The sequence below is a fragment of the Patiria miniata genome, unplaced genomic scaffold, assembly GCF_015706575.1.
Source record: "Patiria miniata isolate m_02_andy unplaced genomic scaffold, ASM1570657v1 HiC_scaffold_10, whole genome shotgun sequence".
In the NCBI taxonomy this organism is placed as follows: domain Eukaryota; kingdom Metazoa; phylum Echinodermata; class Asteroidea; order Valvatida; family Asterinidae; genus Patiria; species Patiria miniata.
Window position 1 is genome coordinate 14,763,694 of NW_024037048.1, and position 72,089 is coordinate 14,835,782.

General features: G+C 39.4%; 1 protein-coding gene, 1 long non-coding RNA gene and 1 pseudogene across 2 annotated transcripts; 1 reads left to right on the top strand and 2 right to left on the bottom strand.

Moving 5' to 3' along the window:
• Positions 1–3,694: 3,694 nt before the first annotated feature.
• LOC119738742 lies at positions 3,695–6,464 on the bottom strand. Its single transcript, XR_005272499.1, has 3 exons — positions 6,228–6,464; positions 4,593–4,727; positions 3,695–3,727 (listed from the first exon to the last, which is right to left on the bottom strand). It is a non-coding gene; the product is annotated as an uncharacterized LOC119738742 (long non-coding RNA).
• A 7,260-nt stretch (positions 6,465–13,724) lies between these two features.
• On the top strand, positions 13,725–16,665 carry LOC119738746 (annotated as a pseudogene).
• An 8,878-nt stretch (positions 16,666–25,543) lies between these two features.
• Positions 25,544–36,399, bottom strand: LOC119738748 (endophilin-A1-like). Its single transcript, XM_038213700.1, has 7 exons — positions 36,285–36,399; positions 33,860–33,993; positions 32,840–32,906; positions 27,877–27,977; positions 27,478–27,581; positions 26,862–26,998; positions 25,544–26,178 (listed from the first exon to the last, which is right to left on the bottom strand). The coding sequence occupies exons 1-7, from the start codon at positions 36,397–36,399 to the stop codon at positions 25,991–25,993; spliced, it is 846 nt and encodes a 281-aa protein (XP_038069628.1). The 3' UTR covers positions 25,544–25,990.
• Positions 36,400–72,089: the final 35,690 nt, after the last annotated feature.

Here is a 72,089-nt window from a genome sequence, read left to right on the forward strand (position 1 = left end):
TTAGTCACTATGAGCAGGTGTCTGGGAGCGCGGTGGTGGTTCTGCAGCGTGGAGATACGATGTATCTCACAATGCACGGTAGGGCGCATAGTGATTCCAATCACTGGACCTCATTCAGTGGCTTCCTCCTTTACCCCGAATAAACACAACAATCCACACATAAAGATACACGAGCATTCGTGTTGCTGATTTTTTTAATCGCTTTCCATTTAGCCGGAACAATAACCAATGAATTAAAACAAATAATGTTCAATGACAATGTCACAAAAATTAAGATATTATTATTAATGGTTTTGCATTGCGCATGCGCCGATCTGTATACTACAAATGGATTTGCCAATTTTTTTTTGACTTTTTGCAAAACAAAATATTTAGCTTTATGCATGAGTATTGAGATATAGTGAAAAGTATGCGTTAAGTTTTTTGACAACGATTTTTTGGACCCATATATAAAAGCAGTGCCACCATATGTATCCAGAAATGTTAACAACTAAAAAAAAATGTGTTTATGGTGTTCTCTCGACCAACCTGGATTTTTTAGGCCATGTTTCTGACCGCCAGTTTTTTTTATTGCCACCAATAAAAATGGTCAACATATAAAATAACGTGTTTTCTTTCCCGAAAACAAATGCAACTTGTTTGTAGTATTGGGTATTTAAAACAGATTAATTAAACACAATAACTGTATCCTAAAGCAAACAAAGTATAAAAGACATACAGACAAACAAACAAAATATTTTGCTACATACCTGGATAATTTTAGGGCGTTTACTGTAACATGTTATTTTCTTTGCCTTATGTTCCCTGTATGCCCAGCACAGATGATGGCAATTAAATCAATCCCATGTATGTATCAATTTTTATTTCATGTCACGAAAAAAGTATCGAGTGATTGAATCTGATTTTCTTATAGACTTTAAGCTTGGCATTTGGATTAACAATTGTTTGAAATATTCTAATGCTATTCACAGCAATTAGAACACACTGGATTTTATTAAATGATTGCATTATTTTAAACGTTATAATATGTGAGAATTATGTAAAAGTAACAATTGACTGGCTATGAAAACAGTATGCATAAAACCTCATTCTGAGGATTACCAAAAGCACCACCATTGTTGATAAATACTCTCTTTTTTCGCTTGGCTTCGTTATGAAAAATAACCCATGATTTTAATTAATTTCAGTTGAAACAGAAACGTGCCTACAGTAATGAAAAAAGTGGAGTTGGCTGTTGTTTTTAAAGCCCGCAAAAGTGCGACAAGTGTTTCTTGATTAACAGACTCCAAATTATTTGAAGACTTTTATTGTTCTAAATCAGTATTACTTGACTGCATTCAAGAAACTCACTTTGAAAACATCAGTGAAAGTGTGAGCCCGTTAGATGGTAAAGAAACAATCTTAACGAAATCAATTAATACAAAGCACAAATTCCATTCAAGTGAGGAGGGTCTTTCAACTGGTTGGAATTGTCCTTTGTCACTTTATCATTTCAAGTGAATGTCTTTGTCTTGACTTTTATTTGGATGCCATATTTGGCATCCCTGCTGACAGCATGTCCTTGGATAATGTCTCCAGCCAGCACATGTACATGTAAGCTGAACAAGTACGCTTCCTGGGAATAGGTAGACTCCTGCAAGAAATCAAAGAAAAGGTTATAATGGACCCTTCCTGCATGTCAATCAACAGTGCACATTGGCCAATCAGATCACCACTTTTGATCAGGTGACCACAGTAGCTCAGTCAGACTGGGTCACAAGCACTGTTAGATCTATTGCTCACCCCGCCCCCATTTTTTGCACCAGCAGTTAACACCCCCCCCCCCCCCAGTATTCTGTAAAGAGTGCCCTTTTTACACAAGTAACTTTTAGTTTTTACACAAGTGTCCTTAGTTTTGTTTAAAAAGTTTCTTGTTTCGCCAGCGGCTTTTAAAGAATTTTTGGTATTTCGTGTAAACGTCAGCAATTGTGCCGCCATGAAAAGCGCCACCCATTGACCTACCGCCGTTTGCGAGTTAACCACGCCCCTTAGACAACTCTATAAGCCTTCTCGCTGATACCGCCATCTTTGAATTTTTTTTTTTTCGCGGGGGGGGGGAGGCATTACAATGAAAATACGTCTCATCATGCAACTGTAGCTGAGAATGATGGCATGACTTTTCAATGTAATGCCCCCCCCCCCTCCATTTCATAGATGGCGGTATCCGCGAAACGGCTCATGGAATTTTGTACGTTAGTTTTTGTTTGTCTCAGATTTTGGCGTTCTGCGTCCATTTGTATATCATGTTTAGACAATATTTTACAAGCTGCGTTGACGCAATTCCACCGTGATAGGTTAATTGTCCGATAGTGGCCATTATCGCCGGTTTTTACTTACATGACAATGAGCTGAGCCTCCTGGGAATGTTGGAGAAGCAATTCACGGATCCGCATCTGTCTGTTGGTCTGAAAGAAAAAAAAAAGATTTCAGGCGAAAAAATGTCGTGATTTATTGATGCTTACTAAAGTCGTGTTCCATGCACTTGGCAAATCAAATGAACTGAGAGTAGTACGGAAAATGGATTGAAAGTGATCAATCTCATTATTGAAAATCAGCCTCCAGAATGTCAAAGGTTGGACCCAATTAACAGATGTTGCAAGACTGGACTTAAAATCACAAAAACCAGGGACTAAGCGTAAAGTGGACACTGGGAAAGCTTTAAGTGTATTGCCTCCATGCATGGACAAAAGAGGGCGCTTTATAGTCAAACAAGCAGAAGCCGGAATGAGGGACACTTCACTAGTTCACTCATGCTGGTTATCGTGTATTTGGTACCAGCATTTATAAGCCACGATGGTGCCCAAATGGCCCTCGTTTATAGTTTTCTCTGTGGAAGGGGGGGGGGGGGGGTGCTTGAGCGCAAGAAGGAGATTCTACCTTCTCGTTGAGCGTAGTGACTACTTTCTTGCTGATCTTCCAAGGAAACTTCTCCGTGGTCTCGCTTGCTTCCTCATCCAGCATCCAGGGTTTGGACAGCTCCTTGAACCGTCTCAGGCTCTCAGTCCTTGGGCTTCTTGTTCAGGTCCGGGATGACCTCCACGTCCGAGCAGTTGATGTTGAACTTGCTGAGCATGTTGGCCATGTTCATCTTCTCCCTGTCCATTTGCTCCTTCTTGCTCGTGGCGGCAAAGACGCGCAGCTTTCATTTCTACCAGTTGGATTTCACGGAGATGAGGTGAGGGATGAGTAGGTCAAGCCTGGGCAGGGGGGGGGGGGTTCACAAACAAAAATTATTTCAAACATTTATTAAAATAATAAGGCCAACCAAGGACAAAAAGTGTGGTGTTTTCTATTGGATATAAAAAAAACAACTGTGTGGTAGGGTAGGTAAAAATCTGTTTTGGGGGTTTGACATTTCTATAGCCTAAAAATATAGGGTGGGATGATAGTCATTGAAATTTACTTTTTTTCTCTATTTTGCATGCATTAGTTAACATGTGAATCATTCTGCACTACGGACCAACTTGCACAAAAAATAAATATAAAGTTAATAGTTTTCACTGTGTGGGGGGGGGTGCTTGAGCGCAAGGGGGAGATTTTACCTTCTCTTTGAGCGTGGTGACTTCTTCCTTGCTGATCTTCCAAGGAAACTTCTCCGTGGTCTCCAGGCTGCTTCCTCATCCAGCATCCAGGGTTTGGAGAGCTCCTTGATGATTGTGTTGGTCTTGATCTTACCCAACCCACCAATCTAGACGGAAACCAATCAGGAAAGAAAATTTGAATGCATTTGCTCTAAATAAATTGTGTCCAGGTCTTGGAAAAGACTAACGTTAGCGCTGCAAAAAGCCAAAAACCTGGACAAATCTGGTTTAATGATCTTGTTATACATTTTGCCACTTTGACTTAATTTTTTAAAGACCTGCTTGCATTTTACTCAAACTGTTCATCAAAATTCATTCCACAGAGTCTACTTCAAGCACTCAACTGTGAGTACACATTTCGGTACTCAAAATACTCATCGAAATATTCATTAAAATAATTCACCAGAGGTACACAAGACTTGTAAAAAGGTACTCAACTAATACAAAACCTCAGGATTCATTGAAAACAAATAAATCGACTCATAAAGTAGTACTCAGTAAAAAGTAGTCCACTTGTCAAAAAAAATGCTCAACTCATACTCGACTTATCGCAGACTATTTCACTTGTCAAGCAGACTCGACTTAAAAGACCGAAGTTATCAAACAGAACCTCAATCCATTTAAAACTGGTATTCCAGAGTCCCTAACTTAACTCAACTAAACTCCACTTAAAACGATTCAAGTTTCAAACACGGGCAAAGTTCTTGTATTAATTTTCCATTGATTAGACGCTGGAGTCATTCTGAACGACTGCAACACTCAATCTTTGGACGACTTTGATGTGTAGTTGCTCCTCAATGTTACAAACATCAAACTTAATTCAACTCTTTGGAATAATTTAGTTCGGCACTTCTCTGAATGCTAGTCTGAAACGCGTGAAGTTGTCATTAGGTACACAACTCATCAAAATGCAGAAAACTTGAGCTATCCACGCATACTCAGGTCTGACCTTGATCCCCCTCATAAGCCTACCTGCATGAGTGCCTGTGCCCCGGTTCTTAGCGTAGGGCTTGCTACCATGGCTGGGAATGCCTTGATCTTCTGAACATCCACCCATTTCTCCTGAGAGTCTGTCAGAAGCTCCATCCAATGTATACTCTGCTCACCCTGTATGAAAGGCGGGACAAAATGTTTCCCCTTAAAGCTTAGCATCTATACTTTACTAAAGAAATTAATACTCTACTAAAATAATAATTAAACATTGCCCAGTCTGCCTACCGTCAGTATCATAGCACAGAGACGGCTTTACTTAAGATAAGAAATGATTTATTAATGGCTATGGATAGACAACAGGTTTCTTTGTTAGTTTTGCTTGATTTGAGTGCCGCCTTTGACACAATTAGACCACAACATTTTACTAAATACCCTCCAGAGTAAATGTGGTATTTATGGTACTGCTCTTAAAATGGTTTCATTCTTACTTGTCTGGTAGATCCCAACGACTGTTTCTATAAATGGTAATCTCTCTCAGCAATTTAACATTGATTATGGCGTTCCACAGGGCTCTTGTCTTGGGCCTTTGTTATTTATTTTGTATACAAGCCCACTGTTTGACATCATTAAGACCCATCTTCCACAGCATCATTGTTATGCTGATGATACTCAGCTGTATATTTCTTTTAGCACTGACAACTCAGAAAATCAAAGATCGAGCTGTATTCAGGATTTACGTAACTGGTTGTTGGCTAATGGTTTAATGCTGAATGACAGCTAGTACAACTGAGTTTATGATTATTGGGACCCACAAGCAGTTGTCTAAAGTTAACCTTGATTCCATTCATGTTGGTGATTGTATGGTTACACCTGCACCCATTACTCGTAACTTAGGCTCATGGTTTGATGTACAATTGTTAGTCAATACAGAGGAAAATTAGTGAACTTACATGTATATGGAAATCTTTCCCATTCCGGAATCGGACTTTAAGCGCATTTTATTTTGTATACTTTCAGTCACTGCTCAGTTCATTGAATTTGAAAATGATTGTAGGTGATCAGGGAAAATATGGTAATCCTTACTTTTAGGACACCTCTATTTTGTACGAGTTCTGTTCAAAACTGACTTTTGCAGATGACTGTCCAGTAGTACCAAAGTGACTTTGGCAGGCTAAAGAAGTCTTTTTTCTTCAGACAAACTCATGTTAGTTATAATTTTGAAAGCACTTTCAAAGAAAATGTGACTTTCCTACCTTTTTTGCAGTTTGCCATCTCAATTGCTTTTTAAATTTATTTTCTGTTTGTCATCGTCGTCTTTAACCCCTCATAAATCAAAACCCTGCCCTCTTTCTACAAAATCAAACCTGCTGATATTCAACAGGTGTCATTGCCAAATTATCAAATGTGTCAATAAATATCAGAATGTAACTTTTGAGTGTCATTCAGCTGTTTTGGTGAGTCTTTTAACCTTATAATATAGGAATGGGGTCCTAAAAAAAGTAAGGATTACCGAAAATATTTAGTTGGTGGGTTTTTTCCAATTTGGTACAACTATAGAATGTAATATTGGCTCTTATCTGCTTTTTTTTTTAGCAAATGTACTCTTCAAATGCTCTGCCTATAATGAATTGACTAATTGAAGTGTGAATAAAAAGTCTAGACGTGATGACTTACATGTACGTTATCGATCGAGTTGTCTGCTACATCAGCCTACTGCATGACTGCGGACAATAATGGGATATCATCAAACAACAGGCGGCGCCCTCTTCACAATTAACGGTGTGAAAAGTGACAATCTCATAACCCGTAAATTCCCGGTCGCATTAATTCCTTCCTAACGAAACCATTTCCCAATTCCTAAGCAAACAGAAAAACGGATAACGAAACCCACTTCCCAAATTCCTTAGCAAAAAGAAAAACGGATAACGAAACCAATTCCCATTTCCTAAGCAAAAAGAAAAACGGATAACGGACTTCGAATCGAAAATCCATTCTCGACAGCAAAACGGATAACGAATAACGATTCCCACTTCCCGACTCGAAAGAAAAACGGACAACGAATAACGATTCCCCACTTCCCAAATCCTATCGAGAAAGGAATTTGGATTTCTCAATGCATGATGGGAAAATTCGGATTTAGAAACTTTTTCGCAACTTCGTCCCCAGGGATAACTTTATTTTGTAACTTTCTTTCCTGTATTAAGTACCTGTCAGTGCGTACCGCTCAACACTACGTAAACGAGATTGTATTTGACACCGTTAATTGTGAAGAGCGCCACCTGTCGTTTGGTTATCCGACATCAACATTATGGCACGTATGGATAATGTAGCGGTAGGCTAGGCCTGTACATCAGGTAAGTCTGGACTATTTACTTGTCAAAATTCAACTTCCTTTCGGCGTACTGGAAAGATTCGCATATCTGGACATTACTCAATTTTCCCTTCAGTGATTTATGCCACCATTCCTGTTTAAAACGTCCAAAAATATTGGATTTAGCAGGGAAATTTGTTACCAAAAAACTATAGTCGGAGTCCTTACTTTAGTTACCATCGCGGTTAGCCCCACTAGTGTGGCCGTCGGTATGCTGCGCTGAACCTTTGGCCACACACCGTGGTACCGCGCGCTACTGAGGACGAAGTTTTTCATAAAATTCAGGGCAGTTTCTTACATTTTCAGTTTCTTACTTTCTTATGGTTGTATTCTATGATGTCTCCTATCACTTCTGGGATGCTTAGCATGTGCATAGATCTAATGATGTTCCATTTTCCGAGATATTCTTCAATCTTTCTGGAGTCCATATGCACTCGTGAAACGTCTGGTGATGGCAGCCATTTTGAATGGGACAAGAGATGACCTCAAGCTGTGACGTCGCGTGTATGCAAATTGCTTGTCGAGCGCGCGAGGGCGCGAGTTGCAAATGCGACGGCTGTTTCCTGTACATGCATTTATCGTCAGGGGGCCACGTGCACCGATCTCTATTCAGGATCTACGGCACAGGAAACAGCCGTCGCATTTGCAACTCGCGCCCTCGCGCGCTCGACAAGCAATTTGCATAAACGCGACGTCACAGCTTGAGGTCATCTCTTGTCACATTCAAAATGGCTGCCACCACCAGACGTTTCACGAGTGCATATGGGCTCCAGAAAGATTGAAGAATATCTCGGAAAATGGAACATCATCAGATCTAAGCACATGCTAAGCATCCCAGAAGTGATAGGAGACATCATAGAATACAACCATAAGAAAGTAAGAAACTGAAAATGTAAGAAACTGCCCTGAATTTTATGAAAAACTTCGTCCTCAGTAGCGCGCGGTACCACGGTGTGTGGCCAAAGGTTCAGCGCAGCATACCGACGGCCACACTAGTGGGGCTACATCGCGGTAATCCTTACTTTTAGGACCCCGTTCCTATATAGGAAGGGAAAGACTCACCAAAACAGTTGACTAAATGACACTCAAAATTGACATTCTGATATTTCTTGGCACATCTGAACAATTGGCAATGACACCTTCTTGAATATGAGCAGGTTTAATTTTGTGGAAAGAGGGCAGGGCTTTGATTTATGAGGGAAATTCAGGGGTAAAAGACGACAATGACAACCAGAAAACAGACTCAAAAACCAAGAAGGCAAATGTGAAAGCTCGCTGCGATGAAAGCTCGATGCTGATTGGCTGATAAAAAATAAACATCTTAGTCCCTATTTATTTTTAGTCTGGTTCCCAAAAGATTCAGGGGTACAACTATAGAATGCAGGGCCACTTTACTCTACATCCGCGCCTCCGTACGGCTGCGTGGAGGTGTGGAGCCGCAGTCGACCTACCTCCGAAAATCGATTGCCGCAGTCGATCTACCTCCGAAAATCGATCGTGGAGTCGTGGGATCAAAATAAGGACAGCACATAAAAAAATAAAACAGCACACCGTGTAAACTCAATGGCGCCCCCAATCACCAATCAGTAGATAGATTTGTCACAGTAATTTTCTTCTCCTTTCGGGGAAGGGCAGGGTTTTAAGAAATCATCCTGCAGGGATATATAGTCTTTCAAAGTTTAATCAACTTGAACGTTACAGGGAAAATATCAGACTTTATTCAGGGGATGTTTTGGTAAAACATTCACTATGAAAAAAAAAAGTTGAGATTATTATAAAAACCACAATTCCCACATACCGCGATAATAGGGAGTCCACCTCCATTCGCATATTCCGAGCATTTTTATCACAGGCATTTGAAAAGGAAGAGTTATACAACCTAAGAAACTGGACAATTCGGGAAGGTTAGCGGGCAATCTCTAGTCCAAACAAGAAACGTGATAAGTACCGCGATAATACGGCGTTCCATCCTACATGCTTACTGCCTCTGCCAGCATCCTACTGTCTGAAAAAAACACCAAGGACATTTCACTAAATGTCCAGAACTCCAGGTATGGAATCTTTCCGGAGTACTTTTTAACCCTAACCCACCTCACTCCTCCAAAATCCTCCTGGCGGTTTTGGAGGATTCTAGAGGATTGAGGATGAATGGTGATTGAATCACATGAGGATTCTGGAGGATTGAGGATGAATGGTGATTGAAGCATAGAAGGATTCTGGAGGATTGAGGATGAATGGTGATTGAATCACATGAGGATTCTGGAGGATTGAGGATGAATGGTGATTGAACCACAAGAGGATTTTGGAGGATTGAAGATGAATGGTGATTGAATCAAATGAGGATTCTGGAGGATTGAGGATGAATGGTGATTGAAGCATAGAAGGATTCTGGAGGATTGAGGATGAATGGTGATTGAATCACATGAGGATTCTGGAGGATTGAGGATGAATGGTGATTGAACCACAAGAGGATTTTGGAGGATTGAAGATGAATGGTGATTGAATCAAATGAGGATTCTGGAGGATTGAGGATGAATGGTGATTGAACCACAAGAGGATTTTGGAGGATTGAAGATGAATGGTGATTGAATCAAATGAGGATTCTGGAGGATTGAGGATGAATGGTGATTGAAGCATAGAAGGATTCTGGAGGATTGAGGATGAATGGTGATTGAATCACATGAGGATTCTGGAGGATTGAGGATGAATGGTGATTGAACCACAAGAGGATTTTGGAGGATTGAAGATGAATGGTGATTGAATCAAATGAGGATTCTAGAGGATTGAGGATGAATGGTGATTGAAGCACAAGAGGATTTTGGAGGATTGAGGATGAATGGTGATTGAATCAAATGAGGATTCTGGAGGATTGAGGATGAATGGTGATTGAAGCATAGAAGGATTCTGGAGGATTGAGGATGAATGGTGATTGAATCAAATGAGGATTCTGGAGGATTGAGGATGAATGGTGATTGAAGCACATGAGGATTCTAGAGGACTGAGGATGAATGGTGATTGAATCACAAGAGGATTCTGGAGGATTGAGGATGAATATATTGATTGAATCAAATGAGGATTCTGGAGGATTGAGGATGAATGGTGATTGAAGCACAAGAGGATTTTGGAGGAATTTCCTCCATGAGGATGAATGCATTTTGAGGCAGGACTGTCTGATGATTTTGAAGGATTTGGCATTGGTTATCCTTCATTTAAACACGAGTGCAAAATTTTGGGATGAGGAAGATTTTGGAGGATTGACGATGAATGCATTTTGAGGCAGGACTGTCTGACAATTTTGAAAAATTTAGGTGGAGTTGCAAAAGTTTGGAGGATTGAGGATGGTTCTAAGCAAAAAGGGCCTAGGGGTTATTAATGCTTTAATCGCATACATTGTTAGACTTTCTTTTTATAGCTCCATGATTGTATAGTCATTCTTTCAGAACTGTAAGTGTAAGGATTTTAACTAAGTTCAGGAAGTATGGTCAGGCCCTACAGGCCCCATTTTTATCTTTTGTAAATTTGTAAATTTTTTGGGAAATTGTTCTCAAATTTCACGGTAATTATTGTCAACCAAATTCTTCAAACAATGACTTTTCCAAAAATAGCAGATGAAAACAATATTTGAACCAAACCTTATGAATTAGAAGGTAAAGGTGTTAAAATAACTTGTTTTCCTTTGTTTCTTGAAGTTGACAGAGTTTGAAGGTTCTACCAAGGATGTCAACTGTGGAGCACATACAGGATGCAGAGCACAGTGATGACGATCACCATGGCAACGCGTACTGCTCAACATCACTTGAATGAGATTGTACCTGACACCGTTAATTGTAAAGAGCGCCACCTGTTGTTTGGTTTTCGATCAACATTATGCAGCAGATAATGTAGCGGTAGGCTATATAGGCCTGTACGTCAGGTAAGTCTGGACTATTTATTTCTCAAAATTCAACTTCTTTTCGGCGTACTGGAAAGATTCCCATTTATCTGGACATCACTAATTTTTCCCTACAGTGACATATATCACCATTAAAAGGGATAATGTGTCAAAAAATGTCGGATTTAGCAGGGAAAAGTTGCTACCATGGCATGCCTACTGAGAAAACATGTCAAAGGACATTTCCTAGTCTTTGTTGGTCAGTGACGTCTGAGGTATGGGAGTCTCTCCGGAGTATTTTTGAATGCTTTGCATACATTGTTGGGTAAGACCTCTTTTTATAGCTCCATGATTGTATAGTCATATAGTCAGCAGGGCCAGGGCCTATTGTTTTTAGTTCACCGCACCTACCCCAATTAAGAACCCAGTATCAATGCACACATATAGTGGTGTTCCCTAACGTGGCGCACTGCGACGTTTCTCCTGACTTTCCTCATGCACGGTTGCCAAACTTCTTTGTTGATAAACTTCGAATTCATTCAGTTATTACTGGTACTTTTTCAGTAGTGTTTGCCATTTAACTTCTGTAAACAATTTCACTGTCATACAATTTTGAGCAAAATTTTAAAACGGTGGCGTCCAGAAATTGGGCCAAAAATCAGCTTAGTGTTCCCTAACACAGCGGCACTTGCATAAATCTTGGAAAATTCCAGGTTAACACTAAAAAAGTTATTTAAAGTTAGCAAATTCTTAATTAATAAATAAATATATCTCTACTTTACCCAACTAGAAGTATGTCAGAAAATTATTTTCTTATTTTTGGGTGAGTATATCAGTGGTGAGTTAAATTGTTTCCCGATGATAATTTGATCATAATTTGAGTTACAAATATGATTCGGGTTTGTAACTTCAGGGGTTGCCCTTCAGGAAAATCAAGTTTGGATTGATTTTGGGGTCAAAAGGTCAAAGGTCAATGTCATTGGTCAAGGTCAAGGTCATTCCATTGACCAGTATTAACTATTGTACTACATGTACTTGTAATTTTGCACCTTATATCAACAAACTCAGGCCGAGGGGTTTCAACAGCACCGCTATATTTTTTTTTAGGAAAGTTACAGTAATGTTTATTGATTCATTTTATTTCATCAACAGCTTTGAAAATGGAGTTGAGGCCAGACAGACAGGGGGCATAGGACTGCATATTTGCTCTCAGGTCATTTTATCTAATGCATTTAATGTAAGACACTATTCGTTTTTGAACTTTTCTCCAAAAACCTGACAATATTTATTGCCAATCACCCTCTATTATTCAGGACCAAATTTTTTTTGAATTATTCTTGACCATTTATTTGGTGAACAATTTTGACCATCGTCTGACTAGAGGCGTTTGCATGTTGATATTAGTGCTCAGGCATCAAATTACGTCAGGAATCGACCACTAGTCTCGCCCCAACTTGCTCATAGTTGTTTCTGTGGCATGGTTTAGCTGTATTTGTCCTTTTTGGGGGAAAAAAAGTAGTGCAGGTGGGAAAATTATCAGAAAAACTAAGATGACGTTTTTGTGTGTTTACGTTTCTAGAGTTACTTCAACAACAACGATAGGTTCAACTACAACTCTGCGCAGGCCAAAGCCACAGCAGGCAACTACAAGGAAGCAGAGGAGGTAGGTTGGACTCCCGGACCCAATTTTTGTTGTTGCGCCCTCAATAGTTGGCCAGTCATGGCGCAGTGACTCGTCATGGGGCCTGAACTAGTTATGGTGCCTTTCATTTGCAAACATCAAAAACCAAAACTACCAAGTTATTATGAAATACCTGCCTGTTAGGGAATAATAGTCTCAAGCATCCTGTGAAATCACGGCACCTGGTGTGCTGTCATTTTCAAGAAAAGTGGAATTTTGTATCAATTTCCACCGATGGTCGGCCCTGTTTGAGAGAGAAGCTCAACTTTCTGTCTGTTCTCATCCATATACTGTTGCCGTATACCTAGATGTAGAACAAAAAGATATTCCAATAGCTTGTTTTCCCACGTGCTGCATCTCTTTGGAATTCCTTGCCTGGTGCTTATTTCCCTCCAACCTATGATCTGTCCTGATTCAAGAGGAGTGTGGAGTGCTGTGGCCTCGTGGTTAAGGGCGTTGGATTCGTGGTCTGCGGTAAAGCTGCAGGTTGTGGGTTCGTGTCCAGCCTGGGGTTATGGTGCGTGTGCCCTTGGGCAAGGCACTTTGTTACTCATTGCTTCTCCCCACCCAGGAGTAATAGGCTCTCAGCTTTGGTCCAAAAATTGGGCCACCGGTACCAGACGATTGAAAAGAGCAATGCTCATAGCGATTTTTTGAAAGGCACGTCTAGAGTTGGAGAATGTGTGATAGCTTTGCAGTGTGAGTGGTGGCAGTGTTATCACTTTTGATTTGTGTTTTCAAAATTGCCGTCAATATGCTTGAACCGGATCAATTGTATGTTGTAGCAAGCATGTTTTGGCTGCCATTTAAAAAAAAAGAAAAAAAGGGATAGCACCCAAAAAGCTGCCACCGCTGCAATGCTGTCACATATTTTCTGACTAGAGGGGTGCATACCTTGCCAAAAATCACAATGAGCATTATTGCCCTCATTTGATACTGACCAAACCCCCACACTGATGGCTTATAAGTGGGTACCTGTGAGGGCAGAGATGGTGTGGTTGATTTAGCTGCTTTGCTCTGACTTGTAGCCCTGTATATCTGGAGTGGCTTTTAGCCTTGTTCAGGGCGAATAGGGATAAAGAAAACAAGTCTAAAACCCGGATGGGGATCTTTCTGTGCCTCCTAGACCACTGTTTTGGTGGCAACACTTGGTTTTACCATGATTTAATTGGAGTGGGTTTCGTTTCTCTTGTTTTCCAGATTTTTGTGCTCATTCAGAGTGAGAAGATCAAGAATGACTACACGTGTCTCTGGTTGGCAAGATGCTGTGAGTATTACCGTCAATTGTGAATGACGTTTCCTCTTCCAACTTCCAAGTTGCTAATTATGGGAATGAATCCACCTGTTAAGCCTCAACTCATAATGTATTGACCACTCACAATTGTGACTGCACAACCAAATGTCCAACAAAAGTCAGGACACGTCCCGTGCATGCATTTCATGTACTGCTGGAAAATCCAGAGTGGCATTAGGGAGATGCACGTGTTGCCCATGTGTGAGGTAGACTGAAGGGTCTCTAACAATGACATAACCAGCATGCAATCATCGCCCTGATCGTATATTAAGGATGTGACTTTTCATTTCATTTTGTGAACATTAAGCATATATTTTAAGAACCGTTTTAAACGTTTAGCCATTGACAGTGGCTTTTGCCTACCCATTATGTCTGATCTGCAGACCGGCGTGATTGACATGATAAATCAACAATGGTTGACATAGTAAATAGCAGGCAGTCGTTGATAAAGTAACTACGTGTTCCCCAAATGCAATCAAGTACTACAGTGCTTCTAAGGTTTTTTACATTAAGTAGGTTTGAAATCTGTGTTAATTATTTGTGCTATGTGTGGTTATCTCCAAGGAAGATCGCGTGAACGGAGGTCCCGTTTGTATAATTCGGGTTTAGTTTAAATGTTTTGAAAAAATTGTAAGCGGATTTAAAAGTTTTTTGTTTAAACGTGTAAACATCACATGTTAATCATATACTTGCCATGTTGGATTTGTTCTGTCACATTTTAAGCAGATTGTACGACAGGAATTCGCTACATTGAACATCCCTCTTGGCTCCCAAATATTGTACACAGTTACACTGAGCATTGCTGGCCGAAAATTGCTGAAACGAGCATCCACTGAACCGAACCATCTTTTGTGGACCCCAATGTGTTTTCTGACAGTAGTATCCTATGTATTTATAACCTTTCTTTGTGTTGTTTTCGTTGTTCAGACATCATGAATCGTAAGGCCAGACTAGCCTGGGAGTTGAACCTTAAGATGGAGACGTCTGGCGAATCGTTCAGCCTGCTGTAGCTCATTGCCAACGACGGCTACAAGGTAAAACATCATCCCCTAATTTTGTCCGTTGTATATTTGGTAAAGATTTTGGAATTTGCCCCAAATTAGTATCCAGTCACTCAATCTAAACCTGCAACCGATTTCACGAAATACATTTGTCACTTCGTCCAAAGAATGCAGTATCTAGACGCCACTTCAGCAGTTGTGTACAAAGTCTATGGAGAGTCAAGAACACTTTCCAAGTATTTCTGAACAAAATTGGAAATGTTTCTCAGTCCCAGATTCATGTTTGTGAAACATTTTTGCAGTGACTGATCTTTATTGAGATGTGTGAAGACAAAAGTGGCGTCAGGTTGCCGCATTGTTTCCCACGTGTAAAATCAACAAGAATAAGTGACGTCGAATCCTTGTCGAATTGAAAAAAAACAAAACTGATTTGTTGCACATTTACCACTTTGTGTCATTAGCTTGCATAATGAAGGATGCACTTTTGTGTCGCAAACTTTGGTAAGCATGTAGAGGGCATCATAAAATATAAGAATAGCCAAAAAACCCAAACTGCTTAAAATGTTGATTTGGGACAAATTCATCACTTTGTCAACACAGTGGCAATATGATCGAAACTTCAGGCTTTTCGTTCGAACTTCTGATGTTTTTTGCTCGACCTCAACATATAACTGTCACGGTCTCTCGATCCTCAAATCTCATCTTTTCTGTCGGTAGATGGCCAGTTCTACTATGCGACCAAGGCTTTCGATGTCCTGGAAAGATTGGACCCAATCCTGAATACTGGGAAGGCAAGCGAGGGGCGTGCGTGGGCGTATTCCAGCAGATCATAGCTGGCCATGAACCAAGGTGGGTGTCATCTCTGTCAATCAGCAGTGCACACTGACCAATCAGATCAACTTATGGTCAGGTGACCACACTACATCTATCAAACAGTGTGCACTGACATATCACTCCGGTGCTCTACCAACTGAGCTATCCAGCCCAATGTTGGCGGTTCCCTAATTGTCAATGTCTCTGTCAAAGGGGCGCTAGTCAGAAGCCCTCAACCCGCATATGCCATGCAGCCAGGGATCACGCCCAAAGTCACGATGCAGACCTGGGAAATATCAAACGGGGATCACTCAGAGAGGATACAGCTTTTTATTACAAATTTCATGAATACTTTTCAACTTCTTAGCCCTCTAGTTCAACTTCATTGATCTTTATGGATTTTTCCTTTGTCCCCATATTCTAAAAACAGCTTTCATTTTCTCTATTAGGTTTTGCCCTTCACTGACGTATAAACACTGTATACTCAGTGCGTTACCTCCCGAGTGAAAGTTGGAAAAAATCACTCGGTTGGGACTCGAACCCATGACCTCCTGCTTTCTAGTGCAGACATCTTACCACTGGACCACCGAGCTTACAGAATTGGTTGCCTGGCCAGCCAACCAACCCCGTAAGCTCGATGGTCGAGTCGTGGGTTCGAATCCCACCCAAGTGATTATTTTCCAACTTTCACTCGGGAGGTAACACACTGAGTATACAGTGTTTATACGTCGGTGAAGGGCAAAACCAAACATTGATTTACATCACCCCGACGCAAAGTCCATCTTGTTAATAGCTTTCATTTTCATGTGCACAAAACCCAGTGAAGTTCAAGCCACTAGATTTTTGCCATTTTTTTTCCTCTACAGAGAAACACTGCGAGACATCCTCCAAATCTTGCTCAACACCGGTAACCCGCAGGTGGAATACATCATCCGTGTCATGAAGAAGTGGGCCAAGGACAACAGGGTACCAGTTTCCTGAGGTGGTCCCTATCCTATAGTCTTGAGATTGTTTAAATTTGTACATTCCAAAAACCCCTGCTTGCAAAGGGGTTTTCCAAAAATAAAATAATGGAACGATACTGTTGATTAAAGAGTGATTTAGTTTGCCTTGAAATATTTGGGAAATTTGCCTTGAAATATTTCTCAATTTAGCTTTGGCAAGATGGTTATGCAGGAAAATACAACAGTTCTGGAGAGATAGGCTAGTCTCTCATGGCATAAACAAAGTAGGCTTGCCTAGTTAAGCTGGACTCTGTGACTCAGTCAGTGACTTGGTCAGTGACTCAGTCAACAACTCAGTGACTCGATCAGCGACTCCATGATTCAGTCAGATTCAGTCAGTGACTTGGTCAGTGACTCGTCGGTGATTTGGTCAGCGACTCGTCAGTGATTTGGTCAGTGACTCGGTTAGTGAATCACTCAGTGACTCATTGAGCGACTCAGTGGCTCAGTCATCAACTCAGTGACTCGGTCAGTGACTCAGTCAGTGACTCAGTCAGTGACTCGGTCAGCGACTCGGTTAGTGAATCACTCAGTGACTCATTGAGCGACTCAGTGGCTGTCATCTACTCAGTGACTCGGTCAGTGTCTCAGTAAGTGACTCGGTCAGTGACTCTCTCAGTGACTCGGTCAGTCAGTGGCTCATTCAGTAACTCAATGACTCGGTCAGTCAGTACGTGACTAATAGTGACTGACTCGATACTCAGTGACTCAGTCAGACAGTTGAAGTCAGGTAGCATTGAAATGCTCATATCATAATTATAAAGGTTCTCGTCATAAATGTTGCTTAGGACAACTCTGCAAGTTTGTTTTCTTGGAGTTTCTGGGGCCTGTTTAGAGACAACCCAACGGCATGAGAATGGGCCAGGAATGGTTATTCAAGGAGGGGGGTAGTTATCTGTACGTAATGTAATTATGCTAATTAATGGTTTATATTGATATGAATATACATGTTCAAGTTTTCAGAGCACGTTTGTCAGGTAATTAGGGTGTAAGGTCCAGAAGGCATGAAACAAATTGAAAATAAGTGATTTGAACTGGGCCCAATTTCATAGCGCTGCTAAGCACACAATTTCTGCCAGCAGAGCTTCTCCATCTATCTATCACATTGTCAATACTATATTTTTGTCATGTACAATATTGGGAAAGAATGTTGCAACCTGATGCTGCTTTTTCTTCATATCATCTCAATGAAGTCATTCATTGCAAAAATGATGACTATGATAAAACATGAATCTGGGACTGAGAAATACTTAAGAGAACACTTTCTTGACGCTCCATAGACTTTGCACACAACTGTTGAAGTGGCGTCAGGTTGCAACATTCTTTTCCAATATTGTGTGATATTCTGACTTCATTTCTTTATTTCATCTGTAAAAACATTAAATGTTATACTGCCTTTCTTTAAAGGGAAGATACAAGATTTGCAAATATCACAAAACGAAATGATCAAATTATCGCAAAATACCTTACTGGATTGTTGGGGAATGACAGTCTAAAGCATCCTGTAAAATTGTGGCTCCTGATGTGCTGACAGTTTTAAGAAAAATGGTACTTTTCCAACGCTGGTCGGCCGACCAGCATTGGAGAAAACTGGCTATTTTTCAAAAATTGCTCCCAATTTTTTTATAATTAGTTATTCCGCATTTTCTTTGCAATTGATTACACACGTACAAGTCTGCTAGACTGATTCTCTGACCTTACAATTCCCCAAAGTCTATTAATTGCTCCGTTTTATCTTATAAGTGGGGTCACCAGACTGCAAATACATGATTGGTTTTCTTGACTTTTCCAGCATCTACAAGCCCAAATGTGAAAAAGTCATTTTAACGATATTTGCTATAACATACTAATCATCCAAATCCATTTATTTCTGAAAATTGCAGCAAAAGCAAATGTTGTAGTTCTACATTCCCTTTAAGTCCCGCGATAAATTTTATCTTGCAGTGTAAATATTGTGTAGGTGAATTTTAAAAGTAAATGTGTACTCAAAATATTGTTGAAATGCTGTGCATAGTTCTTTGAATGAAGGGATATTAAATCATCACAATAAATAAAAGTGAAAAAAAATACCTGTTTGTTATTGTTTTGTTTGTTTTCTTGGTAGTTTGTTTGGGAATCTGAAAACAAAACTTCAGTTTATTTAAAAGATAAGTTCAGTTTGGGCTATAAAAAGTTGGGAAGGTAAGAAAAAAAGAATAAAATGATTATGGTGGGCCGGGACTCGAACCTGAGTCGCCTGATTGAGAGTCCTACGCCGGTCCACAAGACCATTAACGCACTCAAATGTTATACTAGTTCTGCTTAATTACAATTGTAAGATAGGCTTATCGTGGCTTTTCACGTTGACGCCCATGCACGCTTAGACGTAAAACACAGTTTGACGATGTAAAACATTCGTTTGATTTTGGGTGTAGCTGTTCTTATTGATCTAAATTTAATTGGAAAAGGGTAAAGGGTGTCAACTGAACTAAAATCCTGAAATTCAATGAAATAAAACTCGTACAATCCTTGCTTTCAGTACGAAACACACGTGTTCAACGGATGCAGAGAAGCCTATTTCTTTTGTTAATTTCCTTTGTTGAATCTTGCGTTAACAATAAAATGTTTCCATTGAGGGAAAAGGATTAAACGCCGCGATCTTTATTCACGCTTGAGTGCATCTGAATGGGGAATATTGAAGCGGAAAATCACGATTTACAGCACTTAGGCAGCATTTTATCCCACACAATGATACTTTTTGAAGAGGAAATTGCATACTGAATACAACTGTAGTTTCAAAATTCAAAAATTCGCCGTATTTAAAAAGTCGAGGAATTTTTTTTGGAAAAATTTCATCAAAACTTTCCTCATCCTAACGTAGGCGGCGCTATATATATTTCATTCTCAGTGCGCGCATTGTTATCGCGCTAGCCGCCGCCCCATCTGAGTATCAACCGCTATCCACTGTACCCAATCTTATCCTAGCATCACAATTTCAATTTATCTCACCAATAAAAGTTGAAAAGGTCTACAACTAAAACAATAGATAATTAAGGTCTGTGAAAAAAAATGCAATCAGAATAAAAGTCAACTTTAATGGAACAAAAGAGACGCGTATAAGGATATTAATAAAAGGGCCCCGGTATACACATGAAGCAAGAGGGAGGCGGGAAATTGTTTTGTCGTGTGAGATGGGGGGGGGGGGGGAACAAGCAAAATATTTTTACTAAAAGTTGTTAGTGGGAAAAATGTTTTTAAAAAAGGGTTATAAACCGTACATGTATACAAAATAGGCAGCCAGCCCTCCCCCATCCCCTTGCATTGCCATACACACACGATAATGCGCGCTAGCCAACTCTGGATACGGTGCACGTGCGAGAATGAAATATGTATAGCGCCGCCTACGTTAGGATGAGGAAAGTTTTGGTGAAATTTTTCCAAAAAAATTACCTCGACTTTTTAAATACGGCGAATTTTTGAATTTTGAAACTACAGTTGTATTCAGTATGCAATTTCCTCTCCAAAAAGTATCATTATGTGGGATAAAATGCTGCCTAAGTGCTGTAATTCGTGATTTTCCGCTTCAATATTCCCTATTCAGAGGCACTCAAGCGTGAAAAAAGATCGCGGCGTTTAATCCTTTCGCCTCAATGGAAACATTTTATTGTTAACGCAAGATTCAACAAAGGAATTTAACAAAAGAAATGGGCTTCTCTGCATCCGTTGAACACGTGCGTTTCGTACTGAAACCAAAGATTGTACGAGTTTTATTTCATTGAATTTCAGGATTTTAGTTCAGTTGACACCCTTTACCCTTTTCCAATTAAATTTAGATCGATTAGAACAGCTACACCCAAAATTAAACGAATGTTTAACATCGTCAGACTGTGTTTAACGTCTAAGCGTGCATGGGCGTCAACGTGAAAAGCCACGATAAGCCTATCTTACAATTATAATTAAGTAGAACTGGTTGAGCATTTGAGCGCGTTAATGGTCTTGTGGACCGGCGTAGGACTCCCAATCAGGCGACTCAGGTTCGAGTCCCACATTATTTTATTGCTACTTAATTTTCTTCCCTTTTTTTTACATTCCCGAGACATAAATTGACTGAACTTATGTTAGAAAAATTGAAGTGTTGTTTTCAGAATCAAATAGAATAAAAAATATAAAATATTCTTTTTTTATATTGTTTATTCCTCCATGATTGGATCAAGAAATTCAAAACTATGGGAGAGACAAGTTTGGAAATAACACAGTGTTTCCTGAAAAGCAGTTAAAATTTTATTTCTTTCAACTCCAAAGTAACAGTCTATATGAATTTAACTTAACACAGAGTTATCACTGACTATGGTATTCTCGAACTAGTTGCAGAGCATTTTGTTACACAAAATAAAACAATCATATTTAACCAAAACATTTCACGCATGTCAGTACTGCATGCGTACAGTTTTACAAACAAATGATAAGGACTAGTAACTGGGTTTTGGCATTAAAGATGACGCTTTGTCCAAAATCAAGTATTTTTTTCAAAATCAAAAAAATATATAATTAATATTCTCCGGAAATGTAGTGTGTTAAAGCGCTCAAGATACTGGCGATCTAGAGTCAACTTTCATGACAAAAAGCAATGCAATCGGTTTCGAGAAGATAACTCAAGAAGTACTTGGTGCATTAATTTGAAATATTGCATAACGATTCAACCTGATATATGTATCAAATCTCTTGAATTTGGATATCAATTGTTGACCAATAATAAAAATATACACAAGACAATGTGGCATGTAAGCGCGCAAAATACAAGGCGAATTTGAGTCAATATGTTTATGGAACAAAAACAACACACTCGTTGTTGAGACGACTTTTCAAGAAATGCTTGTTGTATTGGACTGAAATCAAATCTCCTGATAAGTTATCATACACAACACATCACTTGCGAATTTGGAGAGAAACCGTCAAAAATATAATTAATATACTCCGGAAATGTAGTGTGTTAAAGAACTAGCTAGCTACAAATAACTGGAGATTTTAGTCAACTTTCATGACACAAAAACAACTCGGTTTCCAGAAGATAACTCAAGAAATACATATTTGCATGAAATCGACATTTAATAAATTGATTAAACATACAGATGATTGAACAAATCTGTTGAATTTAGTGAGGAATCATCAAACCGAGAGCGTTTTTGTGTCATGAAGTTGAGGCATGGTTTTTCGTGTTGACAATACTTGTGTACTTACGTACACAGTACAGTGGTGACCAATAGCGCGCCCTCTTGTGAAAGAAAAATGAAAATGACATAAATTGGCGGGATTTTCTCCGTGTTTCCCCAGTACATTATTTTGGTTATATTGTTTTTATTGTCGGACGATCCCACTCCAAATTCAACAGATTTGTGATATATGTTACCTTTAATCACAATACGAAATATCGATTCAATGCAACACGCATTTCTTGAGTTATCGTCTGGAAAACGAGTGTGTTGTTTTTGAACTATGAAAGTTGCATTCCTGCTTTCAGTTTAAAGACAGAACATTCTTTACGATGGTGACCACTATTTGTGTAGCGCGCCCTCTCTTGAAAGAAAATTAAGTTTAGTTAAATTTGGCAGATTTTTCTCCGTTTTTGACATAAATCGGTAAAATAAATTCTAATCTTAGAATTAAGTGTAGAAATTAAGTATTTTTGTGTTGATTTACGCTGGTCGTCTCACCGAAAGTTCATTATTTTCGTTTGCAGATATTTCATTTTATTGGCCTTGTTTAAGTAAAAAAGAATCAGTTTAACCCCTAGCATTTGCTTTTGTTTATAATTTTGGGTAAAAACGGGAATAGTGAAACTTGGGACTTTCCACAAGTTTGAATTTGGTGTTAAAATAAACAAACTGAGGTTATGACCTTCGTTCATAAATGGAAATACATGTAGGTTATTTCAATTTCACTGGAAGGCAACGATCCCACCCAGCAAAAATAATAAACTGATCCACTTAAACCCCGCCCCATGATATTCTGACCAATCACAGCCGTGATTTAATGTGGTCTGACACGCGTGCATTTGCGTACGACGCGCGCGTCTTGAACACGCATTGCAACATTGGTTGAGTGGGTCACGCGTTGCTAGTGTTCACATGGCAGTGGGCGCGGCTTAATGACTCGGTTTGCTACATCCACGATCACCATTTACAATGGAATTTATTTCCATTTACAAGTTCGATTTGAAATTCAAAAAAATAAAGGGAATTTCTCCTTTGTAATGATCCACAAAGTTTAATCAATTTTCAACTGAAGAAACCCAATAGTTTTCAATATTATACAACAAATTAAAATCAATAATTAAAATTACAAAATGAAAATGTTTCCAGATGGTTTTCTCTGAAACCTTCGCATATTTACATGTGCTTCCAAAACCCATTCAAATCCAACAGGGTGCAGTTGACCAATGAACTGACTAGGAAGTCGAGAACCAGTGTTAGCGATTACAAGAGTCCTCCAAAACCAGCGTCAAATTGGGACGAGCCAATCCATGTACAACATGAAAACAAAATCTGGACAATTCCTTTTCTTAATTTTCATTTTCATATTAGGGTCACATCAAATGAAAAAATAAAATAAAATAAAAACATGAAAAAGAAGTAGTCAACAAAATACTAAAATGAAACATAAACACTCAAATTAGTCGACCACACATTAATTTCTAATCATTGGATTCTCATTGTTTCAAGTCACTATGTAACATTTTTGATGTAAGAGACAATACATGTAAAGTACACATGTATAAAATTATTTACTACGTAGCCGCGCTGACAATTATATGAATCTTCGAGAATGAAAAATTGGACATGTTTACAAAGAAGATTTAACTGTCACTGAAATTATTATTGGAACCCAACAAATCTCAACAAGTTTTTGTTGAAGGACACATTAGGGTTTGAATCCAGCTGCTGGTCATATGCTGTGTCCTTGGGCAAACCACTTTACCCCACTTGCCTCTCTCCACCCAGGAGTATAAATGGTTCCAGCATTAGCTGGGGAGTAACCTGCGATGGACTGGCATCTCATCCAGGGGGAGTAGAAATATTCTCGTTTCATGCTACTGAAACTGGAGATAAATGCCAGCCTGATGGGCCACATTGGCTTGTGACAGACTGAACTTACATCAAGGTACATGCATCATGGGTAGTTATGCATAATTGTTAGGAACTTACAAGTTAGGGATCTCTTATACACGCACACCTTGCAGAAAACCTGCAAAAACATTCTTATTTTTAATCCGACAAATCACTCTGTTACCCACTAAAAGTAGGCAACAGATCATTCAGAGTGAAAAAAAAATACACTTAGATTGAAAAAAAAAAGTTTGAATAGATTTTTCTCTGTCAGAGTCTCAGGTGTAAAGAAAAGAAGAAATTTCACTCCGAGAGAAATATGGGAAAGAATGTTGCATCCTGACGTCATTTTTCCATCATATATTATCTCAATGAATCAGTCACTGCAAAAATGTCGAAAAGACATGAATCTTGGACTGAGAAACATGAGCCCAATTTTGTTAGAAAGTGGTCTTAGACTCTCCATAGACTTTGTGCATAGCCAAAGAAGTAGCGTCTGGATACTGCATTCTTTCCAAAAGCGTACCATTACTACTACCTTGGGTTTTCATCTCGGGTTTAACACGTTTCTCACAAATGCCATCCAGAAAAGGAAAAATAGGGATTGATTTCCCTACTGCCTTTATACATTGAGTGTCAACTGTACATAAAGTTCAGGGATATAACTACACAAGTAAACAAAAAAAGATACTAGTAAAATAAAGACCATCAATCTCGACTTGAGACAGTTTTAGCTTCAACGCAAAATATAAAGTACTTTTCCTATTAAGACAAACAAATCAATGCAAGATTGAACTGGCAACTCTCAAATGAAATGCCCAAAGTTCAACCCTGTCTAGTCGACTCAAAAGTTTGCTCTATAATCTCTGAAATCTGGACATCTATGATAACTTTCCCACTCTTTTCCCTATCAGACATTGTAGTGTGAACCATTCTCCACAGCTAAGTTCTGTACAAAAATAGGTTATTTATTTATATATGATACATAAACTACGTCTACCGAAACAGAAAACAATTCTAATTTTCTCTACGATTGAAAAAAAAACCAAACACCACAATGATCAGTTGCTTGTTAAGATTTCCGTTATAAAATAGATAAAAGGTACGCAAGAATTATTTTAGCTCCATTTATACATAATATTCAAGTAATGTAACATTCGGTATTTGTATCATTATGATATAATGAATTATAATATCAAGAAATTATTCTTAAATTGTTCAGTTCCTGTGTGTTAAGGAGCGTCTTTAAAATTGGAATAATTAGCCATGTCTGAATTACTGGGCTACGACTACGGCTTGATATTACACATGAGCCATAGCTGAGTAATTCAGACACGGCTATCCTTGTTCTGTATCAAACAAATTACATGTCAATGGAAATGCTAGTTCCTGATGGCAACCTAGTATTTTCCCCATTGTGCTGCAAACGGCACCAGACTACTCTTGAGCAAGCCTAGCCGTAGCCATATCATTTGGAATTCACTGAATCTGGGGAACTTTTCAAGACTTCCAAGTTATAAAATTCCTCCTTTTAAATACCAACAGACCAATAATTTTGGTATAATCAAAGGGAAGACATATTCTTAGTTGTTTCAAGAAAGAAACACCAGACTGCCAAGGCTTACAAAGAACTAACAATTAAGAGATCTCGTCTATGGAAATACATAGCTTAATATGATGGAATTAAAAAAAAAAAAAAAAGTACACAATAAGCCTTTTCGGAGTTCCAACTGTGCAATCGTAACCTGTGACAACGCGCATTGTTTGTCTCAAATGGCCTTTGACATCATCGCGCCACTGACTTTACAAAAAGGCTGTTTGTGCATTGTGGGTACTGTCAAAGGGCATTTGAGACAAACATGTTCGTTGTCACAGGTTACGAATGCGCAGTTGGAACTCCGAAAAGGCTTATTGACATTATGCTGATATACATAGGACCACTCTCCAGAGGGCGCTATTCAATGTATCTGTTCACTGTACACAGAGTTCCACTGTGAGTAACCAGTATTGTAGTACTCATACTGATAGAAATGACTCATACTCAGACAAAGTACTCATACTCATACTTGTCATGCCAGAATATGCGTACTCGTACTAGTACTCAAGGCAAAGTACTCGTATTTGTATTTGAATTCATGATGACGAAGTACTTCAATGTGTCCTTGTGCCCATGGCAACGTACTCGTACTCAAACTCAGGATGACAAAGTACTTGTGCGTGTACTCATCGCGAAGAACTCACACTCATACTCAACCACACGATGACAAAGTACAAACTGCAACACTATAAGTAACGCTACCACCTACCATGATTAAACCGGTTAGATAATTTCCACGTAGTTAGCCGGGAAGTATCCCGTGTGACCGTTTAACTCTCCATCGATCCAATTCTCGTCGATCTTACTGACGATGCTGATGATGTCGCCCTCCTGAAACCCCAGTTCGCCCTCGTTTTCTGCCTCAAAGTCGTACAGTGCCTTGCAGCGTTCCTTCGTTGCCGTTACAGGTACTGAGAAATTGGAAATAAATATCACAAAATCAATTGAAAAATAGCAAATTTATTCAGTTTGCACAAATTTGCAAGGTACCAGTTACAACTAATATTCGCATGACAGTTGACAGATGGTTGGTTGGTGACCTGTTTTAACTGAGCAACATTTTCTGTCCGGTTTGAAAGCCTATAGATTGCAAACCAGCGAATAAACTGCCATAAACCTCAGTGATAATTACCTGCACTTCTAAAGATCAGGACAAATACTCAAAAGTCTCTATAAAGTGCTTGAGGCACACATCAAATTAAAACTTATTTCATCATCTTTCATTTCATCAAGTTTCGGTGGGTAATCCAATGAGTTTTGGGAGAAAATTCCATCCAAAGATGATTACCCCTGAAAGTAGTCCTGAAGTCCATCGCCATTTTGAAAACGATGCCTATGCTCCATTGCAAAATAGAGCAAATTTAGGGACTACGGTAATTTCATCCAAATTTCGTCCTCATCACGGCATGGACCCTTCTTGTTTTACAAACCCTCAAGTTCATGGCCCATAAAATGCTCCAATACATGTAGCAAACAAATTGAGGGCATTCAAATCGTGATTTGGCCAGGGAAGGCAATTTGGGGCCTATTTACTGGCCTGCAACCTTAAGCAAACTGTGTGCTGAGCTGGAGCATGAGATCCCTGTTGACTTACCTGGTGCGTTGTAATCCACCGTTGACGGGTACGCGTCGGTGTCGTCTCCGTCACTGGAGTCTCTCTTCGTGGAGTAAGAGTTGAAAGTACTTCTGGGTTTGCGTTCTGATTTGGGTCGACTGCCTGCCTCCTCAACCCTGGAAAACATCACAGAACATTGAGAAGGATGGTAACTGACAAGTTTGGGTATTATAGTCAGTCAGTCACAAGGCCATCGCAAGGCCATCACAAGTCCATCACAAGTCCAGCACAAGTCCATCACAAGTCATCACAAGTCCATCACAAGTCATCACAAGTCAATGACAAGTCCATCACAAGTCAATCACAAGTCAATCACAAGTCAATCACAAGTCATCACAAGTCATCACAAGTCAATGACAAGTCCATCACAAGTCATCACAAGTCCATCACAAGTCATCACAAGTCATCACAAGTCAATCACAAGTCCAGCACAAGTCCATCACAAGTCATCACAAGTCCATCACAAGTCCATCACAAGTCCATCACAACTCTATTACAAGTCCATCACAAGTCATCACAAGTCCATCACAAGTCAATCACAAGTCAATCACAAGTCAGTCACAAGTCCATCACAAGTCCAGCACTGTTGGCATACCTTTCATTGAGTGTTGAGAGAAGGCTTTCCAAGACCTCTGCAGACTGTTTGTGGTATTCTAGCTGAGCCTCGGCTAACGCTTGAAGCTGTAACACCTGCTCAACCTGTTAAAGAAATCAAGGTGCATTTTCAAGGATTGCATTAAAACAATTAAATTACATGGCAATTTAAAGAATATCTTACACAACAGAATTAAAAAGGAAACCGTCAATCTCTTCACCCATACAATATCGGTATAAATTATTCTTCCATGGTTGAACTGAGAGAAATATCAAAATAAATGCGAAGAAATATAAAGTGAAAAGTTGTTCTTGAGACTCAATGAGTGGTATCTGATTGAGTAGTAAGATGCTCTAGTGCATCTTGGCTCATCTTTGCTCCGATTTGTCAGGTACTTACATCACTCTCAAGGAGGTTCCTCATCCCGTTCTCAGCAAGCTCCTGAGATTCGTGAAACTTCTCTTCTGCAAATTGGATTTCTTCTTCAGGAATTGTGCTTCCTGCAACACAAACAAAAACAAGATTGATGAGAACAAAAGTCAGAAATATTGGCTCAGAATTATCCAAGATGCCAGTATTTTCCTGGTGTGGAAATGTAGTATAATTCCTGCATCATGCAAGCATGCATTAACCCTAACAGAACTCAACCCATCAAACCCCAACGGCATGTTTAGTGGGAATCTGTCAGGATGGGTACAGTACCCTTAAACTGACAGTCTTTTACATTGGGTTGGCACACCTCCAGAATCAAAGTCAGAAATATGTGTGAGCAGTTTCCCATATGGTGTTGGAATTTGCCAGGATGGGTATGGTTCCTGGTACATCATGCTAGGGAGTTAGAGTTAATCCGTCACCATGTACACAATGAGTCATAAAGAAAGTGACCAAATTAGAAACATATTTCAAAAACTATGTGGCTCGCTCTGTTTAATAAAAATAGGGGTAAAGTACTTGTTATTGACTAGTAACTGTGAAAATTTCACGTAATTTGCATACTCTATTCCCAAGTAATGAATATTTTGATACAATGATCCAACATTCAGTTGTCCACCACTGATCATTTATCATTCTACAAACAAATAAATACCCATTAAATACCATGAAACATAAACGCTTTCCCACCTCCATGAGTGAATGGAAAAACGGACAAAAACGGACAAAATGGCGGGCGGAAGTGATTCAACAACTGCTTCATGAACGAACAAATCATACACAAACATTTCTTCCATGAAATGCTGTTATTATCCTCGTCCAAGATTTTTAGATTATTTAAAACGTGGCCCATGTACGCCAGCTTTCGTGAAATCAATCATAAGTTCATTGCATGGCCGCGCAATAAGTTTGTTGCATTAAGTCCTACGCATGGTGTCAGTTACGCACTGTTTTTTGTGAAATCAGCTGCATAACAAAGTTCCGTACTTATTACAACTCACACATATTTAACACTTAAGACTTTCTCAATTTCGTCCTCGGAAAAAGTCACTATTTTTACACTTTTTCGAGTTTGAGTCCACACAAAAATGATTTGGGTCAATTTTTTTCATCAATGCAATTGAATATTGACCAACAAAATGCGCAAACAGGCTCATTAATATGTATGAGATGTAATGAATATTCATGATACCTCCATATATACAAATTCATGTTATTTCTGACAGAATCAGCTACAACCAACATAACTCTTTGCCAGTAGTTGTCCTTCTTTAGTAGACACGATAATTTACAACAGTTACAAATTACATTCTAAAACTTGTAACACAATATGTCTTTTGATGTTAAAACTAAAAGCACTCTTAAACTTTACCATTTTGGGGTCCATCTGATCATCTTCCAAAGCAATTTTCTTTTCTTTTTGAATATTGTTTAGGTTTTATTGATAACATAAATTGTCGTATTTCATCACCCAGTAAAACAGACATTTTTGGTCTTTGGACTGTTGCTTGATTTGGATGTGCTTAAAATAAACTGGAAAAAAAATGAAATGAAAACGGAATGATAATCTCCAATCAAGAAAACATAGCAGCTGGCTTAAACATGCAGGCAAAGTGAAAATGCTGGCTACGTTTGTTCTATGACATGCTGTTAGTGTTCCAAGCAGGATGTTTGAAAACAAAACATGCAAGTTTCATGAGGACGTTCCCGTGAAATGCCAAACAAAATAAAGGAAGTAACATGCACAAGCTAGCATCAAAACCAAAACAAAACCAAAACTGCAAAATGACAAAGTGAACTCTAATCCAGTTTTGATTTTCAAAAAAAATGACTACCGAGCTTTAGAAATCTGGGATAATATATTTCAAAATAGCGGTGTTTGGTATAGCAACGTTCCACTGTATATGAGAATGTAATTTCCAGTAACCCTGCTTAACCCTTCTGTTAGTGAGCATTAGCCATGTCTGAATGACATGGCTACGACTAACACTAGCCCACATGGGAAGTGGCTTCATCTGCTTCCATAGGTGCAACTAATGTATTAGCCGTAGCCACTTCATTCTGACGTGGCTTTACGCTTTTTCCTTTTGCCTTCATTTTCGACTCTGCACCCACGGCGAAATCTACAAATATATAGCACTACTGCCTACTCTATAGCCCAGACTGCTGGCCAAATTTGATACGCTTTAGGCCGACAATCCATGTGTCCGTTTTTGATGTGCGTATATTGCGTTTTGCATACCAGTTGCGTATCCGCGATGCGTACTCTGAAAACCCACGAGTACGTATTTCTCGGCACACTTGTGACCGACGTACAAGCTCATATTCCCACAATGACTGGTCTTAACGCAGCAGGGATAGCGCAATGCGCAATACAGGTACATGGACCTATGTATGTATGCACATTGCTTATCAAACAACTGATTTCTACACATCAGGAAGTGCGCACTACGCATGACGGACACATAGACTTTTGGCCTTATACTGTATTTTCGGAATCCTCAATCAATTCTGATCTATTTCACCACAATATTTTCTACGAAATGCTACGCTACAAAATCGGTGTTGACATACCACCTGCTGCTGAGAGGAACCGACGAAAACGTTTTTACGGGTACATGGAAAGTAAAAATAGAAACATGATGTCATCATAGAATTATAGACCAATGGGCTCTTTGCACAAGTACCCCCTCAACGGTAGGAAAGGGAGAGTTGGGGTCGGGGAGACGACTGGGAGAGACATGTGAACGCATTGCCAACGACGCCTGACGTCACAGGTAGACGCTATGGCTTTGTGCATATTGGGAATGAAAGTAGTCAGGGTACCATGCGCTATACATAGTGTGTCCCATCCACTGGACTATCGAAAGTGATCAAATAGCTCCCTGTCCTGTTTGCGCATGGAGACCATTAATCTAAACAGCCGTTGGATTCCTTTGTATTCAGTTTGGTCGTTTTTTATCCCGGAGGCTGTCTAGACCAATCCTGAAGGGGTAGACGTTTATTAGGGACATGTAACTGATTAACTAACTAAAACACACTTTTATAAGATGGAATTTTGCGTCGGGGTGATATAAATCAAATTAGGTTTTGCCCTTCACTGACGTTTAAACACTGTATACTCAGTGTGTTACCCACCGAGTATACAGTGTTTAAACGTCGTGGAAGGGCAATTAACCTAATTTGCTTTAAAACACACTTCAAAATAGAACGTCATGATAGTACGATACACGTACAGGCTTTCAAGCAGACCCAGGTGAAAAAGTAGGGGAAAAGTAGGGTCAAAATTTACAAAAACCAACAGGACAGAAGTCGGATTTTGGAGGACAAAATCAGGATAAAAGTAGGACTTTTGCTGGCTTTCAGGAGCAGTTTTCGTTGATGCTCGCCCATGTCCACAGCATCATAAGCCTCATTTGGCATGTTCTGTACTCACAACACTTGTGCTCCATCCTCAACTAAGCTCTTGGAAGTACAGTTGCAGTACTCCTGCGCCCAAGCCCTTCATTGTGTGATTTGACAGTGTGTAACACTGCCTTGAAAGTTTTCAATTAGATTAAATTTCTTCGGAGTTGTGGGACAAAAATCAAGAAAAAAGTAGGAAAAAATGGAGCACGGTAAAAAGAAAAAAAACTAGGAAAAGTAGGAATATTTAAAAGCCTGCACGTACATATGGACTGAGGTTAATCTATTACATGGACATTTATCACAGTGGTAAATCTTAAGCATCTAGCATTCTACATACACACATTCACAATATTGTTGTAGGGAAAGTACAAGGTAATATTGTGCATTAACAAATGTCAACAACACTATCTATTCTCATTTTTGAAACTCACAGACAATTTCGCTTATTGTTAGTTCAAACTTGTAGTGAGCTATGGGTGTACACTATGGGTGCTAAGCACAATAAGGGACCACTCATGACGAGTCTAGGAACTAGACTATTGACATACCGACCAAACCTGCTAATGCTGATGAGTATGTAGATGATGCACAGTGACAAATGAAAGTAAAACATTAATACAGTGAGTGGTAAAAAAAAAAATGATGTTGAAATCAAAGGTGTTGAAAATTCCTTCATAGCGACGTCAATTTACAGGATTTCATGATTAAACTCTTCTATTAGAGACAGTTAGGCCTATCGATCAAAGTAACAAAGTTCAGTTCCCGATGACAATATCCACTTTTGGAAACAATATTTGGCAGATCATATTTGCCGCTAAGTGAATATGGTTGACACACAAAGTTCAAACTTTTTCTCGATTGTCTAAACTAAGTTCAAAAAAATCTAAAGCATACTTGAAAACTTGCAAGGAACAGTATTTTAAATGCAATTTTTGTTTTTCTTTTAGTGCAAACAAATATTATACGCATTATACAGTATGTCCAAAATAAATGTCCGTCTGACTATTTTTGAAAAAAATACAAAACCATGAAGTCCATTTTGAAAAAGTTTGATTGTGCAGATACTCCTTAGCCTTGGCCTCAACCCCGATGAGTTTTATTTAATTTCAGTCACGCATCACTGCACACTTGTCAATTGATCACAACAACATTTTGGGACACTGTGACCAAGTTCCTTGCCTTAATCAATTCAGTGCTGTGTTAAGTAAGCTGTGTAAAATCCTGCATGTTGTGAAAAGGGCTGCAATTGGGATTGGAATCATTTGCCTGGCTATCAGTCATCACGGCAAGACCTCGGTTTAATGCTCAAGGGCAAATGATTCCAATCCCAAACCACATCAGACTTTTTTTCTACAGACACTTTTTTGGGACACACTCTATGACAATTAATAATGATAAATTTAGTGTCAGGTTAACAATAACACTTTGGAAGTCTGATGGTTTATTTTTGTTAAAGTTATGATTTTATTAATGAAAGATGATTTGAATATGATGGAGTTGAGATAATCTCAGTGTCGCCTACCTTTTGCTTGCTTCTTCTTTTTGTAGTCAAAGTCAAGACGTCGCCCCTGTAACTTCTTCCGATGGTGCTGTAGAAATGAAACATTAGGGAGAAAGTTAATGTATTGTTTGACAAGAGACATTTGCACATTGCTGTAAGGCACCTTATATAAATTATGGGTCAAAGTGTGACAATTTTCGAGTTCCTGTTATCTCTGAACATGTCATTTGCCGTATCATTAAGAATGACTTCAACAATTTGTTGGGTAGGTTGTCTGCATCACATAATCACTCTTGGTGGACGACTGCATTAACCCTAACCTTCCCAAATCCTCCAAAATTCTTTTTGCAAAATGGAGGATTTTGCAGGATTGAGGCTGTTTGGCAAAAATGTGTAACTAAGTTTGGAGGATGCACTGTGTCAAGGTATTGGGCCGGGCCTTGTGTTTGTTGATGCTCAGCTGTGTTATACTTGAAGTCCTCCGCACTGCTCCAGGATGTCACTGGCTCTGCCTCAACATATTGACAGTGATTGCTGGAGGATTTTGTAGGATTGAGGCAGTGATCATTCTTCCACGGATCACATTCAAGAAATAATGAAGGATTTTGCAGGATTGAGGCTGCATGCAATTTTGACATGGAGGCAGTTGGAGGATTTTGCATCATCATCGCAAAAATGCCCAGGGAGTTAGGGTTAAGAATGACTTTAAACAATTTTGTATTCGTTGTGTAGGTAGTTTGCTATTCATAATCACCCTTGGAGGACGACTGCATTAAGGAGTGCATCAGAATTATAAAATCACAGATGTCAGATGTAACAGGGACAGGAAAAAAGTGGACCCCAAATTTATCGAATGACTCAAAGTACGCAGGCAAAAGTTACAACCCAAATCAACCAGTAATCGATCACTTGTCTTGTATCAATTTTTTTCCAGATTGGCCACAATTTGTGCCTAAATTTCCCCGCAGGTGGCTGTGCAACACAGTCCTGCTTCTATCAAAATCAACCAAATTCTGTCAGATTCTGTAAGATGGAACTCACGTTGATCTCTTTCAGATCTTTGTTCTTGAGATGATCCAGGGGATCCAAGAAGTTCTGTCTGACGTTCAGATCGAAGGCGCCCTTGACTTCAGAAAGTTGCCTCAGTGATTCTCCTATCTCGACCATCGCCGTAGCTGTATCCAAAAAATAACCAAAACAATTTTTTTTTTAATGATACCTATAAAAAACAACATTTTATTGTTCTGTTGTTTCCACCAAAACTAAACAGCTGTGCTAAGTATACCCTGGGAGCTGAGATTGTCTATGAAATGCATGGTCTATGAAATGCATTATTAGACAGAGTTAAAAAAAAAACGGTTTCCTGTCTGCTTTTTTTACCTCCACCATGAGGTACATGTTTTCATCGGCCTTGGTTTGTCTGTGAACAGGATAACTCAGAATAAATGCGGAGGCACTAGGCTCACGTGAATCGCGCACTCCGGACTCCTTCTACCAAAACATTTGCGAGCCTCGTCTTTAAGAACGCGTGCACGTAGTCGTGGCGCGACCTCAAAAATGGCTTTTAACTTTGTTTGCCGGATTACGCTGTATGAGAATGTAATTTCCAGTAACCCTGGTTAACCCTTCTGTTAGTGAGCATAAGCCATGTCTAAATGACATGGCTACGGCTAACACTAGCCCACATGGGAAGTGGCTTCATCTGCTTCAATAGGTGCAACTAATGTATTAGCCGTAGCCACTTCATTCTGACGTGGCTTTATGCTTTTCCATTTTCCCTAATTTGTGCTTGAATTTCCCGGAACGTGGCTGTGCAACACAGTCCTGATTCTATCAGAATCAACCAGATAATGGGTGATGTTAGATTTTGTAAGATGGAACTCACGTTGATCTCCTTCAGATCTTTGTTCTTGAGATGATCCAGGGGATCCAGGAAGTTCTGTCTGACGTTCAGATCAAAGGCGTCCTTGACTTCAGAAAGTTGCCTCAGCAATTCGCTCGACCATCGCCGTACCTGTATCCAAAAAAACAAAAGGCAAGATTTTATTGTTCTGATGTTTCCACCAAAATGAGAACAGCTGGGCTATGTTTACCACGGGAGCTGGGATGGTCTGTGAAATGCATTATTCAGCGGAAATATTTAGGAGAATTGTGCCTAAAGTTGATGATACAAGCATGGCATTTGGCACACAGTCAGAGTATGTCTTATAAAAGGGTCATCACAGATTTGTCCTTTGAAAAAATCTAGTTAACAAGCAATATTCAAAATTTTCAAAATGGCTGTCATTGGTCATTTTACTACCTATAGTGGAATCTGGCGACCAGAATTAGCAGGTTTTTACTGCGGTGGTGTCTCGCTCACACGCATACTGAACGTGTTCTTAAAGACAAGGTGCGCGCGCATTTTGGTATTCTTGTTGGTCAAAGGAACCTAGAGCACGCCCCCTACCTGAGCGCGACTCGCGCAAACATTGCGCCACCGCAGAAAATGGCTGCCATCGGATTTGTCTATATTTGTTCAAAGGACAAATCTGCGATGGCCCTATGGCCAAATATCTTTCTCGTGACATACTCTGACTGTGTGCCAAATGCCATGCTTGTATCATCAAAGGCACAATCCCATCGCCTATCTGCTGTACTAGTACATGTAGCTACAATATTGTTGGAAACAAATAAACAGACAACTGACACATTTGCCAAATAAAGGGCGAGTAAAAAAAACCGAAACCCAAACGGCTGGACCAACTTTTGAATGAAGTTTTTCCTGTAGCACTTTCAAAATCTAGGATATGAAAGCCCAGTTAGTAAACTTTCTTTTAGTACAAAAATCATTCAAATCACTCATGTACTTTTTAAGTTACGAAATTTTGAACACAACCACCGTTTTAAAGTTCTGTCCACACATCACAAAAATAGGAAGTGTTCTTGCAGCAAAATGAAAACAATTCTCACAGGGATGCAATTGTTTTCATTTTACTGAAAGAACACTAACCTTTTTGTGATCCATGGACAGAACTTTTAAAACAGTGTTTGTGTTGAAAATTCCGTAACTTGAAAAGTACATGAGTGATTTGAATGATTCTTGTGCTAAAACAAAGCCCATTGATTGGGCTTTCATATCCTAGATTTGGAAAGTGCTACAGGCAAAACTTTATTCAAAAATTGGTCCTGCCATTTGGGTTTCGTCTTTTTTGACTCACCTGAATATTGCAAATGTATGCATTTATAAATAAAAAAAAATAAAAAAATAAAAAGTGGGTGCAAAAAAGGCAGCGGGCAGCTACGAGAAACTGGTTTATTTCTTTACTTGGCCTTGCATATATCTGAAGTGCTGGGCACTACATAAATTACACAATACTCATGGTACTATGTTGGTGGATTGGAACGCTGATTAGAGCACCTTTTTGAGAGCTTTTTGATCAGTCTACCACAGAAGGAAAGAGAATACATCTTGAAGTTTGCTCACTAAACGTCGAATCTTCTCCTAATTCTCTGCCGTTCTTCAGCATGACTTCTCCCAGGAATCCTACGGGTTGTTGAGGCTTGGTTCCTCCTTTGTTCTGACCACGGACTTTGCTCATGGCTCTGGAGACTGTTCAGGAAAGACAATACGATTGATTAGGGTCAGCACACAAATAGAAGATCTATCTCTATTTGGTTTGTTTTGAAGTGAATACTTAGACCCGATTCAAACCGGTGTTCTATAGTCACCCCAAACGTAATTATTCCAAAGGTTACAATTAAAGGTAATATACGACATTTGCAAACATCAACAAACAAACTACCAAATTATTATGAAATACTTTACTTGACTGTAGGTGAATGACAGTCTCAGACATCCTGTGAAATCATGGCACCTGGTGTGCTGTCATTTTTAAGAAAAGTGGAATTTTGGTATTGATTTCAAAAGAGTGGTCGGCCGACCATCGTTGGAAGAAACTGAATTGTCCAAATAGTGCCCCAATTTACCCAATTTATTTAGTCCGCATTTTTTTTGCAAGCGGTTACACATCCGTGAATGGATGCAAGCCAGCTAGTCTGGTTCCCTGAGCTCAGGGAAAAACACAAGATCCGGCCCAAGACCTTGACACAGTGCATCCTCATAAATCAGGCACACATTTTTGCCATATAGCCTCAATCCTGCAAAAGCCTACATTTTGCAAATAGGATTTTGGAGGATTTGGGAAGGTTAGCGTCAATGATGTTTCAATTTTGGTTCTTACCTGGATTGGGCTGAAGGTATTCTATTGTCTTGTTCACCAAATCATCCACTGTGTGACCTGTCACGTCAATTTTCTAATGAAAAAAAAAATACATTACCCAAAGACAATGAGAAGAATTCAACAAGCATAAATAATCTCAAGCAATATTTACTAATACTAAATGTGTTAAAACTTTTTTCGCTATGGCAGGAGAGATTCATACCCTGGACTCCGTTGCGTGTACACAACAGAGTCCAACCTGGGCTAGGACTAGGGCTAAGTTACACTTACAGCAGACAGGGCTCTGGAGTGCTCTGAAACGTGCAAAACAAAACGGGCAACGAAAACGTCCTCAGTATTTCACCAACCAAGTTGGAGACTCAATTAAATTTTCAAAGGAGATTTTTCTTCAATATTTTGCACATGAGAGGGAAGTCAAGTGATTTCAAAATTGGACTAAATACTAGACTGGTACATGTCCAACCATATGGTCCAACTATTTGAAAAGACTGACCTCTTCATTCAGTGTCAATAGTCTGGTGGCTTGACTACGGAGAAATGTGTAGTAAATTGAGACTAGTTCCCGCTTCATGCCACATGTTTCTTAAATTCTTTTGGCATGGTTGATTGATGCAGTACTGAAGCTGTGATTGACTGGTTGTTTCAGGTGCCAGTCTATTTTCTTGCTTTGCATGTTTTCAATACCATAAGTTTTGGGACTCTCATACACAGTATTGAGAGTCCCCAATTTTCGGACTACACTAACTTACAGCAGTAGTCCGAGTAACTTGGACCCAACTTATCGTCTTTTTAACATTCAGATTTCACCCTCAAAATGGCCTCCCAATTACTAGATAGGCCACCTGAGGTACAAATAGACATCGATGATTAAAATGGTTGTACTGAAGTTTATTTACGATCCGGGAGAAAAGTGAAATTTCCCGTTCAATTTTGAGAGCTCCCCTCGCGATCATGAACACATTAAATTTCCGACTCGTGTTAATGTTTGAATGATGTGATGTAGTCTTCATGCCCAGCGTACATTCAATGATCCCCATATCCCGAGTACGATTCTGTTAGTTACCGAGCGCAATGCATCGATTATGATAATGAGTAGAGTGGATCTCGCTTGTGAACACAAGTGGATTTCAAATGGTAAATGACAATCGGGAACTAGCTTGAACTGGTTTCCGCCCATAAAAGCTGTCCTAGTTCCCGACTCTCTATTATCGTTTGAAATGTACTTGTGTTTACAAACGAGATCCAGTCTACTCATTATCATAATCGATGCATTGCGCTCGGTAACGGAATCGCACTCGGGATATGGGGACCATCGAATGTACAATGTACGCTGGTCATGAAGACCACATCGCATCGTTCCAACATTAACATGAGTCGGAAATTGAACGTGTTCACGATCGCAAGGGGAGCTCTCGTATTGAAAGGGAAATTTCACTTTTCATCCAGATCATAAGTAAACTTCAGTACAACCATCTTAATTATTGATGTCTACTTGAACCTCAGGTGGCGTATCTAGTAATTTGGAGGCCGTTTTGAGGGTAATATCTGATGTTTTTGTTGGGCAATGTTGGGTTTATGGGACAAAAGAGAAAATTGTGTTGCTCGGCATATACGGGGATTAGCTTGGACCCCACTATCGCCAGACCATGTCCGAATGTTACAAAGGCGATAAGTTGGGTCCAACTTAGCCCCATAAATGTGGCCAATTTACTGGACTACCTCCGTAAATAAAGGCCACACTTCCACCATGTACCAAAACATGTCAAACTTTGTCAAATTTTGATTTGCACATTTAGGCTTAATTTGTAGTTGATTTTTGCTTTAGAAGCCCACTCACCCTCTTTATAGCCTAATCAGAAAGTGCTGCCTTTTTCAGATGTCTCTTTTTCGTGAAATTTCCAGATTCGTTTGCACACGTTCGCGTATCAAACAAAATTTCAACATGAAATTTCACGAAAATTAGACATCTGAAAAAGGCAGCACAAACATGACAAAAGTGAGCATGGTGAGTAACTTCTAAACCAAAAATAAAGTACAAACTAGGCCTAAATGTGAATATCAAAATTTGACAAAGTTCGACATGTTTTTGTACATGATGGACATGGTGGAAGTGTGGCCTTTATTGCGGAGGTAGTCCAGTAAATTGGCCACATTTATGCCAGCTAGGGTCCAACTCCAAGTTAGGCTACGGTCCGCGGACTACACTTGAACCTGCAAACACCATGACCATGATTTTGAACACCCGAATCCCACCCGACATAATTTGCTGACCTATCTCGAACCCGACTGGGACCGTGAGTGCATAAAAATGTGCAAAATTACTACTGACGCTTTTTTATTCACGATTAGGCTAATTGAATGCCCACACAACACATACATCAAAATGATATAGTTGCAAGCATGTCACCTGCGAAATTTGAGACCTTAAATCCAATTTTAAGGCAAGTTTTTGGCAGTTCAAAAACCATCCACGTCAATCGCCATGCTCTGGAAATGTGTATGTGATTCCCAATGTGTTCTGGGTACATGTACATGTAGGTATAGTTCAAGAGCCTTGCAGCTCACTTGTTTTTCAATCGATAGCCAAATGAACATATAGCGCCCTCTGTTAAAAAATGAAACATTCTACATTCACTCAGATCAACAAGAGGGCGCTGTTTTATCTACACGATGAAAATGTTCTAGCTAGGGAGTTTTTTTGCACAATGCATTGCAGTACACGTCAACGTGATGTCTCACGTTTGGATTTCGATAAGTCTTTGCAAAATTACAATTAAAAGCTGAATTTTTGGTCATACAAAATTACAATGCTCACCAAAGCAACTTTGCGAGGCAGAAGTTTCGGGGATTATTGAGGAAACTGTAGTGCCAAAGAAGCATGCAAATTTGATTCACACTGGTTTTATTATGCAGCACAAACTTTTGCACGATATGGATGCCTTAAGTTTTGGGACTCTCATACACAGTATTAAGAGTCCCAAATTTTCGGACTAGGCCTAGCCTAGCCCTAGGCCTAATCCCTAAATCATTAAATGACATTTTTTTTGCCAGCCATTGCCAGCATAATTTATTACTTTTTTATTATATTAGTCAGAACATGGTCAGAATGGGACGAAACTATACGTTCACGTTACGAGTGTCTTACTAAGCTGATCTTGAATAACTGCTCCAAAAGAATCCTGTATTTTATTCTGAAATTTACCTTTCCAAAACGAGTTGTGGACCACGTTGCAATTTCCCCATGTGGTGATATCTGGCGTCAGCTGTCAACTGATAAGAGAACTGCGCCCTCTATTGATTCGATAAATAGCGCCCTCAATTGATAAGATGAGTGGCGCCCTCTATTGACCTTTCCCGTTTGGGGCAAACAAGTGGGGCGAGTTGGTAAGGGGGCGAGTTGGTAACTGTATGGTCAGTAGAGGGCGCTGTTTTGTTTTTCAATAGAGTGCGCTATTTATTGGATCACAAATTAGCTGTTTATGCATATCAATAGAGGGAGCTCTTCAAATTTTCAACAGAGGGCGCCATATCGGACAAGTAGAATGGCATAACCGGAATTAAGTGATCAGTTTATAGTTGCTTGCCCGTGCAATTTTTTAGCTTTGACAATGAAAAATACATCTTGTTTTCAAATTTCTATTTTTCTAGCAATATGAAAGCTGTGCACTTTGTAATGATGGAGACATCTATCGAAACGATCCGCCCACGTTTAATTAGAGAATTTTGATGTTACAAAAATTTCGAACTGTTTAAGAGCCCAATAAATCCCTCGAATCTAAAATAAAGCTTATAATTTTTTTTCTCTGACGGCGTGAAACGTCCGAGAGCGAAATAGAAAATCAAGTGGTTACATTGTTTAAACTAGTAAACCAAACAATGCGGGTAGAGCTACTTTAAAAGCCTGAACTTTTCACTGAAAAGAAACAATGTAGTGTGCATGTGACTGTCGCAAAATTACACCGTTTTTTTTAAAGGTCAACTACAATGTAAACAATATTTGGATTGATATGATGAAAGGAGGTTTCAAGTGTAATGCTATAGTCTCATAAACAAACCATATCCTTCATGTGCAATCATAGATGTACTGTGCTGGACAAGCTATTTCAAAAATTAAGTAATGCATCGAATTGACTTGTGGCCAGATGACTGGTCATGATAAATAGACAAACAAGACAGAAGATTGAGATAAAATATTGTTTTTCTCCCCTTCGGCAGTGTCCTCCGTCAACAGGGAGAAAAACTTGGCTATAGGCTGCAGTCACAGTCCAAACAGAACATTTGCCTCACTTTTGCACAGAAATGATAGTCAAGCTGGACACGCTATCTCAAAAATTAAGTGATGTATCGAATTGTATTGTGGCCAGATAATTGGTCATGAAAAGCAGACAAACAAGACAGAAGATTGAGACAAAATATTGTTATGCTCTCCCTCAACAGGTTTGGTGTCTCAACACGAAGAAAAACTTGGCGATGGGCTGCAGACGCAGTCCAAACAGAACATTTGCCTCACTTTTTCTCAGAAACGAAAGCACTGCTGGACACACTATCTCAAAAATTAAGTGATGCGTCGAATCGAAAAGTGGCCAGATGATTGGTCATGGAAAGTAGACAATAAAGACAGAAGATTGAGACATTTTTTGTCTCCCTCAATAGTGTCTTGTGTCACAACACAGAGAAAAACTTGGCGATGGGCTGGAGATGCTGTTCAAACATAGCATTTGCCTCACTTTTTTTGCACAGAAACGATAGTCCAGCTGGACACGCTATCACAAAAATTAAATGTCGCATTGAATTGAATTGTTGCCAGATGACTGGTTTTGAAAAATAGACAAACAAGACAGAAGATTGAGACAAAATATTGTTTTGCTCTCCCTCAACAGTGTCTTGTGTCGCAACACGGAGAAAAACTTGGCTATAGGCTGCAGTCACAGTCCAAACAGAACATTTGCCTCACTTTTGCACAGAAATGATAGTCAAGCTGGACACGCTATCACAAAAAATAAGTGATGCATCGAATTGTATTGTTGCCAGATGGCTGGTCATGACAAATAGACAAACAAGACAGAAGATTTAGACAAAATATTGTTTTTCTCCCCATCAGCAGTGTCTTGCGTCAACACGGAGTAAAACTTGGCTATAGGCTGCAGTCACAGTCCGAACAGAACATTTGCCTCACTCTTGCACAGAAACGATAGTTCATGTAGACACGCTATCTCAAAAAATTAAGAGACGCATTGAATTGAATTCTGGTTAGATGATTGGTCATGAAAAAAAGACAAACAAGGTAGAAAATTGAGAATAAAAAATGTCGTTTTCTCTGCCTCAACAGTGTAAACACAGTTATTGTATTAACTCAAGATAAACACATTGCATAAAAATGAAATTTCCTCTTATATTTTGCCATGATATTTGACAAGAGCATCTTGAAAATTGACAGGAACCGCCAACGAATGAATGTAAAACAATTGAAGGAATTAGCATTGTGAGGACACTCCGTGTTATTTTTATCGTCATGCATCAATTTCTTCCATAAGAGGGCGCTCTAAACAAACACCGCTCACCGTGCACCGACTTCAGTCCACTATCTCGTTTCGATCTCGTTTTCGTTCTTGTTCAACAAATTCCCATGAAAATATACTCCTGAATGTGATACATTATGACGAATTATTGGTCGGAATTTCACTGAAATACAATTTGCAAATTGTGACTTTTCAACCGAACCATATAGTATTTTCTGTCATTTACGATGATGTTCATTCGAATGTATTTTTCAGGTTTAACACACTAAGTTGTTTCGCTCACATTTTTTTTGTTCTTTGACAAATTCACTAGAAATTGTACTGGCGATCGTAACCCATTATGAACGATTACTCAACGAAATACTGAGTTAATACGTTCAGTATTACAAGAAATATTGCCCGAACCATGAGTGTCTTCTTTTTATTCAATACCAGTTCGTGTTGACACTGCGTGTTAGCAGTAGCGACCACTGTGCATGTGGTGCGCCCTCTATTGAAAGATTAAACCGCTGGGTACAGCTGTCTCTGTGCGAGACAATCAGAAAGCAAAGAGTAGTTAGAAAGAGTTTGGGTAAAATGCCCTTGAAAAAAAGGAAACAACGGAACATATTGGGAATTTCTTTTCTTCTCGAAATGGAGCTGTGACTTTTTTTGCCATGAACGTTGCTTCATTTGGATAATATTTTTCACGTTTAAAACACTAAAATGTTTCGATCTCATTTTCTTTCTTGTTCTATGAATTTTGTACAAATCACTTTTTTACTCAATACTATATAGTTCTACGTTAAGCATGACTGGCACCGCAAGCCTGTTAAATACTGACAGACAAAATAGAGATTATCGGTTTTTTGTATAACACCGACAATTAAACTACATTCCCAATTGAAGTCACTGTCCAGAATATCAACCATATTATTAAACAGAAACACAATCACACATAATGTCACACGATAACTCAAAAATATTTGTTATATTGCATTGGAATTTTTCCTATAGAGGTTGAGCATGACAGTTAACACAAGCATGATAAATATCGAGAGAAAAACACAGATTATCGGCGGCAATATAATTTCAGTAACACGGACAAAGCCCATCCAAAGTGAAGTCACGGCCTCCAGAAAATCGTGTGACACCTACGCCACACGATTGCTCTAAAACTAGTCCTTTTATGGGATTGAAATTTTGACTAGATGTAAAGTTTGACTTGCAACATTTGCCTGTTAAATATTTAGAGAAAATAATTGTGTTGTTTTGGAGTGAAACTATATCTTCTGATTGGTCATCATAGACAACACCACACTTTTTAATTTATAGAGGAGTAGTTAAAAAAAATAATATATCCCTTATTTGATGACAAAACAACAACACGCTCGGTTTCCGGAAGATAACTCAAGAAATACATGTTGCATGGAATTGAGAGTAACTGTAGCCTTTCCACAATGTCACCCTGATTAGCGCCGGTAGTTAACCTAGTGGCGAAACAGCGAGGCGTTCGGAACGGAGACTAGACATAAGTACAGTCGAGTGAGTTGCAAGCGAGGTTTTGAAAGTCCCGGCTTCATTCCAATACCGGATCCAGCTCTATTGCCAAGCCGCATGCCCGAAGGCGGTATACAGAACGAAGCCGGAGTTTGAGAAACCCCGGTATGTCTCATGACCTCGGTGACTTTCGGTCGTTTTGTAAACATAGGCTTCGTGCCCGGTTCGGAACAAAGCCATGTAAGGCCCCTAATCAGACAAGTGGCTTTGTCATTTACTCGCATGGTATGGTCCCACTGGTATGGGGGAGGGGAGGGGGAAGGGGGGCATGTGGTCGTTCAACTGTCCCACCCCACCCCCATCGTCGCTACGTCATTGCTTCAGAGATTATTATCAATCGAGGTGGTTCGCAACACAGAATGGCAAACTCTGGTGTGATTTGTCCGGATATCACCAGGGCTAGTTCAGGGTGAGTCGTGCGCGTTATGCGGAGGCCACGAACTAGCAAATGTAGGAAATCTGGTCGTTCCATACAAGCCTTTCTCGTTGATATAGGGGGGGGGGGGATCTTAAATCACTTTATATGCTATTTTGGAACTGTGTCATTACTTTAGGTAGTGAACGTTTGATTTTTAAGTCCATCATCACCGGTCACGCATTCCAACATTTCTGGAAATGATTATTTGAACTGGGAGATATTCAAGTGTAAAAACCTTTTCCACATTTAGAAGGCCACGATTATACACGGGCCGTATATGATACGTAAAGTTCATGAAAGTTTATTTAACTGTATTTTATTTTCTCAAAGTCCCAATCAAGGAGCAAAGCCTACCTCAGGGGCATAACTACGGGGACACGGGGCATTTACCCCACCCCCTGTGGAAGCCGGCCCCAGCCCTCCCCCGCCCCATTTTGAAATCCTGAATTAAAACATTCACTGTAAGCTGTAATAATACGTTTATTTTGCATTTAGTGCAGCCTTTGAAAAAAACCACGCACCTCAGGTGCCCTACCCCAAGTTAAACCCAAGTTTCTCCGCTGGCTTGAGTACGATTTAATTCCTCATAATCCCGAATATATCCACACAATTTAATAGACTGAAGCGCCAACTGTACATTGAATGAATCACGGCCGGTGTATACGTCACTTGTCTATCCACCAATCACAGTTTGTCGGTGACAAGTTGGTGACGACAAGTCGGTGACCACAAGTGAGTGGTCTGTGACTGACAGATTGTGTGTGTCAATCATAAATTCCATATTTGGATGTGTCACCGACATCCATACAATATCCACCAATAAGAAGCGGCCATTTCAATCTCGGTGACTAGTTTTGATGGTGACTATATAGCCTCAACGACATTAACATTGCTTTCATATCATTAATATGAAGCGAGTCGGTGATGTGTGATTGACAGCGCACATGAGCCATGCAATCACAATCCAGGTCCGAGTTTTTAGTCACTGCTCAGGAAATCGATGGCACTATTTAAGACATGTGGGGCCGTCCACCCTTCACATCAACCACAGGTCATTAACACCTTCGGACGACAACCAGAGAGAGAACTGACTGCAACAACAAGATTTTGCTCGGTGAGTGTTTGAAACAATCCATTTTCCTCTGAAGAAATTTGTTGTCTTTTGAACAATGTGTTTGAATCATTGCGGAATTCAGATTTTGTTGAATGTTGCTGATTCAATCATTTTTCAAACAACGAGCTCGGTAGTAGGCTTGATATTTCCTCGTCTTTGTGTGTTTGTGAAATGTGGTAGCTTGACGACTGAAAAAAGAAAGATTGATGAACAAATGTTCAATTTCTTTTTACAATGACTCTGATACACGTTTGCTAGCAGCAAAGCCAGCGCGCTAATTCCGATCCAGAAGTTGTGCCTTTTCCCAACGACCACTTTGGAGTTGATAAAGTATCGCGATAATTTACAAATGTGTTTGAAATTAAGTTGTTCAGACGGGCTTTGTTTGTGCATAACATGCACTAATCAAAGCCCGTCTGAAAGAGTTAATTTCAAACACTTTTTTGAATTATCGAGCTATTTTATTTCAGCTCTTAATGTAAACAGTTGGTGCGGATGCAGACCACGGTTTTGTGAGGTCAAATTTCAAGGCAATATAAATGAGGAATTCCTGTCTGGCAATATTTCCGCTACTACTTCCATTGTGCACTCTCAAAAACAAATTGTCCAAATACTTACTGGTTTCTTTACTTCTTGAACAAAAATCATTTGGATTCTTGTCGATATGGATAATACACTACGAAGTCACATTTATGGACTTTTTTAAATTTAGGTTCGACTGTTAGGTTGGACTGTTTTCTGACCGCAGTTTTTCGCAAGTATAAAACATCAAGTTCCCTGCTGTGATTCAGAACAGTATAAAAGATGTATTGATCATTCAAAATAATATTTCAGAGGAACTACAAAAAACAAGGCTCGCAAAACCTGGACTCTTTATAACCTGGCCAATATTTTTGGCACGATCAAGCACACTCTTACTTTTTGCCTCCCTTTTTCCTATTGACTTTATCGTTTAAATTTTCAAACATGAAATCCTAGTGCAATGTACTCACATTATTTCCGGATATCACTCAAACTCAATCAGAATGAAAAGTTATGCGGAATTTGGTCACGGAAGAACGTATACAGGTATCCGGACATCTCAAAATGCCGGTCTTATTTGTGTTATTATTTGTGGGTATTCTCAGTGCCTTTGAACTTTGTTGTTCAACTGGCATTTTGCTATAGTTCACAGTGCGCCATTCCGGTTTCATCAAGTTACTTTTAAGCATTGCAGGATAAAAGTGTCACTGGTCAGAATAGACTAGAGGGCGCAAATACAAACGCACTGGATCATGATGATGCACACAGTTTTATACAAGTTCAATAGCTGGATGCATTTTGTAGAATTCATGGATAGATTTAATTTTTGGAGAACGCATTTGAGATAAATAGTCAACCCAAATTACATTTTCACTGTACAGACATTTTTTTGGCCGTATTGTACTTGTGGAATTCAGCTATGCCTCCCCACCAGACTCCAAGTTATCTCCTAGAGGATTTTTAATGACTCATATGTTTGTTGGTATTTGTTTTCAGCTAGCAATCCGCTCAAGTGTTGAAGAGCGCTTCTGCGAGAGAATTCAAGAACTGTGCTTAGGTGAGTGTCTGTTGACATTTTCTTCATTCAAGCATCAGAATAGAGCAGTGATTTGGTAGGAGACCGTTCCTTTTTTTCTATGCATTTAATCTTTTTGGTCCAAATTAGAAACCAGAAAACGTCATTCAATTACCTCTACGAAAAAAATAATCCTGGCCATGATGGTTAGTCTTCTCAATTATCCCTTCTAAAAAAAAATCCTCCAAGCCATCGTCTCCTCAATTATCCCTTCTAAAAATATCCTCCTAGCCATGATGGTTAGTCGCCTCAATGATCTCATCTAAAAAATATCTTCCAAGCCGTGATGCTTTGTCTGTTCAATAATCTCGTCTAAAAGAATTCCTCCAAGCCATGATGATTACTATCCTAAATTATTATCAACTCTAAAAAAATAGCTTCCAAGCCGTGATGGTTTGTGCGTTCAATAATTTCTTCTAAAAAAAAATCCTCCTAGCCATGATGTTTGGTCTCCTCAATTTTCCCTTCTAAAATATCCTCCTAGCCGTGGTGATTAGTCTCCTCAATTATCCCTTCTAAAATACATCATCCAAGCCATGATGGTTTTCATTTCAATAATCTCTTCAAAAAAAATCATCCTTGCAGTGATGATTAGTCTCCAAAATAATTATCCCTTTAGAAAAGATCCTCCTATCCATGATGGTTAGTCTCCTTAATAATTATCACATCTAAAACATATCCTCCTTGCCAGGATGATAGTCTCCTCAATTATCCCTTCTAAAAAAATATCCTTCTAGCCATGATGGTTTTTATTTCAATAATCCCTTCTAAAAAATATCCTCTTAACCGTGAAAAGTCACCTCAATTATCCCTGTAAAAAAAACCTCCTAGCCGTGGTGATTAGCCTCCTCAATTATCCCTTTTCAAAAAAAATATCCTCCTAGCAATGATGGTTAATCTCCTCAATGATCACATCTAAAAAATATCCTCCAAGTCCAGATGATTAGTTTCCTCAATTATCTCTTCTAAAACATATCCTCCAAGCCATGATGGTTTTTATTTTAATAATCCCCTCTAAAAAAATCCTCCTAGCCATGATGGTTTGTCTCCTCAATTATCCATTCTAAAACAATATCCTCCTGGCCATGATGGTTAGTCTCCTTAATTATCCCTTTAAAAAATATCCTCCAAGCCATGTTGGTTTTCATTCAATAATCCCTTCTAAAAAAATCCTCCTAGCCGTGATGATAAGTCTCCTCATTTAACCTTTCTAAAAATATCCTCCTAGCCATGATGGTTAGTATTCTCAATTATCCCCTTAAAAAAATATCCTCCAAGTCATGATGATTAGTGTCTTCAATTATCACATCTAAAAGATAACAGCCAAGCCATGATGGTTTGTCTGTTCATATAATCAATAATAATAATCTTCAATAATCCCTTCTAAAAAGATACCTCCTTGTCATGAGTGTGAGTCTCCGCAATTATCCCTTCTAGAAATTATCCTCCAAGCAATTATGGTTAGTCTCCTCAATTATCACATCTAAAAATTAATTTCCAAGCCGTGATGGTTTGTCTGTTCAATAATCTCGTCTGAAAAATATCCTCCTAGCTGTGATGGTTTTTATTTCAATAAGCCCTTCTAAATAAAAATATGCTCCTAGCCATGATGAGTAGTCTCCTCAATTATCCCTTCTCAAAAAATATCTTCCAAGCCGTGATCGATAGTGTGTTAACAAATCTCTTCTAAAAATATCCTCCAAGTCAAGATGATAAGTCTCCTCAATTATCCCTTCAAAAAATATCCTCCGAGCCATGATGGCTTTCATTCAATAATCCCTCTGAAAAATATCCCCCTAACCGTGATGAATAGCCTCCTTAATTATCCCTTCTAAAAAAATATCCTCCAAGCAATGATAGTTAGTCTCCTCCATTATCCCTTCAAAAATACCCTCCTAGCCGTAATGATTAGTCTTCTCAATTATCCCTTCCTTCTAAAACATATCATCCAATCCATGATGGTTTCCATTTCAATAATCCCTTCTACAAATATCCTCCTAGCCGTGATTATTAGCATCCTTAATTATCCCTTTAAAAAAATATTCTCGTAGCCATGATGGTAAGTCTCCTCATTTAGCCCTTCTAAAAAAATATCCTCCTAGCCATGAGGGTTAGTCTCCTCAATGATCACATCTAAAAAATATCTTCCAAGCCTTGATGGTTTGTGCGTTCAATAATCTCTTCTAAAAAAAAATCCTCCCATTCATGATGGTTAGTTTCCTCAATTATCCCTTCTAAACAAATATCCTCCTAGCCATGATGGTTAGTCTCCTCAATTATCCCTTCTAAAACAATATCCTCCAAGCAATGATTGTTTTTATTTTAATAATCCCCTCTAAAAATCCTCCTGGCCATGATGGTTGTCTCCTCAATTATCCCTTCTAAAACAATATCCTCCTGGCCATGATGGTTTGTCTCCTCAATTATCCCTTCTAAAACAATATCCTCCTCGCCATGATGGTTAGTCTCCTCAATTATCCCTTCTAAAAATATCCTCTAAGCCATGATGATTAGTCTTCTCAATTATCCCTTCAAAAAAATATCCTCCTAACCATGATGGTTTTCATTCAATAATCCCTTCTAAAAAAATCTTATAGAACTGCGCCTGGAGCACACCTTTTTGAACCGTAGCCTTTTTGTTCGTTGTCTTTGAATCAACATGCGATTCAGTTTCAAATTCTCCCTATTATAATTAACTTTGTTCGATGACGTCACAATGCTGAATTGTCGCAAAGACGTTTGGGGTCATTCAAAGAACATCTACGGCTGCAGACCAGCAAATAAACTGCCATGGACCTCAGTGATAAATACCCCCACTTGTAAAGATCAGGACAAATACTCACAACTCTGCAAGGTGTTTGAAACACCCTTCAAATTAAAGCTTATTTCATCATCTTTCATTGTCTGTTCAATTTTTGCGGTATGATCCGATGACCTTTTTGGAACAAAAATTCCATCCAAAGATGATGACCCTGTAGTCCTGTAGCCAATCGCCCAAGGCACAATATGCCACTTCACAAAACAATGAACACTCAGGTTTATTAGGACAAAAGATATTGCTCAAACAGGGGCGGATCCTGGAATTTTTGTAGGGGGAGGGTCAGGCTCCTAAAAAAATTAACAAATTGTTGTGACAGGCGAACGGGTAATATTTTGTGTGCATGTTTCACAGCGGGGGCTGGGGGGGGGGGGTCGGCCCCCCTCCCCACCCTCTGGATCCGCGCCTGTCAAAATATTTTGTCAAATTTTGACCTGAAATGCTTGTAATTTGATGTATGATGACGTTATGACGACGTCAATAAAATATCCACATCTTCACACTAAGGTTCATGTTCATACCAGGTTTCGTCTTTCTGCAACTTCTTTTTGCATTTTAAATTCACCTAAATTTGACCTACCAGTAACCCCGGAAGGAAAGGTTAGACGACTTTACCTTGGAATAGCAAAAATGTTTATCAATCTTTAGTCAATCAGATTTCAAAGTGTGAACATGATTGTTCATTTTGTTTATGAGGTTTTGCAGTGAAATTGCTTGTAATTAAATACCTGATGACGTCATTACGACGTCAGGGTATAAAAAGGTATACCTCTGATTCAGTGTTGATGTTTGTTAAAGGTTTGAAGTCTGTACTGTTCAGAACAAAAGTCGCAGATAATTATTGTCAGAAAAAAAACAAGAAAGAAAGAAAGAAAGAAAGAAATTTCTTAACATTTCCAAACAATGATCGGGTAGTACCCGATCACCCAAATATAATTATCAGGGTTTTGTTGTTCGGAATGAGGAATTCCTGTCTGACATTATTTCCGCCTCTACTTTCATTTCGCACGCTTCAAACTAAATTATTGTTCACATACTGACTGGTTTAGTTTTTGAAAAAGTTGAAATCTTGTCACTATATGGATAGCACACTGTACATTCACGGAAAGTTGTATTGTCAAAACAAAGGCTATCAGTAGGATTTTTTTTAGTCATATCTGATTGCAGTATTTTGAAGAGTTTAAAACATCAAGTTCCCTGCTGATTTCAGAATAGTTTCAACTGATTGTGATTAATGCTTAAACAAATTCACGCACTTTTAATACTTTAAAAAATATGTCTTTCTTTGGTTTACAGAAGACATACTGCGAAAGCTCCATTCTTTATAAATAACCTCACCAATAAAATCAGTATGATCAACCACCCCTTATTTTCTTCCTCATTTTGCCATTTTAATGTTATCAATTTAATTTTAAAACACGGAAACTCTGGTGCAATGTACTCACATTGTTTCCCGGCAATCACTGAAACTAATTCAGGATCAACAGTTATGGGGAAGTTGGTCACGGAAGAACGTTTATCAGGAAAGCCGGCCATCAAAAACATTCCTGTCTTATTGTGTGTTATTGCTCAAGCAGTACCCTTTCAACTTTGCCATTTCGCTAGAGTTCACAGTGCGCTTTGATCATCAAGTTACATTCAGCAGGATGAACGAGTCATGAATATAGAGGGCGAAAATACAAACGGACCGGATCGTGATATGATGCACACAGTTTTAGACCAGTTCAAATTGCTTTATTTAACTGGGTGAATTTGTAGAAATCATGTGTAGAGTTGGTGTTTGTACAAATTGCTCAGGCTTTCTGTTCGCCTGAAGAGATTGAAGCAAAAGCTCTCGATGAATTCACTCATGTATTTGCATGTAGGGTTCCACTCAGCATGCAACTGAGATTCTGTTGGATATTTGGTCAAACAGCCATATTGATTTTTGGCTTATTTTTCGAAAGTTTTTGGTGATTGGTACAGATTTTCACAAAATCTGAAATATTTTGTGAGACAAGTTTCAGTGGACAAACAGATGGTGGCTTACTAGAGCCAAACCGGTGCGCTGATTTCCTATCCGGAAAATAAATCTTTATGTAACGACTGTAACTTGACTGCGGTAGTCCAGCGGTAATGTTTGCGCCTCTACTTCCTTGGTATGAGATCGATTTCCCCCACAAATGCAGAAACTGTATGCTCATTGTGATTCCTACAACTACAAGTTCAAGCAACCTTGAACCAGTTAGAGCAACATAGGATCAATTGCTCACAATCTTAAGTATGATGCAGCACAACTAACTTTTGAACTTTTAGCTTAGTTGATGCTATACATTTGACCAAAACAGATAAATTAAAGGGATTATTTTTTTTGTTCTTGTCACTGAATTCCGTTGCTAACACACGTTAATAGTCTGCCCACCGGCACACTATTTCGAAAACGTCTTCAGTTTTTTAAGACGATATATCTTGTCTGATATAACACTATACAAACACGAAATAATTCAGTGTCAAAAACAAAGCTGTTCAGACTCGACTGGTTTTGAATCAAATTTTGGGAGCATTTTTTTAAAGAGCTCATTACATCAAGTTCCCTGCTGTGATTCAGAATAGTTGAAATTGATCGGGATTCGCACTTATTCAAAATAATTCACGCACTTGTAATAGTTCAGGTAAAAAATTACTGCGTTAACATTTTGGTTTAAAGAAAACAATCTTGCGAAAGTTCGACTCTTTAACCTTAACAGTATGGTATGATCAACCACCCCCTTATTTTCTGCCTCGTTTTTTCCCTGTTTAATTTATCATTTTAATTTTTAAACATGAAATCCTGATTCGATGTACATGTAATCACATTTTATTCCGGCAAACACTCAAACTAATTCAGGATGAAGAGTTATGGAGAAGTTGGTCACGGACGAACGTTTATCAGGAAATCCGGACAACTCAAACATGCCTGTCTTATTTTGTGTTATCATTTATGTGGATACTCAGTACCCTTTTACGAAAGCCCATTAGCGCCACGGCAAGTATATATGTTACAGATTGTGTAATTCGTCTGATGTTCTCACACGTGGAGAGCACGTAACCAGGGGCCTGTGTATATAGCGCCGCTAGGCGGCGCTATCTTTGCATACAACGTTTGCACTCCTGTGCCATACTTGCCGAGTATGACTCAGAACGTATGAGTAATTCGTAATCACGAATTAAATAATCCGTAATAACGAATTAGTAATCCGTTATAACGAATTAGTAATCCGTAATAACGAATTAATAATCCGTAATAACGAATTAATAATCCGTAATAACGAATTAGTAATCCGTAATAACGAATTAAATAATCCGTAATAACGAATTAATAATCCGTAATAACGAATAGCAATCCATAATAACGAAGTAATAATCCGTAATAACGAATTCAATAATCCGTTATAACGAATTAGTAATCCGTTATAACGAATTATTAATCCGTAATAACGAATTAATAATCCGTAATAACGAATTAAATAATCCGTTATAACAAATTAGTAATCCGTAATAACGAATTAAATAATCCGTAATAACGAATTAGTAATCCGTAATAACGAATTAAATAATCCGTAATAACGAATTAATAATCCGTAATAACGAATTAGTAATCCGTAATAACGAATTAATAATCCGTAATAACGAATTAAATAATCCGTTATAACGAATTAGTAATCCGTAATAACGAATTAATAATCCGTAATAACGAATTAAATAATCCGTTATAACGAATTAGTAATCAGTAATAACGAATTAAATAATCCGTAATAACGAATTAATAATCCGTTATAACGAATTAGTAATCCGTAATAACGAATTAATAATCCTTAATAACGAATTAAATAATCCGCAACATATATACTTGCAGTGGCGCTAATGGGCTTTCGTACCCTTTGAACTTTGTTGTTAAATTGTGTCATTTCGCTAGAGTTCACAGTGCGCCATTCCGGTTTGATCTTCAAACATTCAAGCATTGCAGAATGAACGTGTCACTGAATATAGAGGGCGCAAATACAAACGGACCGGATCGTGATGACGCACACAGTTTTATTCAAGTTCAAATTGCTTTATCTAGTTGGATTCATTTGTAGCAATCATGTACAGCGTTGATGTCTGTGCACATTATTCGTCCCTTCTGTTCCCTGTCAAGGGCGGATCCAGAACACAATTTTTTGGGGGGTAGCCCCCCCAAAAAATTGGGCCCCGGAAAGTGGGTCCAAAAAATTACGGCGTGGGGTTCAGGGCCCGCTTAATCAGGGGCCCCGAATTTTTTGTAATTCTAAATGCTCTGTGGCGATCTGAGGAAATTTCTGACCACTTTAACCATTTTTTGTTTCGAAAAGATGGTAGTGTACCCAGTGCCTGCCTTTATTGCGACGTCACAAGGATCCGCCTTGTCCGCTGTTCGTCTTAAAATATGAAGCACAAGCTCTGTTTGCATGCAGGGTTCCACTCAGCATTCCACTTAGATTCCGTTGAATATTTTCTTGAAATGGCGATAGTAGTATTTGCTGAATACTTTGAAAGTGTTTGGTCAGTTGGTACACAGATAATAATGAAAAAAATTATGGGACATTATTCGGTTAACAAACAAATGGGGGATATTGCTAGTAGTCAAACCGGTGCGCTGATTTCCAATCCGATGTCCACCTGATTTCCGCCACTACTTCCTTGGTATGAGATCGATTGTCCTTGATAATGCAGAAAATGTATGTTCATTGGGATGCCTACAATTTCAAATGCAAGCAATTTAAAAAAGAAAACATAGGATTATTTGCTTTTGAATTTTTTTTTCGTGAGAAGCAACAAAATGGCTTAAAAACTTAAGAAGGTCGCAACTAACATGTTGAAGTTTCAGCTCAGTGGATACTATCATTGAGAAAAAGCAGAGAAAACGTATGCACTATTTTTGTTGGATCTCGTAACTTGATTCCGTTGCTTTATAACACCTTAAACTATTTTTTTTTTTTTTAAAAACACCTGCAAAGTTTGCAACCGATATATCAGGCGAAATACTTTCACCGGGTATTTGATACCAGTCTTATCTTCACTCTCAGCATTGCAAGGTTCTGTCATTAAATGTACTTTTCCGGGCAATTGCAAATGATCCTACGTGGCCTTAAATTCTTTTTGCATACAGATTTCTCTCAGAAAATCTGGGCATTTGTTTTGGTAGTTACTGCGTTTGATTCGAAAATATTAAATCCTTCAAAGAAGATACATGAATATTGTTGCTCGTGCGTGGGTCTGTTCAGGGCCGTTGCATGCAGGACGCATTCCGCTTAAAAAATATATTATCAATCCAGATCACATTTCGCCCGACAGAGATTTTGATCTGGGGGTGTTTTACTTGTGAAATTCAGCTATGCCTCCCCCAACAGCCCCCAAGATATCTCCCAGCGGATTTTCAATGACTCATTTTCGTTGGTATTATTTCCAGCTCGCAATCTGCTGAGTGTTGAGGATTCCCTTCGTGATAGAATTCAAGAACGTTACATCGAGGTGAGTGTCTGTTATTTGACATTTTCCTCACTCAATCATCAGAACAGAGCAGTGATTTTGGTGGAAAACTGTATTTTTTTCTCCATATTTATACATCTTTTGGTCAAAATTTTAACAGAAAACATCGCTCGAGTGATATTCCCTCCCAATAACACCCACATTAGAACTGTGCCAGACATTTTGGCCTGCAGTCTTTGCAAATTCCTCGTTAAACTCATCAGGGTGCCTCGAACTTATAGCGGAAACACGCTGAAATTTCCTTCACATTTTCTTTTATGCAGGTACATCAGTTGGCAAAAAAAGAGAACTAAGATGAAAACAAATATTGATCACACCAATATTTAGTTGCTGTGTAATCAGATTCTTTGGAATTTGTCTTCTTTTATTTATTTTTTAAATCGGAATTGTGTTCGCAACCGTTGTCCTATTTTTTTCTTGATCGTTGATCACTTTGTAATTCGTTTGTGATTGTTTATCAACTTCGGGAATCATAACATATAGGTTTTTGCGTCCAATTTCGCAACTTGTTCGTCCAATAAGAGAGACTGTTCATTACATTGAAACAAGGTCGCACTTAACGCATTTGATATATTTTTTTAAATATTTACACCCACCAAAGCGTGTAGGCAACTTTGTCGTGCAAAAGAAAATCCATTTCTTTTGTTGGTTTTCGATCTTGCACCGAGTATAGGCGAATCTGTAAGAGGTAGTATTCATTTTCAACGAAAGTGCAATGGAATAAGGAGTCTATTTAATTTGCAATTCGCAAGTCGCCAATTGTATTGGCTACAAAAAAATTAGGGCCTAGGCCTATATGATTTTTCATTTTTTTTTACTTCCAAAGAGTGATTACAACAATTAACAAACTAATCACTTAATTGTCCTTACATAAAAACCTGTTATTTGACATAGTATTTTATCGGCGAGTGTTCTAAATGTATTTCCTTCTATCACATTGACACTAAACATTGATACAGTTCTGTTCTGCTTTTTTTCATATTCCCTTCCCAGGCATTCCAATCTTTGAAATAGCTGTACATTCCTTGATCCAAACTTTTCAAAAGCCATGTCATTTTATACTCTGTTGTATCACTATAATACAATACCTTGCTAATGCAACTTCCAAATATCATTGAACTGTGTTGCTTTTGTAAACGTATGCATTAAAGTGAAATCCCGAGCGAGACTGATATTCAAATCACAAGAAATTCAAAGCACAAGTCACGTAATTTGCTGCTTACTTTTCACGCGTGAATGAAGAATACCCTGAAACATGTTGAGCTTTCGCTAAATTCAACCGGGTGTGAAAAGGTCTGCATGTTTAATGCGATTTTGAATAAAAATGTTTTATTATTATTATTATTATTATTATTAGCAAAGTATGAAATTGGGCGGGAAACCCTATAATATTTCATAGCGAATGAAAAAGTTCATTTCTGCTTTAAAACTCATAGTGAAGTTAAAAGTAAATTTGCCTGGACAAGTGCAACAAAAGCTTAGAATGCCAACAGACTTTTGACCGAGTTACTAGTGTCTCAAAAAAAGATACAGGCCTTCACAAATATTAATTTGAAAAAAAAAATCGTTTCAATAATAACGTTTAAACAAATTGAAAGCTTATTTCAAGAATCAGTCAATTCGAGAGAAATTGAACAATGCAACATTAAAACAGGTTGTTTTTCTTGACGAATTCAGCCGAGAAAACCTATTATTTTAATTACTTGACCGTAATAACTTGGTGAGAAATTTTTCCTGTTTTGGGGTGGCAATGTATCCAAATGAGAAAAAAATCTCACTCATTTATCTTAATTGATAATAAAATAGTATTCCTGACTAAAGTGTAAACTTAACCAGTCTTCATTCGTATGTTTTTCAGCGTTCACTGAACTCCTTGTGATCTCTTCTTGGACCTGATCTTCAAGAACGAACCATCGAGGTGGGTGTGGTGAGGTTTAATTAATGATTCTATCAGGACCTGGGAAGGGGCAAGATGTGCTCCGCCTCCCCCCCCCCCTCCAAAAAAAATACTACAGCTCCGGAACGCTTCACCCTATCGGAATGCATTTTGGTGACCTTTCTTACATTTTATTGGCGGGCGAAATAAAAACAAAATCGATTCGATGGGTTGCCATGACAACCGGTTTTATAAACTAGGCTTCTCATAAATGTTAGCCCCTTGACCCCTCATACGCCACTGTTATATAACAAAGAAAACATTCTTCGAACAATGATTCCTCCAATCTCATTTTTTAGGTTTTTTCTTTTCTTCAAATCTGACGGCGGATTGTCATGAATTGTAGACTAGTTCTCCTGTTTATCAAACCTCAATATTTTTCTCTACTCTTCCCGTTTTTAAAAACTATTTTATCGAAAAAAAATCTCACCTGATTTGTTTCAGTTTAATCGTTGTTATTCTGTACAGAATGAAAATCTGCGTGGCAACCGTTCTTTCAATCGCCCTCCTTCTGGGTAACTCCGTCAACCTCCGAGCTTCCGTTACTGGGCCGGTTGCCTCGGACGGTGATGGTCCTGCGTCTCAGGCGGGCCAAACATGCTGCCAGGAAACAGCTGCAATTGTCGGAATTTTACAAGGGTCAAAGGGTGATGCAGGTCAAAAAGGAGAGCCGGGTGACGACGGCAGAGGCCTACCGGGCAAGATGGGACCAAGAGGTTTTGTGGGGCCAACAGGGGAAACTGGTGTCAAAGGTCAAAAGGGTGATATCGGCCCAGGGGGTCAGCGGGGAGCACATGGTGTCAAAGGTCATGCAGGCGAGCCAGGGCTAATCGGGCCGATTGGCCCTCAAGGTGACACTGGGCTTAAAGGTTCAGTCGGGCAAACCGGTAAGACTGGTGTCAAAGGTCAAAAGGGTGATATCGGCCCCCGGGGTCAGCGGGGAGCACGTGGTGTCAAAGGTCAGTTGGGGCTCCAAGGCCGTACTGGTATTGCAGGCGAGCCAGGGCTAATCGGACAGATTGGCCGTCAAGGTGACACTGGGCCTAAAGGTTCAGTCGGGCAAACCGGTCAGACTGGTGTCAAAGGTCAAAAGGGTGGGCCAGGGGAGGCACCAGACGACTCCAACCAGCGGGTAGCATTCACCGTGGTGAGGACGAGCGACTCGGATACCTCTACGAGTTACGACACCCGTTTGCCCTTCCAGGCGACCGAGACGCTTCTGCCGGGTACCAGCTTCGATCTCGAGACCGGCACGTTCACGTGTGGTGTGCCGGGCACCTACGTGTTCATGTTTTCTGCGTGCAAACATTCTTCCAGCAGAAACCTGTACGTTCATCTCCGGAAGAACGGCGACGTGGTTGTCGCTGTCGCTAGCAGTGATTCAAGTCGCTATGAGCAGGTGTCTGGGAGCGCGGTGGTGGTTCTGCAGCGTGGAGATACGATGTATCTCACAATGTACGGTAGGGCGAATAGTGGTTCCTATCACTGGACCTCATTCAGTGGCTTCCTCCTTTACCCCGAATAAACAAAACAATCACAACATACAAAGATACACGAGCATTGTGTTGCTGATTTTTTTAATCGCTTTCCATTTTGCCGAAACAATAACCAATGAATTAAAAGAAATAATGTTCAATGACAATGTCACAAAATATTATTATTGTTTTTGCATTGCGCATGCGCCGATCTGTATACAACAATGGATTTGCCATTTTTTTGACTTTTTGCAAAACAAAATATTTAGCTTTATGCATAAGTATTGGGATATAGTGAAAAGTATGCGTTAAGTTTTTTGACAACGATTTTTTTGTACCCATTGTGGGCCTATCAAATAGTATTTGGATGGAATATTTTTTTAAAGCAAGCTGGGTCATCATTTTATTTAGAAACAAAAGTTTTGCAATAAAGCAGTGCCACCATGTATCCAGAAAAGTAAACAACAATTAAAAAAATTGTGTTTATGGTGTTATCTCGACCAACCTGGATTTTTTAGGCCTTGTTTCTGACCGCCATTTTTTTTATTGCCACACTTGGTCAACATATAAAATAACATGTTTTTTTTACGAAAATAAATGCAACTTATTTGTATTAGTGGGTATTTAAAACAGATTAATTAAACACAATAACTGGATCCTAAAGCAAACAAAGTATAAAATACATACAGACAAACAAACAAAATATTTTGCTAACTACCTGGATAATTTTAGAGCATTTACTATAACATGTTATTTTCTTCGCCTTATGTTCCCTGTATGCCCAGCACAGATAATGTCAATTAAATCAATCCCATGCATGTATCAATTTTTATTTCATGTCACGAAAAAAGTCTCGAGTGATTGAATCTGATTTTCTTATAAACTTTAAGCTTGGCATTTGGATTAACAATTGTTTGAAATATTCTAATGCTATTCACAGCAATTAGAACACACTGGTTTTTATGAAATGATTGCATTATTTTAAACGTTACAATATGTGAGAATTATGTAAAAGTAACAATTGACTGGCTATGAAAACAGTATGCATAAAACCTCATTCTGAGGATTACCAAAAGCACCACCATTGTTGATAAATACTCTCTTTTTTTCGCTTGGCTTCGTTATGAAAAAAAAAACACATGATTTTGATTACTTTCAGTTGAAACAGAAACGTGCCTACAGTAATGAAAAAAGTGGAGTTGGCTGTTGTTTTTAAAGCCCGTAGAAGTGCGCCAAGTGTTTCTTGATCAAAAGACTCCAAATTATTTGAAGACTTTTATTGTTCATAATCAGCATTACTTGATTGCATTCAATAAACTCACTTTGAAAACATCAGTGAAAGTGTGAGCCCGTTAGATGGTAAAGAAACAATCTCAACGAAATCAAGGAAAACAAAGTACAAATTCCATTCAAGTGAGGAGGGTCTTTCAACTGGTTGGAACTGTCCTTTGTCACTTTATCATTTCAAGTGAATTTCTTTGTATTGACTTTTATTTGGATGCCATATTTGGCATCCCTGCTGACAGCATATCCTTGGATAATGTCTCCAGCCGGCACATGTACATGTAAGCTGAACAAGTACGCTTCCTGGGAATAGGTAGACTCCTGCAAGAAATCAAAGAAAAGGTTATAATGGACCCTTCCTGCATGTCAATCAACAGTGCACATTGGCCAATCAGATCACCACTTTTGATCAGGTGACCACAGTAGCTCAGTCAGACTGGGTCACAAGCACTGTTAGATTTACTGCTCACCCCGCCCCCATTTTTTGCACCAGCAGTTAACACCCCCCCCCCCCAGTATTCTGTAAAGAGTGCCCTTTTTACACAAGTAACTTTTAGTTTTTACACAAGTGTCCTTAGTTTTGTTTAAAAAGTTTCTTGTTTCGCCAGCGGCTTTTAAAGAATTTTTGGTATTTCGTGTAAACGTCAGCAATTGTGCCGCCATGAAAAGCGCCACCCATTGACCTACCGCCGTTTGCGAGTTAACCACGCCCCTTAGACAACTCTATAAGCCTTTTCGCTGATACCGCCATCTTTGAATTATTTTTTTTTTCGGGGGGGGGGGCATTACAATGAAAATACGTCTCATCATGCAACTGTAGCTGAGAATGATGGCATGACTTTTCAATGTAATGCCCCCCCCCCATTTCAAAGATGGCGGTATCCGCGAAACGGCTCATGGAATTTTGTACGTTAACTTTTGTTTGTCTCAGATTTTGGCGTTCTGCGTCCATTTGTATATCATGTTTAGACAATATTTTACAAGCTGCGTTGACGCAATTCCACAGTGATAGGTTAATTGTCCGATAGTGGCCATTATCGCCGGTTTGTACTTACATGACAATGAGCTGAGCCTCCTTGGAATGTTGGCGAAGCAATTCACGGATCCGCATCTGTCTGTTGGTTTGAAAGAGAAAAAAAAAGATTTCAGGCGAAAAAATGTCGTGATTTATTGATGTCTACTAAAGTCGAGTTCCATGCACTTGGCAAATCAAATGAACTGAGAGTTGTACGAAAAATGGATTGAAAGTGATCAATCTCATTATTAAAAATCAGCCTCCAGAATGTCAAAGGTTGGACCCAATTTATAGATGTTGCAAGACTGGACTTAAAATCACACAAACCAGGGACTAAGCATAAAGTGGATACTGGGAAAGCTTTAAGTGTATTGCCTCCATGCATGGACAAAAGAGGGCGCTTTATAGTAAAAACAAGCAGAAACCGGAATGAGGGACACTTCACTGGTTCACTCATGCTGGTTATCGTGTATTTGGTACCAGCATTTATAAGCCATGATGGCGCCCAAATGGCCCTCGTTTATAGTTTTCTCTGTGGAGGGGGGGGGGGTGCTTGAGTGCAAGAAGGAGATTCTACCTTCTCGTTGAGCGTAGTGACTTCTTCCTTGCTGATCTTCCACGGAAACTTCTCCATGGTCTCCCCTGCTTCCTCATCCAGCATCCAGGGTTTGGACAGCTCCTTGAACTGTCTCAGGCTCTCAGTCCTTGGGCTTCTTGTTCAGGTCTGGGATGACCTCCACGTCCGAGCAGTTGATGCGGAACTTGCTGAGCATGTTGGCCATGTTCATCTTCTCCCTGTCCATTTGCTCCTTCTTCCTCGTGGTGGCAAAGATGCGCAGCTTGCATTTCTCTCAGTTGGGTTTCATGGAGATGAGGTGATCGATGAGTAGGATCAAGCCTGGGGGTGGTGGGAGGTGGGGCGGAGGTTGGGGGGGGGGGGGGTTCACAAACAAAAAATATACAGAGCATTATATAAAGCATGTGTTTCCTTAGACATGCAGCCATCCAGAATAACCTGAGAGATCTCTGAAAGGCTCCATGAAATGAATTGGACACTGAAACATATAATAAAATAATCAGGCCAACCAAGAACCAAAAGTGTGGTGTTTTCTACTACATACAAAAACAACTGTGTGGTAGGGTAGGTAAAATCTGTTTTGGGGGTTTGACATTTCAATAGCCTAAAAATATAGGGTGGGATGATAGTCATTAAAATTTACTTTTTTTCTCTACTTTAATTTGCATGCATTAATTAACATGTGAATCATTCTGCCGACTACTGACCAACTTACACAAAAATAAATATAAAGTTTATAGTTTTCACTGTGGGGGGGGGGGGGGGTGCTTGATCCCAAGGAGGAGATTCTACCTTCTCTTTGAGCATGGTGACTTCTTCCTTGCTGATCTTCCAAGGAAACTTCTCCGTGGTCTCCAGGCTGCTTCCTCATCCAGCATCCAGGGTTTGGAGAGCTCCTTGATGATTGTGTTGGTCTTGATCTTACCCAACCAACAGCACAGAACTCCATCTTGGGCAAAATCTTGTCCTTGTACCAGCCTTCAGAAAAAGAAAAAAAAACAGTCAATTGTTATTTAATGATCGTTAACTTGGTTATCATTCAGATCGGAGTAAACCTGAAGTTAACACAACCTAGATATACCTCACGGTATACCAAACGTTAAATCTGACACCGTGGCAGCAAGGAGATTTCCACCTTTCTATGAATATGCCTTTGAATGAGCATGACGACTATTTATAAAAGATATAGACATATATCATACTCGGCAATAGGGATAGTCAGTGGAAAGAACTTGTGTGTACAAAGTTACGCGCAAGACTCAGACTTGTTTTAAGCGAATTACTGAGAAGACGACCATAATTATTGGTAATGAGGATACTTTTATTATGGAGTAGATTAACCATCTTGGTAAGGGGGATATTTTTTAGAAGGGAATTATGGAGGAGACTAAACCATGCTTGGCTCGGAGGGTGCTTTTTTTGAAGGAAATTATGGAGGAGACTACCATCTTGGCTTGGAGGATATTTTTTAGAAGGGAATTATGGAATAGACTAACCATCCTGGCTAGGAGGGTTTTTTTTAGAAGGGAATTACAGAGGAGACTAACCATCTTGGCTAGGAGAATATTTTTTAGAAGGGAATTATGGAGGAGAGGAACCATCATGGTTAGGAGGATATTTGTTTTAGAAGGGATTTATGGAGAAGACTAACCATCTTGGCTAAAAGGAGCTTTAGAGGGAATTTATGGAAGAGACTAACTATCTTGGCTAGGAGGATATTTTTTTAATAGGGAATTATGAAGAAGACCAAAGATTTTAGGTGGAAAATGGACTGGAATATTGATGTTTAATATGTCGAGTTCCACTTGGCAAATAAAATGAACAACCCTTAAGTAGTTCATTTTATTTGCCAAGTGGAACTCGACATATTAAACATCAATATTCCAGTCCATTTTCCACCTAAAATCTTTGGTCTTCTTCATAATTCCCTATTAAAGCTTTACCAGTATCCACTTTACGCTTAGTCCCTGGTTTGCACTGAAAGTGATCAATACTAATATTTGAAAAATAACCCACCAGAATGTCAAAGGTTTGACACAATTAACAGATGTTGCAAGACTGGACTTAAAATCACACAAACCAGGGACTAAGCGTAAAGTGGATACTGGTAAAGCTTTAAGTGTATTGTCTCAATGCATGGACAAAAGAGGGCGCTTTATAGTCAAACAAGCAGAAGCCGGAATGAGGGACACTTCACTGGTTCACTCATGCTGGTTATCGTGTATTTGGAACCAGCATTTATAAGCCACGATGGCGCCCAATCGGCCCTCGTTTATAGTTTTCTCTGTGGAGGGGGGGGTGCTTGAGTGCAAGAAGGAGATTCTACCTTCTCGTTGAGCTTAGTGACTTCCTCCTTGCTGATCTTCCAAGGAAACTTCTCCGTGGTCTCCCCTGCTTCCTTATCCAGCATCCAGGGTCTGGACAGCTCCTTGAACCGTCTCAGGCTCTACTCCTTGGGCTTCTTGTTCAGGTCCGGGATGACCTCCACGTCCGAGCAGTTGATGCAGAACTTGCTGAGCATATTGGCCATGTTCATCTTCTCCCTGTCCATTTGCTCCTTCTTGCCCGTGGTGGCAAAGAAGCGCAGCTTGCATTTCTCCCAGTTGGATTTCATGGAGATGAGGTGAGGGATGAGTAGGGTCAAGCCTGGGTGGGGGGGGGAGGTGTTGGGCGGAGGTGGGGGGGGGGTTCACAAACAAAAATTGTACAGAGCATTATTTCTCTGACATAAAGCATGTGTTTCCTTAGACATGCAGCCATCCAGAATAACCTGAGAGATCTCTGAAAGGCTCCATGAAATGAATTGGATACTGAAACATTATATTAAAATAATATCGCCAACCAAGAACAAAAAGTGTGGTGTTTTCTATTACATATAAAAAAAACAACTGTGTGGTAGGGTAGGTAAAAATCTGTTTTGGGGGATTAGACATTTCTATAGCCTACAAATATAGGGTGGGATGATAGTCATTGAAATTTACTTTTTTTCTCTATTTTGCATGCATTAGTTAACATGTGAATCATTCTGCACTACTGACCAACTTGCACAAAAATAAATATAAAGTTTATAGTTTTCACTGTGGGGGGGGGGGGGGGGGTGCTTGATCCCAAGGAGGAGATTCTACCTTTTCTTTGAGCGTGGTGACTTCTTCCTTGCTGATCTTCCAAGGAAACTTCTCCATGGTCTCCCCTGCTTCCTCATCCAGCATCCAGGGTTTGGAGAGCTCCTTGATGATTGTGTTGGTCTTGATCTTACCCAACCAACAGCACAGAACTCCATCTTGGGCAAAATCTTGTCCTTGTACCAGCCTTCAGAAAAAGAAAAAAACCAGTCAATTGTTATTTAATGATCGTTAACTTGGTTATCGTTAAGATCGGAGTAAACCTGAAGTTAACACAACCTAGATATACCTCACGGTATACCAAACGTTAAATCTGACACCGTGGCAGCAAGGAGATTTCCACCTTTCTATGAATATGCCTTTGAATGAGCATGACGACTATTTATAAAAGATATAGACATATATCATACTCGGCAATAGGGATAGTCAGTGGAAAGAACTTGGGACAGGTGTGTACAAAGTTACGCGCAAGACTCAGACTTGTTTTAAGCAAATTACTGAGAAGACGACCATAAGTATTGGTAGTTCAGGATATTTTTATTATGGAGTAGATTAACCATCTTGGTTAGGAGGATATTTTTTAGAAAGGAATTGTGGAGGAGACTAACCATCTTGGCTAGGAGGATATTTTTTTTTAGAAGGGAACTATGGAGGAGACTATAACCAGCTTGGCTCGGAGGGTGTTTTTTTTTAGAAGGAAATTATGGAGGAGACTACCATCTTGGCTAGGAGGATATTTTGAGAAGGGTATCATTTAGAAGGGTATTAAGGAGGAAACTAACCATATTGGCTTGGAGGATATTTTTTTAGGAGGGAAGTACAGAGGAGACTAACCATCTTGGCTAGGAGAATATTTTTTAGAAGGGAATTATGGAGGAGAGGAACCATCATGGTTTAGGAAGATATTTGTTTTAGAAGGGATTTATGGAGAAGACTAACCATCTTGGCTAAAAGGACATTTTTAGAGGGAATTTATGAAAGAGACTAACTATCTTGGCTAGGAGGATTTTTTTTAGAAGGGAATTATGAAGAAGACCAAAGATTTTAGGTGGACAATGGACTGGAATATTGATGTTTAATATGTCGAGTTCCACTTGGCAAAGAAAATGAACTAATTATGAGTTGTTCAATTTCCACTGAAAGTGATCAATACTCATTTTTGAAAAATCACCCACCAGAATGTCAAAGGTTGGACGCAATTAAAGATATTGCAAGACTGGACTTAAAATCACAAAAACCAGGGACAAAGCGTTAAGTTATGGAAGACAGATAGTGCCACTCAATGAGTGTGAATATATTTTTTTGGTGCGTGTGAAAATATTTTTTTGTACAGCGACCGCCACTTATTATGACGATTATGTGGCGGCCGCCACTTATTATCTGGCGGCCGCCACATAATAAGTGGCGGCCGGTGTGCAAAAAAAAAATATTTTCACACCCACCAAAAAAAATGTATTCACACTCATTGAGTGGCACTATCCGTCTTCCGTATAAAGTGGATACTGGGAAGAGCTCTAAGTGTATTGTCTCCATGCATGGACTAATAGTCAAACAAGCAGAAGCCGGAATGAGGGACACTTCACATGTTTCACTCATGCTGGTTATCGTGTATTTGGAACCAGCATTTATAAGCCACGATGGCGCCCAAATGGCCCTCGTTTATAGCTTTCTCTGTGGAAGGGGGGGGGGGGGTGCTTGAGCGCAAGAAGGAGATTCTACCTTCTCGATGAGCGTAGTGACTTCTTCCTTGCTGATCTTCCAAGGAAACTTCTCCGTGGTCTCCCCTGCTTCCTCATCCAGCATCCAGGGTTTGGACAGCTCCTTGATGATTGTGTTGGTCTTGATCTTACCCAACCCATCAATCTAGACGGAAACCAATCAGGAAGGAAAGTTTGAATGCATTTGCTCTAAATAAATTGTGTTCAGGTCTTGGAAAAGACCAACGTTAGTGCTGAAAAAAAGCGAGAAACCTCGACAAATCTGGTTTAATGATCTTGTTATACATTTTGCAACTTTGACTTAATTTTTTAAAGACCTGCTTGCATTTTACTCAAACTGTTCATCAAAATTCATTCCGCAAAGTCTTTTTCAAGTACTCAACTGAGTACACATTTCGGTACTCAAAATACGGTACTCGAACGACAGTGCCTATTGTCCTCCAACGCCGGTTTGTGCACTAAGTCTATGGGAAAGGTTTAGATCAGGGAACAAAGGAAAACACAAAGCCAATTAATCCTCGGAAGCATAGCAGAAAACGACTGTGTGCGCGTTATGGTAAGTGTGTACAGTGTTCGTATATTTTAAATGCAATTTTTGTTTTTCTTTTAATGCAAACAAATATTATACGCATTATACAGTATGTCCAAAAGAAATGTCCGTCTGACCATATTTGAAATAACTACAAAACCATGAAGTCCAATTTGAAAAAGTTTGATTGTGCAGATACTCCCTATCTTGGCCTCAACCCCGATGAGTTTCATTTAATTTCAGTCACGCATCACTGCACACTTGTCAATGGATCACAACAACATTTTGGGACACTGTGACCAAGTTCCTTGCCTTAATCAATTTCAGTGCTGTGTTAAGTAAGCGGTGTAAAATCCTGCATGTTGTGAAAAGGGCTGCAATTGGGATTGGAATCATTTGCCTGGCTATCAGTCATCACGGTAAGACCTCGGTTTAATGCTCAAGGGCAAATGATTCCAATCCAAAACCACATCAGACTTTTTCTGGTTAATCTGACGGTCGGAAAAACCGGAATTTTGTGAGATTCTTTTTAAAAACCGGAATTCCGGTTAAAACTGGAAAAGTGGCATCTCTGATATTCCTTCTCATGCCGCACCCAGCCTTATAACATTGCATCATCGTTGGAATCCCTCATTCTCCTGACGACGGGCAGAGCATACTGTTCGAAACGTTGAGTCCCTCCGGTTCTTTTCAGAACCACACATACTCAGATAAGAGATTCATTCACATGGTGATACCGCAAAACTTATCTTGTCTTAATAATGATATACTTAGTGTCATGTTAACAATAAAACTGTTTAAGTCTAACGTTATTTTTGTTATGATTTTAGTAATGTAAGATGATTTGATATGATGGAGTTGAGATAATCTGTCGCCTGCCTTTTGCTTGCTTCTTCTTTTTGCAGTCAAAGTCAAGACGTCGCCCCTGTAGCTTCTTCTGATGGTGCTGTAGAAATGAAACATTGGGGAGAAAGTTAATGTACTTTTTGACAAGAGACATTTGCACATTGCTGTAAGGCTCCTTATATAAATTATGGGTCAAAGTGTGACAATTTTCGAGTTCCTGTTATCTCTGAACATGTCATTTGCCGTTCAAGTATCATTAAGAATGCCACAATTTGTTGGGTAGGTTGTCTGCTTCACATAATCACTCTTGGTGGACGACTGCATTAACCCTAACCTTCCCAAATCCTCCCAAATCCTCTTTGCAAAATGGAGGATTTTGCAGGATTGAGGCTGTTTAATTGGCAAAAATGTGTGGCTGATTTTGCAGGATGCAGTGTGTCAAGGTCTTGGGTCGGGCCTTGTGTTTGTTTATGCTCAGCTGTGCATAAAATTATACTTGAAGTCCTCCGCACTGCTCCAGGATGTCACATGGCTCTGCCTCAACATATTGACAGTGATTGCTGGAGGATTTTGTAGGATTGAGGCAGTGATCATTCTTCCACGGATCACATTCAAGAAATAATGGAGGATTTTGCAGGATTGAGGCTGCATGCAAATTTGACATGGAGGCAGTTGGAGGATTTTGCAGCATCATCGCAAAAATGCCCAGGGAGTTAGGGTTAAGAATTACTTTAAACAATTTTGTATTCGTTGTGTAGGTAGTTTGCTATTCATAATCACTCTTGGAGGACGACTACATCAAGAAGTGCATCACAATTATAAAATCATTGATGTCAAACGTAACAGGGACAGGAAAAAAGTGGACCCCAAATTTATCGAATGACAAAAAGTACACAGGCATAAGTTACAACCCAAATCAACCAGTAATCGATCACTTGTCTTGTATCAATTTTTTTTCCAGATTGGCCACAATTTGTGCTTGAATTTCCCCGCAGGTGGCTGTGCAACACAGTCCTGCTTCTATCAAAATCAACCAAATTCTGTGAGATTCTGTAAAGATGGAACTCACGTTGATCTCTTTCAGATTTTTGTTCTTGAGATGATCCAGGGGATCCAGGAAGTTCTGTCTGACGTTCAGATCGAAGGCGCCCTTGACTTCAGAAAGTTGCCTCAGTAATTCTCCCATCTCGACCATCGCCGTAGCTGTATCCAAAAAATAACCAAAACAATTTTTTTTTTTTAATGATACCTATAAAAAACAACATTTTATTGTTCTGTTGTTTCCACCAAAACTAAACAGCTGTGCTAAGTATACCCTGGGAGCTGAGATTGTCTATGAAATGCATGGTCTATGAAATGCATTATTAGACAGAGTAAAAAAAAAATGGTTTCCCGTCTGCTTTTTTTTCCCCTCCACCATGAGGTGAGGTATATGTTTTAATCGGCCTTGGTTTGTCTGTGAACAGGATAACTCAGGATAAATGCGGAGGCACTAGGCTCACGTGAATCGCGCACTCCGGACTCCTTCGACCAAAACATTTGCGAGCCTCGTCTTTAAGAACGCGTGCACATAGTCGTGGCGCGACATCAAAAATGGCTTCCAATTTTGTTCGCCGGATTACGCTATATGAGAATGTAATTTCCAGTAACCCTGGTTAACCCTTCTGTTAGTGAGCATAAGCCATGTCTGAATGACATGGCTACGACTAGCACTAGCCCACATGGGAAGTGGCTTCATCTTCTTCCATAGGTGCAACTAATGTATTAGCCGTAGCCACTTCATTCTGACGTGGCTTTATGCTGTTCCAGTTTCCCTAATTTGTGCTTGAATTTCCCCGAACGTGGCTGTGCAACACAGTCCTGATTCTATCAGAATCAACCAGATAATGGGTGATGTTAGATTTTGTAAGATGGAACTCACGTTGATCTCTTTCAGATCTTTGTTCTTGAGATGATCCAGGGGATCCAGGAAGTTCTTTTTTGACTCACCTGTATATTGCAAATGTATGCATTTATAAATAAAACAAATAAAAAATAAAAAGTGGGTGCAAAAAAGGCAGCGGGCAGCTACGAGAAACTGGTTTATTTCCTTAGTTGGCCTTGCATATCTGAAGTGCTGGGCCCTACATAAATTACACAAATACTCATGGTACTATGTTGGTGGATTGGAACACTGATTAGAGCACCTTTTTGCGAGCTTTTTGATCAGTCTACCACAGAAGGAAAGAGAATACATCTTGAAGCTTGCTCACCAAACGTTGAATCTTCTCCTAATTCTCTGCCGTTCTTCAGCATGACTTCTCCCAGGAATCCTACGGGTTGTTGAGGCTTGGTTCCTCCCTTGTTCTGACCACGGACTTTACTCGTGGCTCTGGAGACTGTTCAGGAAAGACAATACGATTGATTAGGGTCAGCACACAAATAGAATATCTATCTCTATTTGGTTTTTTTGAAGTGAATACTTAGACCCGATTCAAACCGGTGTTCTATAGTCACCCCAAACGTAATTATTCCAAAGGTTACAATTAAAGGTAATATACGACATTTGCAAACATCAACAAACAAAACTACCAAATTATTATGAAATACTTTACTTGACTGTAGGTGAATGACAGTCTCAGACATCCTGTGAAATCATGGCACCTGGTGTGCTGTCATTTTTAAGAAAAGTGGAATTTTTGTATTGATTTCAAAAGATGGTCGGCCAACCATCATTGGAAGAAACTGATTTTTCCAAATAGTGCCCCAATTTACCCAATTTATTTAGTCCGCATTTTTTTTGCAAGCGGTTTCACATCCGTGAATGGATGCAAGCCAGCTAGTCTGGTTCCCTGAGCTCAGGGAACATCACAAGATCAGGCCCAAGACCTTGTAAAGCATTTGAAGAGTACATTTGCAAAAGCAGATAAGAGCCAATTTTACAAAATTGACGAAAACCCACCAACTAAATTTTTCCCTGAACACCTACAATCATTTTTCAAATTCAATGAACTAAACAGTGAAAGTATGTAAAATGCGTTTAAAGTCCGGTTCCGGAATATGATTTTGTGCGTTCCAGAACCACAAGGCGGGAGTCTGTGACACGTTGTATGTTTGTACACTACAAGCGGCTGCTGTACTGTACTGTATTTGCAAAGTATCGTGAACATAAATTTTGCATAAAATTGTGACTCGAGTCGACTCGAGTCATTACAACTCTGACCAATGCCTATTCTTAACATAGACATTGACAAAGTGAGAGACTAAACACGATGGAGCTTGGTAGCTCAGTTGGTAGAGCACTGGAACGGCAATGCGGAGGTCCCAGGTTCTATTCCCTCTTCCTTTCAATTTGTGGATTTGTTGTATTTCCCTGTACAGGCCACAGATTATTGCATTGACTGGTCGCCCTGGATGCAGGCCTGCCCTGGTTCACTTCGTCTGCCATATCACCAAGAGCACAGTACAAGCCTTCTCATATGCGGAGCAGTGCTGATCGTAAGCAATCTGCTGTAGTCGCAATTTGTCTGTGATTTGACAAAAGCTTGTCCCTGTGAAGCATTATGATCAGAACTTAGTTGTGCAGATCATAAGTTATCTGCTATAAAGGCACAAGGTCCGAAAATGGATCTTAAGACGCATCTTTGGAAACAACCTTCTTTAATTGTTTTCTTCAAAATGACAGCATGCAAGAAAGAATAATTTCACAGGCAGTTCAGAGCCATTACTATCTTTAAAACAAAGTATGCTTTTCAAAATTAATGTTGTCAATTACTTTTTGGATAGCTGCAAATGATCTACTCTACCGCGAACAACCAGTGCAAGAATTTCACATTGTTTTTTCAGTTTAAATTTCTTTGTTAGGGGTAGCATAGACTAATTTGGGGACAACCTCTTTCAGCATGTTCAGGTGGGTCTGCGGAGGCACTAGGCTCACGTGAATCGCGCACTCCGGACTCCTTCGACCAAAACATTTACGAGCCTCGTCTTTAAGAACGCGTGCACGTAGTCGTGGCGCAACCTCAAAAATGGCTGC

Coding starts and splice junctions, on each gene's coding strand:
- LOC119738748 (XM_038213700.1), bottom strand. CDS start 36,399: ATGAGCAAAGTCCGTGGTCAGAACAAAGGAGGAACCAAGCCTCAACAA. Junction 32,907..33,859: donor AAGATCTGAAAGAGATCAAC/GTGAGTTCCATC, acceptor TCATTTCTACAG/CACCATCGGAAGAAGTTACA. Junction 27,978..32,839: donor AAAGAAGAAGCAAGCAAAAG/GTAGGCGACACT, acceptor TTTGTGTTGCAG/GAAGCACAATTCCTGAAGAA.